Here is a 60948-nt window from a genome sequence, read left to right on the forward strand (position 1 = left end):
TTTGGCCCAATAATAAAACCTGTACATTAATAAAATTATTAATCAACCAATTGAAATTAAAAATTAACTTAATAATTTTGTAATTAATATTTTTAACAATATTTAATCATCATCATAATTCAAATTTTCCAAACTCAACATGGATACATTTGAGTTTGGATTTAGACTTAATTTCTTTGGTGGAACACTTTTTTTTTTGTAGCTTCCAATGACAAGGTGCGTGTCATTGGTTCGAAATATATAATGAAATAAGAATTGTAAAAAATATAAACAATATATTTATAGAATATATGAAAATGACATTTTAAGTAGGTACCAAATAATATAGATATTTAATATTTATAGAATACAGATCGATGTTGATTTTTTTGATATAAATATTTTGGACGATGGATAAGACCACTACCAATAGAGATATTTCTAATAAATAAATTCTCAATGAAATAAATTTGATGTTAGTTGAACTAGGTGGTGCTAATTACTTTATTTATTTATTATTTTATCTCTTTTTCTGGTAGACTGTGATGATTTTTTTATTCTTCTTAAAAGTATCTTTAGTTTAATTTGGATTAAAAAATTACTTTTTTAATTAAATTAAATAACAAAACATGTTGAGAAAATTTTTTTAGCCAGTATTTTGTCTTCATTCCATTTCTTTTTATTTTTTTGGTTTTCATAAACTCATAAATACCAATCATGTTCTTTGTATTGTGACGAGAAACGTAATGAATGTGTAACCACAAAATGAGACAATAACAAAATTTTGTATAATTATTATTCAATAATCAACTTAGAAAATGGTATATTAAGCCTATTACTGATAATATTTTCAAGAATTTTTAATTTTAATAAATAAATAAATTATAATAATTATTGAAATAAATAATTTAAAAAATATTTACTAAAATAAATATTTTACTCTTATCTCGTTGGTAAACGAGATATGTGTGTTTTTTTAATTTTCGTATATCTCGTTTATATGTATTTATAAATAATAATATAAATTGGATGAAACTTTTAAAAATAGAATATTTCAGATAATAAAAAATATGGACGATTTTAAATAACAGGGAAGATAAACCGTCTATTTTAAATAATAGAAAAGATTGATTGTCTATTTAAAATAAACATGTTAACACGTTTACGTGAAAGCACGTAAGTGCCCACTATTAATACGATTATCTTTTTTCTAACTGTCCACTATTAATAGTATTATTTCTAACTGATAAAATTTTTAAATTTTGTATGTACTCTCTTGAGTATTAATTTTAAAATTCAAATTATATATACTAGCGGCTCAACAGGTCAGCCGCTTTTCTATTATTTTTAAGAAATTAATTTTATATTTTTTGTTAATATATTATATATTTTTTAAATTTATTTGATAAGTATTTTTTTATTTTAATATTAACGTGATCTTATTTATATCATATTTTGTTAAAATTAAAATTACTATAAAAAATCTTTAAAATATTAAATTATAAAAGCACACAATAAAGAAGTAATATAAAATTGTTATAGTTTAAAATCCTAGATAATATATGAGGTGAAATATTCGACAGAGTAGATTTGTATTCTCAATTATACTTAAATATAGAAAGAGTATTTTCAGAATGATAATGCTTCTATTGTATTTCTTTAAAAGCTTTGAATGTCGTCTATTAAATTATAATATTTTTAATTTAATTTTTTTAGCCACTTTTTTATTGAGTTAAAAAACTATTTCTATATTTTTATTTTTAAAATTATAAATTTAATATCAATAATTAAAAATAAAATATTTTAAATTATTTAATATATGTAAAAAATATAAAATAATTAAATTTAAATTGAGAAAAGTAAAAAAAATTATATTATTATTATTATGTATAATAAAATTAAGATAAAAATTTACTAACATTGTTTACAAATTAGTTATTCATATATTAAATTTATTTATTTTTTTAATCTTATTTATTTTAAAATAAATTTAAAAATTTATATTCAAAATATTTTTTTATTTTTATGCATAATTCTAATAGATAAAAAAATAATTTCTTTAATTTTATATTAAACATCTTTAATTATTTTTAATTTTATTATTATTTTAAAATTATTAATTTTTATTTTGATTATATCTGTTTTTCATGTTTTTACATGGATAATAATCATTATTGTCTCATTGTTACTATTATATTGCCTTGTTTTATTTCCTTTCCTTGGTTTCTTCTTCTGTTAACTCAATCGCAATCAATTACTATCGTACCATTATGGCAACTCTCATTTTTGTTTATCACTTTAATTCATAGCTATCCATTGTGTTAACGTTTGAGTTGTTAAAGATTTGCTAAAAGAATTATTTTTTTGTTTGATTTAGATATCTAGATGTATAACTATTATATAGATATTTATTTTTCATACTTGCTTGTAAAATCATACTTTATCATTTTAAGAAAAAATTTAAGATCTTAAGCATTCAGAAATTTTATATAGAATAATTAAATAAAAAATAAAAAAATCTATAAGTTATTTAATTTTTTTTAATATATAGAATAATTAAATTTAAATTAATTTAAGTATAATTCTAAAATTATTAAGTTGTTATTATATGTAACAATGAAGATAAAAATTTATAAATTTTTATATATTTATTTATTTCTCAATTTTATTTAATCTAAAGTAGATATAAAAATTTATATTTAAATCACTCTTTTCTTTTGCATAATTTTAATGGTTAAAAAACTTTTATTTCTAATAATTTATATTCAACATTTTAAATTATCTTTAGTTTTATTATTCTTTTATAATTTTTAATTTTTGTTTTCATTATTCTTTTTTCTTACTATTATCTATCTACGTATTTATCACCGTCACTCTTATATTGGCTTATTCTCTCTCTTTCTCCTTCTACCTTCTCTTCAATCACAATGAGTTATCACCGTATATTAATTTATAATTATTACACTCAAATATAGATACTACTTTAAAAATAATGTAAAAAAAAATATCACTTATATGAATTATTTTCACTCCTATAAATATAACGAAAGAGTAAACTTAACTTTCATTGTTATGAGTATTTTTTTTATTATTTAATGCACACAAAGTCATATATTTTTATTTATGATAAAAGTTAAAAATTAAAATTAAATGATATTAGTAATTTTTTGTTTAACAAAATTAAAATAAAACACAAAAACAAAGATAAAAACTAAAAAAATAATAGTTCTAAAAAGGATAATATCAAATTTTATGCTATTACGTATGAGAATAATTATTTATTTTATTATATTTATTTTTATACCAAATAACAAAAAAGTTAAATTTTATGTTTATTTTCTGTTACTTATTTTACTTATCTATAGTTGTTTGAACCAGACTTTATACTCGTTGAGTCATGTTTTTTCCCAACAAAAAAAATAGTTATGAAGTAATTTTTATATTTTTATAAGAGTATATTCATTATATTATAATTTTAATAATTAATGTAAATTTTAAAAATTTAAATAAATTTATATTTATTTTGATTACATTCTAGAGTGAATTATATGTATTCTTATAGTTAAGAAATATACATAACTTCTCATATAATAAGTAAATTTTTTAATAATTTAATTTATAAAAAAATATCTTATCTTTTTATTTATCCTAAAAGTTAACAATTAAAATTAATATTCATAGTTTTGATTAACATAATTATAATAAAATATAAAAATAAACATTGAATAAAAATAAAAATACAAAACTTTGAATCCAAAATATAAAATAGTTAAAAGATAAAAAAATTACTTAAATATAAGTTTTTGAAGGCACTCTACGAACTTAGATGAATAAATATTATATGCAAAATGAATTATGATATATTGACACAAAAATTATTGTGTGTAAATTTAAAAAAAAATTAATAAACCTCTCTCATTAATAACAATATTGGAACTTAAATTTGAACGTAATTGATATTATATATTGTGTAAGTACTTTGAATATATTAGAAGAAAAAGTTTAATAATTTAAAGAGAAAAATTATTCTGTGTAAATTTATTTAAAAAAAAATTATCCTTGTTGAACTATTTTACTTTTATTTTTTAAAAATGTATCCTAATAAAAAAATATGAAACAATAATTTACATCCAATAGGAATATCTTAACAAGGTTATTGTGAAAAAATGGTAGAAAATTTTTTTCATTAACGTAATTGACGAAAGAATTTTTTTAATAATAAACGTCTTTTTAAGAGTAATATTGGAACTTAAATTTAGACATTAATTATTGTTATATATTGTATAAGTATCAAAAGTATATTAAAATAATATGATAATAATTTAAAAAGAGAAAAATTATTCTTTATATATTTAATTAAAAAAATTACCTTATTTAAACTATTTTGCAAATAGAGCCATTTTAATAATTTTACGATTGAAAGTGAGCAATTTTTTTAAATTTTTTGTATGGTTGAAAGCAAAGCAGTTACATAATTTCTTTGTCGTGGATTATTGCAAAATTTACAGAACCTAAGTACGTGACTAAGTATGTAGATTTAGATTATAAAAATAGGAGTAAAATAGGAAAAAAAATTTGATACCAAACTTTTTGTATTCTCATTATATATTGTTATAGATATAAATAATATTTTTTGAATTATCTAAATCTTTTAATATAAATAATTTAATATTGTTTGAACCAAAAAAATTAAGAAATAAGATTAATATTTCTTCTAAGAATAATTTTCATCAAAATTATAAATATATAATAAAAATCTAGAGTACATTAAAATAGTATCATAATAAAAAAAATTCAAATATTAAATTAATAGTGTAAATTTTGTAAGTGAATAATTATCAATTATAATACACTGTATTATAGATATATGTAACATATTATATTAGAAATAATTAAAAGTTTACTAATTATGAATTAAAGCTTTTAAAAAATGATAATTTATACCCACTAATGTTATTACTGTTCCATCTATTACTTGGATCTGGACCAATTCTACTGTTATTTTGAGTATCTGAATGTTTAAAAAGTAAATATATTATTGACATGAGATTAATGTATTTTTAAATTCTACCAAAAATAAAGTAATTTCTTATATAAATTATAGCTACTAAGACTAAAAAAAATATAATAGTAATAATTAAAACATAGATTTAAACGAAAAAATTATTATTTATAATTTATAATAATTAATTTAGATAGAGTATCATAAGTAAAATATTGAAAGTTAGTAATTCTAGACATGTGTCTATTTCTGTTTGTGATATCTTTAAAAAAAATAAATAAATTGGATTAAAAGTAAATTAAATAAAAAAATTTCTATCTGTAGTTAATAATACTAATAAGAGATGAGATGAAAAGAAAAAAAACCGACGAGAGGTAAAAGATAACGGGTAAGTCATGTCAAGGTGACCAAGCAGTGGAGAAGTTAATAGAAAGGGTAATATTGAAAAGAAATCTTGGACACCAAACTATGTATTGCCATTATATATTGTTATAGATTTCAAATTTAGTTTGTTGCATAAGAGCAAATAAAAATTTAAAATATAATTTAAATATATTCCCATACAACAAACAAAATTTAAATATATTTCAAATTTTTATATACTTCCCAATAAACATAATTTGAAATATAATTATATTTAAATTATATTTCAAACTTTTATGTACTCCTATACAACAAACAGAATTTGAAATATATATAATTTGAATTTAAAAATTAATACTGAAGAGAGTACATGAAAAATTTAAAATTTTTGTCGATTAGAACATTAGGATTAATAGTGGATAGTTAGAAAACGTGTTATTTAAATAGACAATCCATCTCCTCTGTTATTTAAATGTACATAAAAAATTTAATGTAATTATTGAATAGACACTAGTAGAAAATTATTTATTACAGACAAAACTTTCTGATAGATTTTATCCCACAGAAATACAGACAGATTTTGCAAAGAAATTTTTGTCGAAAACAAAAGAAAATGAATTAGCATAAATTACTAACTGACAAGAGAATCTGTCGATAATTCTGTCGGAAAAATTATTTTTTTTGTAGAAAATAATTACTGACAGAAAATTCATATGTATTTAAATGAATAAAAATATTGTATTTTATTAAATTATTACAGATTGTCTGTAATCTAAAATATTCCGTCGAAAATGTTAAAATAAAGATTTGGCCTTACGAGCTCCTCCTCATTTCGCATATTTCTTCCCTGCGCCTCCACCCCCATCCCCTTCCAAATGCTATATCTACGGTGCCTCTCAGCCTTGCACCGCTGTCACACCCCTTCCCGAGTCTTCTATGTGTTGCTCGCGTCGTTGCCTTTTGAACCCTAACGTGCATTTCTCTGCCACCGTCTTCATCGTCTCCGTCCTCGTCCTCTACACCTTCTCTCGCGTTAACTCTTTCTACCTTCCCGGTTCGCCTCTCGAGATTTTCAAACCGTACGTCTTTCATTTCTCTATCTCTTTCTGAGATTCGCGCTTTCTTTTCCCTTATTCGAATGCGCTACTTGTTTTATTAATTTTCCACTTAATCCCTGTGATTATGTGGGAACTTCCTTCTGAAACATGGATTGCTCGCAATTACAATGAACAAATAGCTATCATTTTTATGCTTTGAGGAATTTTATGTTCTTGATTTTACTTTTCCATCTTTGACAATAGATTATCCCTGAAGCTTTGTCATCCAAAATGAATTTATTTTACCCATTACCATTCTAAAAAATGAAGTTAGCATGTGTGCTCTGGCACCCTCTAAATTTCTGAATCATGTATTAAAAATTGTCATTGATTATGATTTGACTATTCATATGCAGGGTCTTAGGCTACAGAGAAGCTTCATTTTTAAAGTTGCTTCGGAGGTTGCACTTTTTTTATATCATTGTTCTGTTTATTTTTTTCCTCCCCTTTTAGATGTAAGGTTAAAAGAAAATTATCTGCACTGAATCTTCTATCATAAGTGATAGATGCCATTGCTTCGAAAATTGTCACTAGATGTATGTGATGCGACTGAAGATAATTTTGACATTCCTGATGTAAGTCACTGCAGCACCATTGTTTCTACTAATTATTTGTTATTCAATTTCTTAAGCTATCATCCCAATCTGGGTAGATACTTGGAATCACTTTATGTTAATGTTGAAAGATACCTAGTGAACTCTGTTGTCGTTTGTATGTTTAACTATGTATTCACATGCTCTAAAGCTCCCTTCCCTTCTCTTCCTCTATCTTGGCTTCAGTATGAAAACAAATACTCATTGAGTACAGTAAAGATAGCAAGGTGCTAATTTTTCTCGATCAAAGCTATTCAAATTTATGCTCAATTTTTTTGTGCTAATTTTAGGTTTATCAATTTTTCTTCGCAGTTTCTATCTTCTTGTTGCTGTTGATGCTAATTGAGCTTGTTGTAGTTGTAGTGATGAACGAAGTTCATCTTCACATTCAAAATGATGGTTTAATAATGCCTAAAGGAACCAACATGTGGATCAATGTGGATGGCTGCTACAATGCACGCGAAAATCAACAGAAGGAAACTAGACAAGCTCAACATCATTAAGATCTGGTAATGATTTTCTTACATATAATCCTTTGTTCAGTGTAGCTTCTTCACACATAACTTTCTTACTACCCTTCTGGAATTGCACTTCATGATGAGAAACAAGTGGCCAATATTGTTTCTTTGACTGAAATGATGCACTCCTAAATTATTGCTATGTGGATGGCTGTGCCTCCAAGTCCTAAGGCATTGAATTGGTTTTGCAGTCAACCGGAGTTGTCCGTAGTGTATCCTCTTAGATACCTATCAAAGAATGTTGACAATCCAACCTTGAAATCGTTGTATGTGAATGGAAGTTGTGGTCTCTTTGGCATTGGCTCTGCTGTTTGTAACACTCTACCACACAGAACTTTACGCTTAAGTCGTGAAAACAAAGGTGGTGTGATATTACGAGGAGCTTTGAAGAATAGGTAAAAAAATTGCAAAATTAAAAGTGAAACGATAAAAAATAACATAACTTACGTACAAAGAAAGCTATAGTTCATAAACATATACATACAGAAGGTAAGAACAGAGAGTCAAGAGTACAAAATAACAAGCACCTAACTCAGCCTGCAAAGCTAAGGCTAGCCGAAGAATATTTACATACATATATACATAACCCAAAACCCAAAATACATATATATATATATATATATATATATATATATATATATATATATATTAAATAAATCCTGATTCTCTATAAACCACTAAGAGGTGCAAAATAAAACAAGTTATCAGGAGAGTTCTATACATATGATCATATATATAAACTATACATCAAAATAAAGCCCCAAAAATCTACTTCACTGCAGAACTCCAGACGCTTAGCAAGGTGCATCTCCAACTCCTCTAGAAATAGTGTAGCTTTTGATTGCAGGGATTGATAATGAGAGAATTATGCCAATTTGAAATTCACAAATTAAATTCCGTTGCAAGTATAGTCCAAACCGACAATGGATCCTCTCAATCAAATTTAATATTTCTAATACAAATTAACCGAGGGTAATTAAACCTCGGGTCATTCTTCTCTAGGAGTTGCAATGAAATGATCTATTATTGGCTATGGAGAAATAGGGGTTTGGATGATAGCAATTGGCAAGTAATGTAAATAGCAAGAAAGTAAATAGACAATAAAATAAAGATGCATGCAAGTAATTAAATGGAAAGCAATTAAAAGCAATGAAAATGAAAATTAAATGACAAAAGGGGCTCTTGGTGAGAATTGGGGAATTAAGGATTCCTATCCTAGTTATGGACCACAAACATGGCAACTGTGTGGAATTAATCCCAATTAGTCAATCCTACATCGAGAATTAGTCAAAAGGGCATAGTTGATCTCAATCCCCAAGTCCTAGCCAATTCTATTATTGGGAGGCTTAGAGTTAGGGGAATCCAAATCAACTAACAATCCTCACACAATGTGGAATGGACATTCACAACTCAATTTCACCCAAACACCCAATTTCTCAACCAAGAGTGTGAAAAACTAGGCAAAAACCCAACCAAGCATTTTATCAAACATTTAGTGGGTATGAAAAGAAAGCATGGTAAAATAGCAAGAAATAATAAAATCTACAACTACTAAAAGTAAGAAAATCATAATAACAACTGAATTAAATGGCAAAGAAACATAAAATATAAATTGCATTAATTGTAAATTAGAAGTAACAAAGTGTCATAAACATAAAAGAACAAAAGAAATGAAATAACAAATAGAAGGAAAGAACAAAGATGCAATAATAGTAAATGATAAGGAAAAGTAAATGGAGACAGAAATTAATAAGAGAAATTATAAGGAAACTAAACTAGAAACCCTAATTCTAGAGAGAAGGGGGAGCTTCTCTCTCTAGAAAATCTAACTACATGATGCTAAGCTAACCCTAATTGCTCCCCCCTTCATTCCTCTTCATCTTGGCTTCAAATAGATTTAGAAATGAGTTGGACTGGGTTCTGGTGGCCTAGAATTCGCCCCATCGATTTGCATTAATGAGGTCACGTGAGGCTCGTCACGCGTGCGCGTGGACGACGCGTGCGTGTCGCTGGCTAATTTCTCTCCCACGCGTACGCGTGGGTGATGCGTGCGTGTGGCTTGCAAATCTCTTCTCACGCGTACGTGTGAGTGACGCGTGCGCGTGGCCTTCAATTCTCCAAATGCTCATTTCTTCATGAATTTTTCACTTTGCATGCTTTTCTCTTCACTTCTTCTATCCCATACTTGCCTTGGAAACCTGAAATCACTTAACAAATACATCAAGGCACCACATGGAATTAAAGTGAATTAAATTTAGCTATTTTAATGCCTAAAAAACATGTTTTCACAATTAAGCACAAATCTAGGGAGAATTACAAAACTATGCTATTTCAATGGATACGTGCAAGAAAAGTTGATGAAATCCACGCAAATAGAGCAAATAAATATCATAAAATGTGGATTCATCAGAGATCATTGCCTTTCTAGAACTAAATTTGATTCCGACACTAAATTCACCATCTCTCGCCGCAACATTGCTTTCACTTATAAAATATGAACCACCGTTAGTCGGTCAAGCCTAAATAAAGAAATTGTAATGGTAACCTTTATTAATGAACATAACATACCCATATTCGCATACTCAGGAAATTCCGGAGTATGTATGGTTGCGAGATCCAGAGTTTACATAAAAGATGGAACATCAAAGGGATGATGGTTGACAAGTGCATCTGCTTTATTTTGCACCACTGGAATGCCTGCCTCGTCTCCGTCATTGTTTTTTTCATTGACTTCGTAGTTGGCTTCAAATTCCTCTTCACTGTCATTATTGTCTTCTTCCCAATCTTTATCTCCAAGCTCATCCATATTCACCTCCTTGCCAATTGCGTGCAGCCTCATATGCTGTTCAAACTCAACGTACAACTCTATTGTCGGCACGTGAAATCGGATTTGCTGATAAATATAGAACATCTGCTGCATACATGTGTCGTCAGTGATGGACATTATTTGAAACTATATTAGCCCACAAAATACTTGTACATGATTTCTGTATAAAATACCCTCTTCGAAATGTGACCTTGTATATTCTTACAAAGACCATTTTGCAACTCTACAAAACTCATGGTGCATGGAATAGCAAACAAAATTAAAATTGGCATTCACAAACAAAAATCACTCCTTCGTATGTGTTTGGTATGATCTCACCATTATTATATACCCCCAAATTTACAATACCTTCTATAATCTCAACTTCACCTCACCCAACTTTTTTGACACTACTAATTGTCAAAAAAAAAAAAAAAAAACTAACAAGTATGAAAGATAGAGGAATGGGAGAGGTATGAAAGATAAAGGAATTGGCAATATCCATGGACCTTCGTGACCCGATCGATTCTTTTTCCATTATAACTTGCTCGAGGTTTTGTCTCGGATTCTTTGTTTGCAAAAGATTTAATTTTCTCCCCAATTCTATTTCTTACTCGCACGTAATCGTGCATGAACTTTGTACTCTCCAAGGCGAGCCTAATTTTGTTTTGATACAACCAAGCAATTCTTGAATCTTTGAAAACTAGCAGTCAAATTGCTTTTCTCTGTAAACTTGTGTTTCTTCAAAAATCGACAGAGACTTACTTAATTCAATATGCCTTGCTTCTTTCTAATCAAAGTGTTTGATTTAGCTTCTCTCCATGAGATACATCTTAATTCTTATCCTGTGTATTTATTAAAATTTTCTACAACTTTATTTAATCAGAACACAAGACATCCTTCCGATTTCTTACAAACACTGTTTGGGTTGTTCGTTCATCCTTTGAACTTAAAATATTTTCAGAAATCAACTTGAGCTTGATTTTGTATCGCGCACAATTCTTAGATATAACCCTCGGAGTGTTAGTTCCTTAGAACACGATTGGTGAACACAGAAGATGAAGCTTGAGAGTGTGAAGGATCATGGGGAGTTGTGAAGTTTAATTTCCACAGATTGAATAGTAAGGATACACCATTTGTATGGATGCTTGAATGCGAATGAAGCTTTCGAACATTGAAAGAAAGGAATTAACTACAATGCCAGTACTCGCAATTACCTGAACCTCACGAACCGTTTAAGACTTACTACAATACATTACCAAAGGGTTTTAGAGACGTGCTGATGCAATATTATGATCTACTGGTGGATGTCTGAGCAGAAAGTTTCTGAGTATTGTTTGGAGGACAATTAAGGAGAATGAATCGTTAAGTAAGTTCGGAATATTAGGTTGGAAGATGAGAAAGTGGATGGAAGTGTCAGACTGGATCAACTGCAAATGTTAAACAATTGTAAGGCTGGGAATTCGGAGAGCGCAGTAAGAGGATGAGAAGCTACTAAGAATATCAAAGCTTGTTGAGCAAGGCAATCAAGAAGAGATCAATGAAAAACAAGAATGAAATTTAAATGTATAAGAAAAGACTTAGTGTGCCAAATGTCGAAAGTAGACACGTAAACTATTGTACAAAGCACACATAAGCGAACCTTTGAACCTTTAATTCACCTTAAAGTTACTATGATGTATCACAAAAGTTGAAGTAGTGGTGCATATAACTTAGCGTTTGACAGGTTATAGGAAAGATTATTCTTTAGAAGCTTAAGCGTCGTAGGTCCCAAATCGAAAGCCAAGATAACGGAGAAAAACTAAGCAAATTCAAGTTGAGATTTTGACTGAGCAAAGCCGATAGGAAAGTTATGCGGACTGGGAGAGAAAACCTGGATAGTTTAAGGAAAGAAGTTACGCATTCTTTGAGGTTGCTTCAATAGGCTGGAATCGAGGGGCAATCAAGACTAAGGGGATGAATTTTTGGTTACCGACGGATTTTTTCTGTCGATAATTTACTGATAGATTTTTTTCATTACCGATAGATTTTTCCTCGATAATGGTCCCCTCCTTTTGCTAAAAACCATCAGATTTTCCGACAAATTTTCTGTCGATAATTTACAAATAGATTTTTTTCCTTTTATCGACAGATTTTCCCTCGGTAATCGTCACTTCAATTTTGCTTAAACCGTCTGATTTTTCGACAGATTTTTCATTGGTAAGTAGCGTCAAATTTTTCGACAGATTTTCTATCGATAATTGGAGCCTTGGAAAGCATTCCAAATTCTGAATATAGGCAAAAAATTCATCTGTAAATTCGTCAATAAGGTAAAACAATTTTTTTTAGATTTTTTTATCGAAAAATAAATTTATTTTCATACAAAATAAATATAAATTTAATGAATACAAATTTTCATCGAATTTTTATCTAACTTGTATCCAAACATTTATAGTGTTTCAAAATAACCAATATTTGATATTAGCAATAGAACCAAACATCATGTTTGGTTTTTACAAAGTATCAAGAACAAAAACAATAATACTAAGTTAATTAACAAAATTTCATTGAAATTTTTACATAAATACAAAGACAGAGTGATTAAAACAAGGCCAGCCGATATTTCAAATGTCATATCATTTCCATTATGCATTTACGCTAGCAAATTCTTTGGCCATTGCTAGTGGGTACCATTTTTACAAGAGACTGCATATATAGAGAACAGTAATTAATTTAGAAAATTGGATTTATCATAAACTACTACCTAGTACTTAGGACAAAGGGCAGAATTAAGAGTAGTAAATACTATATTCATAGGAATTTGATTTGTTGGTGCAGGAAGATTAAAGAAATATCTCACATAAACACCAAAATGGTTCACCTGATTCTAAAGTTCAATGTGTACCATGAGTAACCAAGAAAAACAAGACACAGACGTTCTTGAATTTCAGTAATAGAAAATGATAATTGGCAAAGATTTCTTGAATTACAGCAATCCTTTACCTTTGTTGTTGTTTTGGTGCAAACTTATCCACTAGTAGTTTTAGCTTCCTATATAATTCTATTTCTACTCTTTTATCACATAAATAAATAAACAACTATATATGTATCTTTGCCTCCTGGGCTGCCCTCCACACCTTGCCTCTCGATTTGGCATTGTTTGACCACAAATTAATTAAATAACAAACAATGTATACCCTGAGACTTTGAGAACATCTGAAGTTATTAACCTGATCAATTGCCTGGTTAGCTCCACAATCTAGCAGCTCTGGAGGTCGATCTGCTGTAAGTAAAAGAAGTGATTAACTTGTGACTTGAAGCAGCAACAACAAGAGGGGAAGACCGAGATCTAGGTGCTACACAGTACAAAAATACTAGAAAAAGAAAAAAAAATCACAAGCTTGGATCTATTAATGGAGAGAAGAATTATAATAATTTATTAGATCACCTCACCGTCAAACCCAGCTTTGAGCATTCTTCAACAATTAACGATACCCATACAGAATTGATATTGGCACACTCAACTAGTGAGGATGATAAGTTATTGGATTGATCCAACTGATAGTTAGACACATGATACATAACACGAAAAAGCTTCAGCAATTTTTCCAGCATTATAATAACAAAATTTCAATGCTCTTCATAATAGAATCAGAAATTAATGAGATATATCTATGCACATATATAGTTCTTGTTTTATGTTTTGCAAAGGGATTAGACGAATACTTAATGTATGCTTTTTCTGTATCTACAGACAAAACAATGCATACCATGTTATTTGAAATGGCATGGGTTGCTGAAAGCCTGACACAGAATTGACTGGAAGATGGAGACTCTTTCTACAATAGAATGGAGGATGACATTGAAAAATGATCATATGCAACAGAATGCAGAAGCATAAAACGATAGAAATACACACAAAAATGTGAACTTAATGCTAGTAAAAGCAGGAACAAGGAAAATACAAGATACCAGTTCCAAGATGTCAACCACGCTTTCTCTTCCCCCTGGTGTGATAGTGTTCATGTAGACCTAGCAGCTCATGCAGAAAAGCATACAACAACAGTTAATGCTGAGAACACACACCAATCAGAGATTTGAAGCAAGCTTTATATGGCCCAGATAGCTCATAACATATATATTTGGAACAAAAGCATTATGCTAATATATACTAATATTAAAAAATACATAGGAAAGCAGTAAATAAAGGAAAAACACTGGAACAACATACTTCAACCACTTTCAACTTATTTCAAAATACATGAAAGAGAGAGGAAAAGAAATTTTTTTACAATAAGCATCCGATGAGATAGTGAATGCAAATGCCTTATGCAAGGAACAGATACTCTTAGAATAAAAAGAATATACTATGATATCTACTATTATTTCCTTGTTTGTTTGGATTATGGTTTCTGTTGCGGCCTGGCCAAGGCCATTCACGGGTCAACCTGACCTACTGATGACCCGACCCAAACGGTCGGGCACGTACAGTTCACTCAGCGACCCGGACACGCGTCCTTGACGGCTCTCCACTGTAGCTGTGGGAGGAAGCTTCGAGGAAGGTGGGCCTGTCCTTGATGGCCCCACCTCTAACACGGTATAAATGGGGAAGGACCTCCCCCTCCCCCAAGGTACGTACATACACCATTCTACCCCTTTCTCGCCTGCACACTCTACTGACTTGTGCGTCGGAGTGTCTTTGCAGGTGACACCCCCCTTCACATCGAGAGCTCGGGATGTCGGTCCACTAACTTTTCCTTCGCCACCTGACCTCAGGTTACACCCCACCGAATCAACCGAGAACCACTCCTGAACCATCTGGTACCTGAGATACTGAACATTGGCGCCGTCTGTGGGGACGCCTGAATGGAAATCGTGCCAGGTCCAGGGGACCACGGCCGCGCGGCGGGCCTCGAGGGGGCAGCCTCCGTTACCTCCCCCCGCGAGCGGTTAAGATCCCTCCACGACGAACCGAGCCACAATCAAGAGCCCGTGAAAGACGCCCCTTCAGGGGAACGGGTACCGACAGTGCTAGGATAATGCAAGAACTGTGCCATAGGGTGTAGAACCTAGAACGCCAATTAGCAGGTCAGGAGCATCACCAAGAGACTTCCGACCCCGACTACTCCCAGTCCCCCGAAAGTTGAGGGAGAACCTCCCACCGAAGTAGTCGCTCTCAACATACTCCCGTCTCGAGATTGGAATCGGGAAGTAGCCGGGAGGACCAGGAACGCCCTAGGAGACGAAACGACACAATCATTTACGCCCGAGGTAAACGGGCATGCATCATGAGGTGAGACCGCGAAAACGAAGAAGAGAGGCCAAGGGGAACATGACAACCCGTCATCATGGGCGCCACCCCATTCCATCGTTCCATCCTCGAGGTCCGGTTGCCAAAGTACTTTGACAAACCAACGGACATAAGGTACGACAGGACCCAAGACCCGCAGGAGAACCTCACGGCCTTTGAGGCCATAATGAACCTGAAGGGAGTGGGAGACGAAGTAAGGTACCGCGCCTTCCCGGTTACCCTAGCAGGCCCTGCAATATGGTGGTTCAATAGCCTCCCGCAGGGATCCGTGGCCGGCTTCTCAGATATCAGTCGTGCCTTCTTAGCACAGTTCACCACCAGAATTGCGAAAGCCAAACACCCGATCAATCTGCTCGGCGTCACTCAGAAAACCGGCGAAACGACCAGGAAGTACTTAGATCGTTTCAATGACGAATGTTTAGAAATCGAAGGGTTAACAGACTCGGTCGCTAGTCTCTGCCTGACGAACGAACTCCTTAATGAGGACTTCATAAAGCACCTCACCACAAGACTGGTCTAGACGATGCATGAGATCCAAACGGTAGCCTGTGAATACATAAATGACGAGGAAGTCAGCCGAGTTGTTGCTGCCAACAAATAGCAACCCTCCTACCCTCAACCCAGGCAGCACAACAATAGAGAAAGAGAGAAGGAACACGCCAGAGACGGCGGCCCAAGCAAGGCATCCAGGTCGTTTCCTCGTGTGGGAAAATTCACCAATTACACTCCCCTCACCCTCCCCATCATGGAGGTTTACCAACAGATAGCTGAGAAGGGAATCTTGTCAAAGCCCCGCCCGCTGAAGAACCGAACTGGTGGGAACAAGAGCCTTTACTGTGATTACCACAAGGGCTACGGACACAAAATGCAGGACTGTTTCGACCTGAAAGACGCACTAGAACAAGCAATCAGGGACGGGAAACTAGCTGAATTCTCCCATCTCATCAGAGAACCGAGGAGACGAGGTCACGACCACGATGGAGAAGACAAGACCCGAACGGCGAAGTGGCGACAAGAGCCAAGGGACGAGGACCACGGTCTTACCATGGTGAATGTAGTAACTGCGAGAAACACGGCCCCAAGATCGAGATCCGCACACAGAAAAGACGCCAAAGTCCTGGCGATCTCCTCCTCTCCTTCACAAAGCTCCAAAAGGGCCCCATCCATTTCTTTCGGCCAGGAAGACCGATGGTTCGACGAGATCTTGGAAACCCCCCCCCATGGTCATCATGGCCAGGGTGGGAACCGGCCTCGTCAAATGGATCCTTATAGACACAAGGGCAGACTCGAACATTATGTTTCGCAACGTCTTCGATGCATTAGGACTACGGGATGCCGACCTGACGACTCACCAGCACGGTCTCTTAGGGTTAGGCGATCACTTCATCAAGCCAGACGGGATAATCTCCCTGTCGGTCTCCATTGGAGGAGAACAGGGACGGAGATCGGTTATGGCCGAGTTCGTAGTTCTGCGAGACTTCACGGCCTATAACATCATATTAGGGAGAAAGACCATCAAAAATGTCGGAGCAATAATCAACACAAAGCTGCTAGTGATGAAGTTTGTCACAGACAACGGAACTGTGGGGTCCATAAAAGGAGAGTTGGAAACGGCGGTCACTTGCGATAATGCTAGCCTCTCCTTGAGGAAAAAGTCCAAAGAAGCATCGGGGGTGTTCCTCGCCGACCTGGATGCCCGGGTAGATGACAACCCCATACCAGAACCAGAGGGGGACCTAGAGAAGTTCAGGGTCGGGGACACGGAGGAAAAGTTCACATTCGTGAATAGAAATCTCCCGCACGAATTGAAAGAACCTTTGGTAGAAATGATCAGGGCCAATGGCGACTTGTTCGCCTGGACGCCAACCGATATGTTGAGCATAGACCCTCATCTCATGTCACACCACCTGGCCGTCAAGCCTGAAGCCCGACCAGTGGCTCAGAGGAGAAGGAAGATATCACAAGAAAGAGCAGAGGAGGTGGCCAAGCAAACGGCCAGCCTCCTAAAAGCAGGTTTTATTCGAGAACTAGACTACTCGACCTGGTTGTCGAATGTAGTTCTGGTAAAAAAGCACAATGGGAGATGGAGAATGTGTGTAGACTACTCTGATCTTAACAAAGTATGCCCCAAGGACTGCTACCCCCTTCCCAACATTGACGCGCTTGTTGATGCAGCGGTAGGATACCGGTATCTTAGCTTTATGGACGCCTACTCCGGCTACAATCAGATACCGATACACTGGCCTGACGAGGACAAGACAGCATTCATAACACCGAAAGGAATCTACTGCTACAAGATTATGCTCTTTGGCTTGAAAAATGCAGGGGCCACATATCAGAGACTGATGAACAAGATATTCAGCGATCTCATAGGCAAGACGTTGGAAGTCTATGTAGACGACATCCTCGCGAAGACCACCTGACCAGATGATCTCCTGGGCGACTTGAGGAATGTGTTCACGTCCCTCCAACAAAACGGCATGAGGCTCAACCCGCTCAAATGTGCCTTTGCCATGGAGGCCGGGAAATTCCTGGGATTCATGATCACTCAAAGGAAAGTAGAAGCCAATCCCAAAAAATGCCAAGCAATACTACAAATAAAGAGCCCAGGCTGTATCAAAGACGTCCAGAGGTTGGCAGGAAGACTCACCGCGCTATCCCGCTTCCTCGGAGCGTTGGCAGAAAAAGCCCTTCCCTTTTTCAACCTAATGAGGAAAGGAATAGCGTTCGAATGGACCCCTGCGTGTGAAGAAGCGTTCAAACACTTCAAAGAGATCCTGGCAGCACCCCCCGTACTCGGGAGGCCCAAAGGCGGGGAACCACTTTACCTATACCTGGCCATAACGGAAGGGGCGCTCGCGGCAGTCTTAGTGCGAGAAGAAGGAAAGGCCCAACAGCCAATCTACTTCGTGAGTAGAGCGCTACAAAGAGCAGAAACGAGGTATAGCAAACTGGAAAAACTAGCACTGGCGCTCTTGACCTCTTCCCGCAGACTAAAGCAATACTTCCAAGGCCACCAGATCGTTGTGAGAACAGACCAAGGAATCCGCCAGGTACTCCAAAAACCCGACCTAGCGGGAAGAATGATGACTTGGGCCATTGAACTCTCCCAATACGACCTGCGATATGAGCCCCGGCATGCAATCAAGGCACAAGCAATGGCCGACTTTCTGGTAGAAGTAACGGGGGACCCCACCGAGGAAACGGGCACGCGGTGGAGACTCTACGTGGACGGAGCCTCCAACCAAAAGTCCGGAGGAGCCGGGGTGATCTTGGAAAGTCCTACCGGGGTCGTGTACGAGCAATCGATCAAATTTGAGTTCCCGGTATCAAACAACCAAGCGGAATACGAGGCCCTCTTAGGGGGCTTGGCCTTAGCTCGAGAAGTCGGAGTAACAATGCTTGAGGTGTGCAGCGACTCGCAGGTCGTCACTTCGCAGGTAAACGGGAGCTACCAGGCCAAAGACTCGTTGCTACAAAAGTACCTAGAAAAGGTTAAAGAATTGAGCAGCCAGTTCGATGAGGTCACGATCCAACATGTCCCGAGGGAAAGAAACACATGAGCGGATCTCCTATCCAAGTTAGCAAGCACAAAACCAGGAGTAGGCAACCGATCTCTCATCCAAGGCATGCTAAAGGAACCGGCAGTTACCCTCCACCTGACAAAGGAAAACCCCTCCTGGTTGGACCCAATCATCGATTTCCTCGAAAGCGGCAGACTCCCTGACGACGAGAAAGTAGCCAAAGCGTTGAGAAGGGAGGCAGCCAAGTACACAACCATACAGGGACAACTTTTCAAAAAGGGACTCAGCCAGCCCCTATTGAAGTGCCTACATCCCGAGCAAACGGACTACGTGCTCAAGGAGGTCCATGAAGGATGCTGCGGCCACCATATCGGGGGCAAAGCCCTAGCAAGAAAGCTCATCCGAGCCGGATATTACTGGCCATCAATGATGGAAGACTCCAAGGAATTTGTGAAAAAATGCACCAAGTGTCAAGAGAATGCCAATTTTCACAGAGCACCAACTTCCGAACTAAGCCTACTCATGACCTCCCGACCCTTCGCCCAATGGGAGTCGACCTCCTTGGACCCTTCCCGGTTGGCCCAGGGCAAGTCAAATACCTCATAGTCACCATCAACTACTACACCAAGTGGATAGAGGCCGAGGCACTAGCCAGCATATCCTCAGCCAATTGTAGGAAGTTCATGTGGAGGCAGGTGATAACTCGGTTCGGCATCCCAGAAGTCATCGTCTCAGACAACGGGACGCAATTCACTGACAAGAAGTTCATAGAATTCCTCAATGGCCTGGGTATAAAGCAGAAGTTCTCTTCAGTAGAACATCCCCAAACAAACGGACAGGTCGAATTCGCAAATAAGGTAATCTTACAAGGCCTCAAAAAATGGTTGGGTGACAAGAAAGGTGCATGGGCCGACGAACTCGCTTCAGTCCTTTGGTCTTACCGTACAACCGAGCAGTCCACCACGAGAGAAACCCCCTTCTGCCTGACATATGGAGTAGATGCAATGATACCCGTGGAAATCGGCGAGCCGAGCCCGCGACTACTTCTGAAGGGGGTAGAAGAAGCAGTGGAGAAAGACCTGGTAGATGAGGCAAGGGAGATGGCCCATCTGATAGAAGTAGCACTAAAGCAAAGGATAGCCCTGCGTTATAACGCCAAAGTGCTTAAGAGGGAATTCGAAAAGGATGACCTGGTCCTGCGATGCAATGACATAGGGCTTACGACCCAAGGGGAAGGAAAGCTCGCGGAAAATTGGGAAGGACCCTACAGGGTCAAAGAGGTGCTCGGTAAAGGCGCATACAAGTTGGAGAAGCTCGACGGCAGGGAGATACCGAAAACTTAGAACGTAGGTAACCTGAGAAGATTTTATTCCTAGCTCGAGCACGCCGGCTAGGCGGTTCGGCGAGTTTAGTGATTCACTGTCGTTTAAACACTTAACAAATTTATGTTTACTTAACTGCTAATTAATGTTTACTTAACAAATTTGTTCTTCCATTTTTGCTCAACTACACACCCTACAACAAATACGCCCCTCGTAAATGAACAATAAGTGGGACGACAGCACGGCACCCCGGGACTGATCACCCCGGAAGCCAACCAAGTTAAAAAGCCATAATAAACGGCCACGATAATAATAAAGGCACAACGTGGCCCCGCCAAAAATACCAATATAACGGTAAACGAATAAATGAGCAACGGGCATAGGAAAACAACATGCTACTGAATAAACTGAAAAATGTATCCACAAACCGACCAAACGGCTAATAAAGTACGACAAAAAGTTTCAAGAGTTCTACAATAGAGCCACGAAAAACACAAGGTACAAGAGATCACTTCCTAGGCATATCGACAATCTTGCCATCCTTAATCGTCTTAAAAATGCCGATTGCCGATGTGTCGAAGTCTGAAGCAACGATCTTCACCTAAGCCTTAAGAGCCTCTTCGGTCATGAAGATTGCACTCTTTCCTTGCTCTCTAACCTCCTTATGCTTCTTCCTGAGTCCCTCAGCCTCGTCCTGAGCAGTCTTAGCAGCCGTAATGACCGTATCCCATTCTTTTTCCAAGGCGACCACTCGACTTTGCACGGCACTCAGCTGGCTTTCCAGAGTCATCTTCCGCTCAGTCAAACGAGATACAGAGGCATCAGCAATCTTCAACTTTTCTTCAGCGGACGCAGCCTTCTCCTCGGCAGTCTTAAGTTTCTCCTTTGCCTCGGTCAGCTGACCCTAAAGTGTTTCAACTTGAGCCTTGAGTTTATTGTTGGCCGTGGCGGCAGTTTAAAGCTTCCGACGTAGCGACGCCATACCCGACAACTCGAACTCCGCCTTTCGAGCTATGGCTGCACCACGAAGAAGGGTGCGATACATCCATCGCGCCTGCCCCGAAAGGTCGGTACCATGGAAGTGTTCCTCCGTGCCAGGAAGTAATTGGGAATCTATAAACGTCCCGGCATCGAAGTTCTTCTCCATCACGGTAAGGACCCCTTCAGAACTAGAATGCGACCTTTGCCTCTTGGGGGTAGGCATGATCCTCAAGTCGTCATCCCCAACCTGTTGAACGGAAGACGAGTGCCCGATGCCAGCCGCCTCCTCGAGAACAGGGGAAACACGCGCCGCATCGGCAGCCTTATCCGACTGAACGACGTCGCGAGGTGAGGGCGCTGCCTGATCCCCCTCATCCCCAGGAGGAACTACCGATTGCTCGTCGGCCTTTTCCCCATCACTTTCCTCTAAGAAAGTTTTTTACAAACTTTCAAGGCCGGTCACTTCAGCAGACATTCCCACTACAACAGAAACAAACTAGTTAGTCAATAATCAGCATGACAAACCAAAGAAACCACCACGCAAAAAAGGCACGACAAAAGTAACTCATGAATATAATCCCTGGCGACCTCCCGGCTACCCATAAGGAGGTGGAGGTTTATGTGGTTTCTCCAAAAAATGGCCCACAATACGTCGGCAATTTTTCGATCCACAGCCGACATCCCCTTGTAAGTCACCTTTATAAAAGCGTTAGACTCCGCCCCAAAACTCCAATACGTCAGGATGAGGCGTTCTCCTTCCAATGACAACCAAAAGGGGTGGCGACCCTTAACCGGCTGTACCTTAAAATATTTGTCTTTGAACCCGTGATAAGAGTCCTTGAACAAGCCAAATATTCTCCGTTCTTGGGCAGAACGGAAGGACATGAACCCTTTCCTCGCTTTCCCCTCCTTGGAAGGGTTCGTAAGGTTAAAAAAGAAAAGGAAGACGTCGACGGATACCGGCAGCTCCAAGTACTCGCATACCATCTCGAAACAGCAGATTGAAGCCCAACTGTTCGGATGCAGCTGCGATGGCGCCACGGAGATCCGACTAAGGAGCCCCATTTGGAAAGCAGAGAAGGGGATACGAACCCCCACTTGGGCAAACATGGCTTTGTAAAACCAAATCCAGTCGGCAACCCGAGGTGCATGGAAGTTAAGCTCATACAATCGCTCATGAGGGGCAGGAACAAAAACATTGTAGTTGGCCTCCTCGTCGGTACCCCCGCACAGGTACTCGGCCTGACGGAACTCTGTAAGCTCCTCCTCACCCATATGATTCGGGGAGTCCCTGAGGTCGGAGACCACCCAAGCATACGGGTCATAACCCCTGGCGGAGGTAGAAGCTCGAGAGACGACGCGAGGCATACCTACAGTGGGGGTACCACTCAATTAGTCTAAGAGGTCGGGAACTCGAAAAAACCCAGAAACTACACTTAACCTATTCTGCAACCCAAACTAAGCATGCCTAAAGCTAAACCCTTACAAAAACCTACCCTAAGATGGTAGCCCCCTAATACACCTACTCGACACTAAACAAGATCAAGCAAACAGCATGCATGTGACAAGAAGCAATGGCAAAAGCAAAACAAACGCAGAGCCAAAAACGAAAATACAAGCGTTTACCTGGGTTAGTTCTAAAGTATTAAGAAAGGAAGAAGAGAAGCAAATACACAGGATAGCAAGAACAGCCCTCTGGGAGATTTGAGAATGAAGAGAATGAAGATGATCGAACAATAGAAATAAGAACGAATACAGAACGGTTTTAAAACCGCTACTCAAAGAAGCGCGAAAAGACTAAGGGCAAATCAGTCTTTGCGCGCGGGATTTTTCAACCAATTATGAGCATTTAATGATCTGCGCGAGGAACGAGGCGACGGATGATCGTCCCAGCAACGAACGGGCACGCACACGAAAGGCACGTCCCCTCCACGGACGGCCGACTTGGCGACAACGCATGAGAAAAGATGTAACACGCCATCAATAGCACACGCGACTATTGCTGGCGTGTTGAGGGCACTGTTGCGGCCTGACCCAGGCCATTCGCGGGTCAATCCGACCCACTGATGACCCGACCCGAACGGTCGGGCACGTACAGCTCACTCAGCGACCCGGACACGCGTCCTTGACGGCTCTCCACTGCAGCTGTGGGAGGAAGCTTCGAGGAAGGTGGGCCTGTCCTTGATGGGCCCACCTCTGACACGGTATAAATGGGGAAGGACCTCCCCCTCCCCCAAGGTACATACATACACCATTCTACCCCTTTCTCGCCTGCACACTCTACTGACTTGGGCGTCGGAGTGTCTTTGCAGGTGATACCCCCCTTCACATCGAGAGCTCGGGACGTCGGTCCACCAACTTTTCCTTCGCCACCTGACCTCAGGCTACACCCCACCAGATCAACCGAGAACCACTCCCGAACCGTTCGGTACCCGAGATACCGAACAGTTTCTCTATTATGATAACTGGAGTGAGGATTCCTCTCCTGTAAAGCATCACACCGAATTCGGTCAGAGTAATATATATCTGTATATTTTCAGTCCCTATTTTCTCTTCTTTTCTAGTTCTCTATCTAAACCTGACATTCTCATGAGATACTATATGTGTACATAAAAACAAATATTTACAAATAAGATTTAGAGTTTAGGGTTTAGGATTTTATGAGCATTCTAAAATTAAAATCATTTAAAATTAAATCCTTTATATATGCAACAATTTAAGGTTTAAACCAGAACATGATTAACTTGCACAAAGTAAAGTAACTTCAAGTAAAATGCTTTTTTGGATCATAAATTTAGAACTAGAAAATAGCTGAAAATCAGTAAACAAATCAGGAACTTGTGAATAACGGGTCTTCAATAAAAATCCAAACAAGCAAAGCATTGTAGAAATGCGAAGGTAAAACTTGCATGGATAAAAAGTTTAAAGAATTTTGCTATCGTGTAGATTCCAAATTCCATTTACAGGTATAGAGGACATGTGTCCACTGTCTAACAATGTACACTGCGACATATGTGGGATGTCAGAGTTTTGAAAAGTATGTGTATAGGAGAATAGAGTCTGAATCTCTATAGAGCATGCACAAGTTGGTTAGGATCATTAGTGGAATCAGTAGGTTTGTTTAATGTTTAGGATTAGTTTATTAAATAAGAAGTATTATGTTAATCTTTTAAAAAATATTAAAATATTTTATTATTGGTAACAATTAGTGTTTTTAGTATAATAATAATACACACTTGATGAAAAAAAACTGTGTTAACAAATTTTAAAATAATATAACTTGTCATATATTTTAATCCAAAAAAAGTTAAATTTATTGATAATAATAATAATAATAATAATAATAATAATAATAATAATAATAATAATAATAATGAGTATTAATGATGTAAGCAAAAATAAATAATCAATATAAAATTAGTTAAACTATTAAATTTGTATTTTTGTGTGTGGATATTATTGTAGGGTTTAGAGTTCGAAAAAGATTAGATATAAACTATACAGAATAAGATAATTTATTTTTCATTATCATTCAAAACGCTATCTAATTTCAAAAAGGTAAGTTTCCAAAGTCAAAACATAAAATTATTCTCTAACAGCAAATTCTTTTTAGACGAAAAATTTATAAAAATAATAGATAATTTTTTGTTAAATGTTAGAATAACATTTTTTTATAATAGATAATTGAACTAATTTTTAGTATTCATATAGTATACTAGTCTATTTAGAATGTTGATAACTTTACGTGCATAAGAAAACAAATATTACTAAATCAATTATTATAAATTTATATATATTAATCTTTCATATATTTTTTATATTATATATTATATATAAATAATTAATTTAGTGACATATTTTTTATATACATGTATTGATAATTTATTTTGGTTATTTATTTATTTAGTGTTGGTCTCTTATCTGATTGTCCTTTTCGATTAGTATAGACTATAGAGTCCAATATCCATTATCGACAATACACGCTTATTATATTGTTGCGGTGTGGATTTAAATATAGTCCCCTAATAACATTACGAAAATATATATTTTTTAAAATTATATTTCACTTTATTTTGATAGTATATATTATGTATGACACAAAAAATTTATAAAATTAAATTATTTTTATAAAAAAGTCATAAATTGACAAAAATTTCAAATAAAAAAATCATAAAGTATCTATAAATAAAAAATTAAATAACAAGAATTTTAATTTATTATTTTTATATAAAAAAGTCTAATTTTTTATAAATAATTAATTTTTACATTCGTTATCAAAAATTTTTAAAAATTTAATGTATATATTTTTATATTTAATTAAGTGTTAAGTCTGTTACATAAATAGAAATAATTAATTTTTATACTTGCTATTTTAAAATAATATTTTTTTCTCTATGTATATAAAAATATAATTAGATATTGACATAAAAAAATTATACTGATAGTTATAAAATTAACTCAAAATTAATTTTTTTTAAACAATTGAATCTTGATTCTAACTTTTAATTATAATATTAGTATTCTCTCCAAATTATATGTAATAAATATTTAAAAGAAGAGAAATAAAAATATAGATTAGAAAGATAAGCGATGAAAATTTAAAACCAAATAAAAAACTAAAAAAATATGTATATGATAACAATGACAATAATAATAATATTAATTTTTTTATTTGAATTATATTATTTTGTTAATTTTATTTTTTTTAGAACAGAAATGTAGAAAAAATAAAAAATGAGAGAAAAGAGAGAGAAAGATAAAGATGAGGAATGAGAGTGAGAGTGAGAATTTGTTAATTTTGGAAGAAAAAATTTTATTTTAATTATTGTAATAAAAAAATATCGGATAACATATTTTGATTTGTCAAATTACTAATATAAAATATAAATTATATATAGAGTGAAAATGGTAGAGAGAAATAAAAATATTGAGAGATATAGATGAGAGAATTTAGGAAGGGAGTTTATTAATTTTGGAGAAAAATATTTTTTCTCAATTTTAATAAAAGAGTGTCATGTGACACATTTAATTATTAAATTAGATAGTAATATATGATACATAATATATTTATATTTCAATGTCAATTTTATTTTTAATGCAATTAAAGAATGTCATATTACATATTTTGATTATCAAATTAGTAATTAGTCATTGATATTGATAATGATATATAAAATAGATAGAGTGGTTGAAGAAACGAGAGAGATAGAGAAAGGAAGAGGGAGGAGAGGAGAACTCTTTAAGTTTTGAGAAAAAGATTTAATTTCAATTACAATAAAAGAATAACATGTGACACATTTTGGTTGTAAAATTAGAAATATATAATAGAATAATAAATAATAGATAATAGATTATATACTATATAATAAAGTGCATTATTTCCGTAAGTTTTACTTAAGATAACTATATCAAAAAGAAAAATGAAAAACAGGATTGTTCATTTCCCCAAAAGAACACAGTTAATTTGATTTTCGGCTAAAAAGAGCTTGCTATTAGAGAATAATTTTGTGTTTTGAGATTTACCTCTTCGGAATTAGATAGTATTTTAAATGATGATAAAAAATAAGAGGTAATGACCAAATCAGTACTTGAAAGATTCAAAAGCTGATATTTTGGTATTTCACTTTTGTTATTGACAAAATGATCTTTAAAAGATTTTAAAATTTGACAAGCGTACCCACGAGTTTATCGGAGCACATTTCCGACAAGCACAATGCTGAATGGCCACTGCATTTTGATGACTTGTCAAATCACCCCCAAAGTTCTCTCCCCAATGCACACTCCCTCCCGTTCCCTCTCCCTCCCTGTTGCAGCCCCGATCCCCAACACACACTTCTCCCCCATTGCAGTTCTCGCTGCATCACAAGTCCCTCCCCAACATACACTTTCCTTTCCTCCCTCAACACCACCATTCACAGCAACAACAACCTCTACCATTCTCTCTCTCCCCAACGCACACTACCCCTCCCTCCCTTAACCCCATCACTTGCAGTAACAATAGCCTTAATATCAACGGCAACAATAATCTCCACCACTCCTCCTTTCCCACGCACACTTTCCTCTCCCTCCCTCAACACCACCATTCACAGCAACAACAACCTCAACATCAAGAGAGTTGCCCCAAATCATGAATTGTCCCAAATTTTTAGGTTAAATTATCATTCAAAAAGGTTAATCACAATAAAACTCAGAGAAAATAAACAAATTCATATACAATAATCAAAATAAAATAAAATAAAATAAAATAAAATTTAATACAGACACCACCAAAGCAAAAATAGAAGAAGAACACCACACACAGAGAGGACACGACACGATGGAGCCAAGATGGAACTCAGACAGAGGAGGCATGGCAACGACTGGGGGCTAGCAGTAAGCACATATAAGTAGTGAAGGCGACAGCGGTGAAGGTGAAGGGGAGAGAGAGTTGAGAGTGTGAGACACTGTGTTGGGAAAGGGATTAGAATTCAAAGGGGTAAGGAAAGGAGATTAGGGTTCAGAAAGCGGGATTTCGGATTGAGGAGGGAAAAAGTGTATTGGAGATGGAGGATTAGGATTAGGGAGGGAGAGGGAAAGATTAGGGTTGGAGAGGGGGGAGAATGCATTCATGAAGGGGAAGGGAGGAGTGCGTTGGGAAGGGGAAAGGAGAAGGAGAAGAATTAGGGTAGGGAAGGGTATTTGCCATGTCATCAAAATGCAGTGGCCATGTCAGCACTGTGCTTGCCGGAAATGTGCTCTGATGAACTCGTGGGTACGCTTGTCAAATTTTAAAATCTTTTAAGGACCATTTTGTCAATAACAATAGTGAAGTACCAAAATGTCAGCGTTTGCATCTTTCGAGTACTGATTTGGTCATTATCTCTAAAAAATAAATTATCTTATCTGGCATAATTTATATCTAAGTTTTTTTTTTAGCTCTAAGTCTCGTACTAATATAAAAAAATTACAAATTTAATAGTTTAACTAATTTTATATTAATTATTTATTTTTGCTTACATCATTGACACTCATTATTATTATTATCAATAAATTTAACATTTTTTTTAAATTATTCATTATATCAGTTAGTTTAATTCATTAATTTATAATATACATGATAAAATAGATCATTTGTTATTTATACGTTTATTTTTCTAAAATTTAAATCTGAATAATTATATTTTCAGTTTTTATTATGAACAAAATATTATTAATAATGAATAATAATTAACCACTCATACTTTTAATCAAAGTGTTTGGATGCTTTTTATATTTATTAATATTAATTATTGGTTATTTTTTCATAAATAAATTATATTATAATTTTATGTTAGTTCATAATTGATTAATGATTAATGTTCATGAAGCTATGTTACTCTAAATTTTATATTTTATAAATATTTTACTAAAATATAATTTTTTTAACATAAAAATGTATTATTTTTAATAATATCATAATTTTATATTTTTAATTATTCTAAATGAATATTTTATCAAATACTAATTAAAGCCATTCTTCCATTTGCTTTTACTAATCTATTTTTTAACTATTATATAAAATTAAAATCGTATTAATAAATTTAATATTAAAGTTAATTTGGCTTTTTATTATTTAGAGTGCTTTTCAATCAATAATTTTATACTCTTTACCTTTTTTTTCAGTTTCATTTTGAATTTTTATTTTGTACTCAAAGGTAGTGAAATTCCATTGATACATAAATAAAGTTACAAAAGGGTCCATAGGGTAGAATAAGTAAAATAATGTGATACCCACATTGCAACATCCAAATGAAATAATTTAGGATCTAAAATGTTTATCTTTTTCTTTCTTGCCGTCTATTATATTATCTATTCTATCTATTCTATTATATAAAAATTGAATTTTTACCTTTAATGATAGAATCAACGTAGTATGCTTCTGTTTTATTTTATTTAACTCATTGTAGTCAATTCATTATGATGAATTAATTATATCGACTAATTGATTTGAATTGATCGATATTTAAGTATCACACAATTTAAAATTATATATATTAATTATTTGATTTAATTTTTATGATATATAAATTTAAGGAATAAATTAAAATAAGATAATTTATTACTTATTTAAATTGAATACAACAAATATAAATTAATTTAGTTAAAAATTTACTATTTTTTAATCTTCTATACATAAAAATGACAAAACAAAATTATAAAAATAATCTTTTTATCACTTTTGCTATTTTAATTTTATTTTCTTTGCTTTTTTATGTATAATTTTATTTTATATTAACTGTGTTTATTTAATAATAAAATATACTCATATTAATTCTATCATATAATAATATATTTTTCTCCTATATTAATCAAAGAATTTCAATAGTTATCAACTACATCTAATAGAATAACTGAGAAGTGAGAACTACGAGAAGTTAAACCCAAGTTCAAAATGCTGAAATAAAGAAAAGAAAACAGTGGATATATGATTAGAGAAAAATGTATAATAATGACAAAATATACTAAAAGTGAATTTTTTCTCTAACTAATAAAAGTGAGGTGTTAATTTCTCATGAATTCATTTTTTCTCTAAAATAAAATCACTATTTTCTTTTCTAAATTTATTTTAGAAAAATATATTTATTATAATTATATTACAATTAATATTTAACGAATAATGCATGATTATACTAATTTAGAAAAATATTTTTATTATAATTATATAAAATTAATATTTAATACATTATCAACTAATAAAAGTGAGGTGTCAATTCCTTATGAATTCATTTTTCCCTTCAAAATGAAAGTACTATTCTCTCTTAGCTTCTAAATTTATTTTAGAAAAATATCTTTATTATAATTATATTACAATTAGCATTTAATGAATAATGCATAATTATAATAATTTAGAAAAATAAAATAAAGTCTAGTAATTTATCTTCTGACTGCACACGTGTATAGAATAACTTTTAAGAAGGAGTCATGTATAGTAAATACGGTCGATGATTGTAAAACTGTATATTAACATTGATATAATATTATTTCAGGTATATGTTTTGCAGGCATCAAAGAAAAGTGTTGAGTTATTTTTTAGTATATTTAAATTATTTATTGTTTATTAGATAATTTTGTGCATTAGAATTCTCTAATAATTTATTATTTATTTTGAGCTAATTTTGATATGTTCTTACTTGACAGTAAAACAACATATAAAAATTTGTTGGTGGATCTAAGTATTATTAAGTTATTTATGGTCAAATTGAGTATATATGTTTGATTTATTGAAGAAAATAAATTACTAAAACTAATTAATAACTATTTTAGAATTAATATATTTAATACTAGCTTAAAAAAAACAAAAAGTACATAAGATGTTATATTTTTATCAATTAAATTATTATAATTTAAATTAATCTTAACAAAATAATTTAAAATTATAATTTCAATCTTATCATGTGTATGGCACGGGTTAATACACTTGTTGTTACCAATAATAAAATATTTTAATATTTTTTAAAAGATTAACATAATACTTTTTATTTAATAAACTAATCCTAAACATTAAACAAACCTACTAACTCCACTAATGATCCTAGCCAACCTCTGCATGCTCTATAGAGATTCAGACACTACTTTCTTACACACATATTTTTCGAAACTCGTGTCATACTGAGTACTGACATCCCACATGTGTTGCAATGTACATTGTTAGACAACTGACACATGTCTTCTATACCTGTAGATGGAATGTGGAAGCTACATGATAGCAAAATCCAAGTTTAAAACAAAGGTTTATAAAGGAAGGAAGCTTGAACATTCAAAGCACTTTCCCATAAAATAAATAATGTTACAGTATTAAAAAATAAAGCAAATAAAATACACAAAAAGAGAGAACTAAGCAACAAGTATAAGTTTAAAACTTTTGAAAGGTATTGAAAACAATGCTCAACTTGAATGTTGAAAAACAATAAAAAATTTTAGATTCAGAATATGATTGAAAAATAAATGAAGGAAAATATTCAGTATACAATAAACTAAATTGGTTTGAGTTGTTTTTTACAACAGGTAAAAGTATTAATCCAAGCAGCATCAACCAGTAAAAAAACGAAAAAAGGAAAAGAAAAAGAAAGCATGGGTTTTAAAAAAAGTGATTACTACATAAAAATTTCTATTCACAAAAATTCATGCCCCTAATTTGCATGCTATTTTGAGTCATTTTACCATGAAAAAGATGAAGTGCTGTCAGTAACTGAGCAGAAACAAAATAAGTCAAAAATTAAAATCTAAAAATTTCAGAATCAAAGGAACCCTAAGATTGAAAAGAAAAAAACTTAAAATTTCCCAGAAGAAATAGTACCCTTGAAAGAAAAGCCACGTTCAACAAACAAAGCCTTAGCAGAATAGATTATCAAACAAAAAAAAAGTTCAAACAAACTTTCAGATCGGAAAAGATCTTCAATTCAACTAACAGATCATAAAAAAATTTTTTTACCACACCTAAACGGAGAAAATTATAATTCCAATCTGGCAAATAAGAATAACACTCCATGCATATATTCGTCATGTAGTTCTTCTACCTAAGCAACCGAATAATAGTTTTTTTTAAATTATTGATTCGAAAGAAAGAATCACAAGTGGTTTAAAATTATGTTAACTTCAAAGATCATCATCATAAAAAGAACAAACTTGTTTTATCGAAATCCAGACAAAGCATCTCATCAGCAGCTAAGTGAGTCCACAATCGACAAATCCAAATACTATTCTATAAGAGAAATAAGATAATAATTCACAGTAAAAATATATCGAATCTTCTAGATAATGGTTGAAATCTTGAAATCAGAACCCATAGAAAACAACATGAAGATAAAGAAGATTAAAGCAAATATTCACAAAAGTGAGGAAGATTAGAACTAGCTACAAGGCAGGAATCGCGAACCAGAACCGAAACTGAAGTCATTGCAAAAGCAAGTTCAAAAAAAGTTACCAAATAATAACTCAAGGATGGATATAAAGAAGAGAAAAGAGGTGACAAGAAACGATAGATGACTCATGATGACAAGAACCAGAAGACAAGAATGACAAAAAGAGAAGGATGACATTCCTATAAGCCTCTGATAGTGCCACAATTTGTACAAATAGGCGCGCTTCTATTTATACAACTGTGATCCTATCATAGAACACTTGCTCCATATTACACAGATTAAACCTAAGCTCTGATACCACTCTGTCACAGCCCAAAATGAGCCAATGACTGGCGCTCAAGAAAAGAGTTCCCTAGCAAGCCTAACAGTTTCGAATATAAGATAAATAAAAATGTTACAAATAATTTTTGATAAATTTACACTTTCTAGAATGAATAATTACATAATTGAACAAAAATAAATAAATAAATAAATATAGATGGATCCTGCCTGTGACATATAGAGCAGATGACGTCTAAGAACTCAACAAGGAATAGAACCCATTGCAGATCATTACTCCTGAATAGAAAAGCTCACATAATCAAATACTTATTCCTGAAAAATATTTTTTAAAAAAGGGATAAGTTTTGCTACTCATTGACTAGACAATACATCTATAATTCACATGAGACCATCTAAACATTATTATGAAAATAATTTTAGTTAGAAAATAATAATTTATATGAATAAGTGAATCAATAAGGGAGCTCTCATATAGAAATCAAATTAAATAGTCCACACTTGGGCGGCTCCACCTCTAAGAGTAGCCTTTTTCTCTAGTGTTTCTGTACGGAATAACAGATCCAACGTGTGGCCTACATGTTAGGCTAGCAACGCCCCTGCTAGTTGAGGTCTGAGGCAGATGCATCTAGGTTAACGTCATAACTGCCGTTAACTACAGTTTTCTAATACGAGCCTCCCAAACCAATTCAAAACATATAGTTTCAAATACAATAAATGTTTAATCTCTCAAATATATAAGGTATCGAATCAAATCAATCAGATAATACTTTCTTATCAGAAATCTTTTCAAATCATATTTTCTCAATCATAAAAACATATTTCATAATTTCAAAGTGAGTGCCAACAAATACTTTAATATTTCAAAAGTAAATCCTCGAATAAAATCAATATTCTAAAATTATATAAAGCTTTATCAAACATATATATAGTCTCATGTAAAATTTCTAAAGTATGAATTTCATAAAAATAATTATTCAGCTATAATAAATCAATTATTCTAATCAAATCAAAGTTCTTCAATAATAGTTTTATAAATATAATTAAAAACTCATAATAGCATAAACCAAAAGCTTAACGGTTATAAATGTAAAGCGTACTCACAACTTGACCTCAAGGGACTGAAGAGACCAAACACGAAGTACCAAACTAAAGGGTACGAAAGAGCCCAAAATTTGGATGGTGGAAGCGGCAGCCCCAATAGGCAAGCAAAACAGCAAACAGGGGCACAGCAGAACAGAAGCGACGACAGCTAAAGGCAGAGCAACGACGACAACATCAACAACTGTGGTAAAACAGTAGCAAAAACGGAAACAAAACAAAACAACCACTAACCAGGTTAGAACGGTGGTGAAACTGAACTGACAGAAGTGTGAAACGCTTCCTACGATGTTTTCAAAGGGCAAGGATAATAGTGGAACCAGTGGAGGAAGAATGGAGGATAGAGCATGGCCGGATAGGACAGCAGCTTTCCGACGAGTTCTCCTCCGGCAGCGACGAGCTCCTTCAGTGATGACGGAAACCACCGCGACAGCCCCAACAGCGACGGCAGCGTCACTGCTCTCTCTATCTCTCTCTGCTCGATCTCTCTTTCCTCTGGTGTGCAACGGCGGCTTGGCGAGTTCGGCGGTGATGCGGCAGAGTGTGGTGGCGGCGAAGCAATAGCAAGGCGGCAACGGCTAGGCGACGGAGACTTGGCAAGCGCAGCGACGAGGCCCACCAGCGCCGCTGCATCTTCTCCCTTCTCTCTCTCTCGGATATCACTCTCTCAAATCTCCCTCTCTTCTTATGTCAACAGCGGCGGCGACGGTGACAGTAACGCCCACTGCGCCGTCTCCCTCTTTTCTTTTCCCTTCACCGGTCTCCCTTCTCCTCTGCTCTCCCCCCTTCCTTCTTCCCTTCTTCCTTTCTTTTTTTTTCATTCCCAGCTGCTGCTGTTAGGTGTGTGTTGCTGAAAAAGAAATGGGGCTAGGGTTTCTTTGAGGTAAAAGGATGATTGGATGTTAATTAGGGTTAGAGTTTAGTAGGGATGGCAATACCACCCGAACCCGCGAGTACCCACCCTGCCCCTACCCGCCCGGGGCGGGTTTTTAGCGGGGCGGGTTCTTGGGAGGGGTGGGATGGGGTCAGGTTTAGGTAATACCCGCCCCTACCCGCCCCGCTATATATATAATATATATTATTTTAATATATAATATGTATAATATATGTAAAATAATTAGTAAATGATTAATAATATTGTATCATATTTAAATTTTTACTTTAATTTATGTTATGTATGTGATAATGGTTATATAAATTTGAAATTTAATTTTATTTATTGGATTTTAATAATTATAGGGGCGGGGCGGGTACCTGCAGGGGCAGGTTAGGGTTCAGCGTTTTACTACCCGCGAGTAGAAGCGAGGCAGGTTCTATGCGGGTTGGTATATGGCGGGACGGGGTCGGGTAGAGCAAAAATCCGTCCCTACCCGCTCCGTTGCCACCCCTAAAGTTTAGTAAAAGAAATAAGAGTAGTGTAGGAATTTTGATAAAAGTAGAGGGTTGGATAGTAATAAAAGAATTCAAATGTAAAATATTTTTAAAACAAATCAGAACGTTACCCCCATCTAGTTTGTTTTCTGTTTCAAGCTTTCAGCTTCAAAATCAAACCGATGCAACTTGCATCTCTATTATTCTCTAGTGCCTTTAATTTCATGATGGGTTGACTACTTGACTCTAGCGTCTTGAAGCATTATTATTTCGAAAAAATAAGATGTATAAGCTGATTTTATTTAATTGAATCAATTTAAGTGATCAAAAGTTATGTAATAATATATCGAAGACTACAAATCCAACAGACTGGTCAGAAAATGCAACCAACCACTTCAGATTTTCTTTCGAAGAAAAAGATAGAATAGCTTCAAAATTAATATATGCGAGATTTCGTAGACTTTTCGCTAACAAGTAGCAGTAAGCTAGAGGATCCCAGTCTCCACGGGTCAAAGTCACATACATATTTATTTATTGAGCAATTGATAAAAATCAATGATGAAGAAAAAAGCTAATATAAAAAGTTTTCAATGTATATGTATTGTATATTTAATTAAAAAATATTAACGATAATCTTAACAACCTGTATGTTAACAAAACTTTAACTAAGAATGTTACTCATTTAAACTTTATGTTGACCTAATTGGATGGAATTAACACTATGCAAATCTTCCACAGTCCCACTTTAGGGTAATGTTTTTTTATTTTGAAGCAGGGGACAGGGGCCAACTTGCACGAAACTTAATATAAAGTAGCATTAGAGGAATATTGCCCATAAATACTAAATAGCCCAAGACTAATTAACGAAACGCAGAGAGGCACCTTTAAGCCACAATAATAATGGTTCTTCAATTTGGGTTTCATGTCATGTTAATAGTATCCGCTATACATACACTGGCATCTGCACAATACGAATACAAAAATAGTCGTACAGCGCAACCTGGCTGCAATTCCACATGTGGACGTGTTAGTATCCCTTTCCCATTTGGAATGAACGAACCCAAATGCTATGCAGACCAGTGGTTCCAAATAGAGTGCAGGAACCACACACCTTACCTGAAATCTATAGGAGTGGAGGTGTCGTCAATTGATGTATCAGAAGGCACGATTGTAATCAAGAATCCAATTCACCGTTGGAAATGCAAACACAACAACGCTACTACTACTCAGAAGCAAGTGGTTGACCTGAGAGGAAGCCCCTTCGTGTATTCCCAGGAAAACAACGTGTTTGTATCAGTTGGATGCAATGGAATCTCTTTCTTGGTTTCCAATGGGACGCAAGTTAGCAGCTGCGTTTCGATTTGCAACGGCGACAAGGACGACGTCGACAGGATCATTCATATCGGCAATTGCAACGGCGAATACTGCTGCGTGACCTCCTTGCCTTCGTATCTCTCGGAATTCAACGTGACAACGGAGAGTTTCGGGATCAACAATAGTAATCATCGTCATGCGAGTGCGAGTAGTGATGATGAGTGCAGCTATGCGGCGATTATGATAAAACAGTATAGTTCCGGTTACTATATCGGTTACAGTTGGGCTGAAGATCTGACTCTTTTGGAAACCGTTCCGGCGTTGTTAGAATGGGAGATTCGTAACTCATCAGTAAGGCTCCCTGGAACCTGCAAGAGCAGCAATGTTACACTTACATCATCTTCCAAGAACTCAGCTCGGAGATGTCACTGCGAACAAGGATTCATTGGCAATCCCTACATTCCAGGAGGCTGCACCCACTTCAACCCCAACGTCGGTATGATACTTCCTTTCTCAGCTATCATCAATATTTTGCTTCTAAAATAAATAAAACAATTTTTTAAAAATTACCTAATACATATATATTTTAAGAAGCAACTTATTTCTATGTTCTTTTAATTATTTATATGCTATTAATTTTCTTTTTAAGAAAAAGCATATTGTTCTGCAATAAAAAAGTTTCTTTTTGGGGGGTTGATGATTTTTTCAGGGCCTTTTTTTTTGTCAAATGTTTTTATTAAAAAACGAATATATATCCCATAACACAAACACCACACTCACACTAAATTTTTATTATTTTTGTTTTATAAAATTTAAATAACAAAAAATATTAAAAATAAAAATAAAAAATAAAGACACAAATCAAACTTACCCTAATTTTTTAGAAGGCTCGAGTACATGAAAATCTCTAAATTTCATTTTGTTCCATATTACTTTTTTTATAGTTCAAGTTTCGTTCAGTAGATGTATTTAATTTGCTTTACAGATAATAATCAGGATGGATACCACTACGGCAACCAAAAAAATAACAGCCGACCAAAATGGGCTATAGTAGGTACGTTTATTATAATTAATTACTTCATTAGAACTATTGTTGATTTAGCCTAAAAGAATATTATATTCCCTTAAAGTGCATAAAAAAATTAATATATTAACAAATCAGGCTTTAAAGTAGCGGTTAGTAGCAATTTTTTGGTTAATATTAGCATTCGCAGTAAGTTAAAAAATTCCTCTGTTCCTAAACAAACAATAATGTTTAAAATTTATTGAATTTTAAATAAATGTTCATTTGTAATTTTTGTTCTAGTAATAATTTTAGAAAAATATTAAGTGACTGACTTTTTTTTTCTTGTCTTGCATTTGAATGAATATTAGTGAACTTATCTTTTCTTACATTGAAAGTATTGGTTCCTAATATTTTGATTATTTTCCATAATTTTATTAAATGAAAGAGAAAATAAATAAGAAAAGAAAACAAGTATAAAAAATATAAAAATGTTTCCAAACATTTTACTTAACAATAAAAAAGTTATATTTATCTTTAAAAAAAATAAAAAATTAATTTTTAGTTATTTAACACTAGTCAATTTTAGAGTTTAGATTTATAATTTAAAATTTAGAGTTAAGAATTTATAATTTAGAATCTAAAATCTAAGATAAATAAAATAATTTTAAAAAAATTAACAAAAAATTAATTATCTAGCATTTTCATTAAAATTTAGTCAGCATTTAACTATTAAAAAAAGTGTGTAATTTCACACCATTAGATATAATCTCATACCATTAAAAATACTAATAATAATTAATTGATGACTACAAACTACAAAATATGCTGGCCTCCTAATACTACTAACTTCAAATTTAACCATTTAAATTTATTCTTTGGACTTTATTTATGAACCATTGGTGTCACTTGATATTCACAAACTTGCACTTACACATATATTAATTTTTCAAAAATACTATTGACACGTTAAAATCAGAAACTAAAATTAGCTATTATATATTTACGTATAAAACTATAAATATATATGTAGTTCAACTTATTTTTAATGTGTATTTTGTATTCTAATGTGTATTTTACTCTAATAACTTATTTTAATAATTGATTTTGGTGTACACATAACATAGTAATTAACTTTTTAATATATTATTAATATCTTATATATTAATGAAACAAATTTGTTAGGTGTTTTCTCGAGTGTTGGATCTATCATTTTACTCATCGGTTCATGGAGGGTATATAAAATTATAAAGAGAAGAATAGTAAAGAACCGCAAAGAAAAGAACTTTAAAAAGAATGGAGGTGTGCTGTTAGAACAAAGGATATCTTCTGGCGAAATTAATGTTGACAAAGTTAAACACTTTACCTTAAAGGAGTTAGAGAAGGCCACTGATAACTTCAACATGAACAGAGTCCTCGGTAAGGGAGGACAAGGCACCGTCTACAAAGGAATGCTTGTAGATGGAAACCTTGTTGCTGTCAAAAAGTTCAGGGTCCAAGGGAATGTGGAGGAATTTATCAACGAATTTGTCATCCTTTCACAAATTAACCATAGAAATGTGGTTAAGTTGTTAGGATGTTGTTTGGAGAAGGAAATTCCTTTGCTTGTTTATGAGTTCATTCCTAATGGCAATCTTTATGAATATTTGCATGGCCAAAATGAGGACTTGCCAATGACTTGGGATATGCGTTTGAGAATTGCATCTGAGATTGCAGGAGCTTTGTTTTACTTACATTCAGCTGCTTCTCAACCAATTTATCACAGAGACGTGAAGTCAACAAATATTTTGTTGGATGGAAAGTACAGAGCAAAAGTAGCTGACTTTGGAACTTCTAGAATGATCTCTATTGAAGATACTCATCTCACCACTGTAGTTCAAGGAACTTTTGGATATCTGGATCCTGAATACTTTCATACTAGTCAATTGACAGAAAAGAGTGATGTTTACAGTTTCGGAGTCGTTCTTCTTGAACTATTAACAGGACAAAAACCGTTATCCTCCTTAGGACCTAACGAAGCGAAAAGTTTGGCTTCCTATTTTGTTATTTCTGTTGAGGAAGATCGCTTGTTTGACATTATTGATGATAGGGTGACAAATGAAGGAGACAAAGAACACATCATTGCTGTTGCCAATCTTGCATATAGATGCTTAGAGCTCAATGGGAAAAGAAGGCCAACTATGAAAGAAGTCGCAAGAGAATTGGATGAGATCTGGAAATTGGAGAGGAAGTCTAATAATGCACAACAAAATCATCATGAAGAAATTGAGTATCCTGCAATTGAATATCACCATCCGTGGTTTGCAGATTCTGCTCCTGATATATGTCCAAGCAACATATCACTCACCTCAGAGTCAGATGTTATGCATATTCTTACCGAATAATCGGTAAATTTTCTTTAGCTGCTTGGTCATATTTATGTAAAATAAGTGATTATGGTTGGAGATATGAACTCCAAAACACTAATTGTATAATTGTGTAATTTTGGTGGAGGAACTCGGTCAGTCTTTTAATCTTCTTACTTAGGAACTTGTAAGCTTTGCATTAGATGAAAAAAAATTACAGTTGTATATTTATTTACTTATTCAGTTGTATGTGTTTCAAGTAAAATAAATTTCAGCATAATGCCTTTTGGCTGAATCAATCTGGAACTGGGATTGAGCTCATAGTTAGCAAAACCGGACCGGACCGGCCGGTTCGACCGGAAAACCGGTGAACTGAACTCTAAACTGGTATGGTCCGATGATCTGACCGGATAAGGTAGCGAACCGGTGCAAACCGGTCAAACCTGGAGTAAACCGATCAAAACCGGTCAAACTCAGTAAGACCGGTTCGACCGAACCGCTTGAGTTTCAAAATTTTTTTAAAATGTTGAAGTTGGGGTTCGAACCCCCCTCATCCAAAAAAAGCATAATACTCACTACCACTAGGCTATTAAGCTTGTTATCAACATTTATGCAAATTAATATATATATAAATATCTTTCAGTAAATAATTTACTTCTATTTAATTTATTTTAATTTTAGTTATAAACTCATTCATTTTTAAATTAATTATATTTTTATTTAACAATAATTATAAACTCACTTATTTTTTTATAATTATATAATATCTATTAATATTATTTTTTAATAAATACTTGTAGTATATAATAGTATAATAGATATAAACTAATTCATAAATTATGAAAATTCGAAAATAATAGTTATTTTAATATAAAAACAAAATAAAAATATTTATAATAGAGTAAAATTAACAAAATACTTATTGTTCTTGTTTTATATTATTTTAGAATAGCTAGATATTTTTAAAATGTTAGTGAAAATATGTATTTTAAATTTTAATTTTAAATTTATGACTATATTTTATTTTTTATTTACATAGGACCGGGTCAATCGGTTCAACCAGTGACCCACCGGTTGAATCAATGACCCAGTGACCCAGTAACCTGACCGGTTCGATCACCGGTTCGGTTCTGACACTATGATTGAGCTGTTAAATTAAAATAATATATTCTTCATTTATTTTATTAATAATTATAAACAATTGATGTTGGATTTGGTGTAACAGCCAAATTTTCTCAATAGCACCATTTATAGAAGTGGCCCACTCTCTGAAACTTGGACAATAAATTTAGAGGGCCCTGTATATAAATGAGATGATAATTCAAACTTCAAAGAGCGAGCGTGTTGATGAAATTAGCAACCCATAATCCAATAACAAATCATTCTCAAACCCATTCGCCGTAACACAACTTTTTGCAACATTGACCACTTCTCTAAAACCTCGAAGACCGGGTGTGGCACGTAACAAATTTAAAGATAAATTTTTGATTAATTAAGAACATCAAATATTTTTCAATCTTTTAAAACAAAAAAACATCTAAGTTTTTTCAAAAAACTTACTTATTTTTATATATTTTGTAATGTAAAAATTTATGTATAATTATCTTCATATGAAGTTGTTAGTTGAGAATCGTTAAATAAATTGATATATTTAATTAAATTATTATCTAACGATTTTCAATTAACAACTTCACATGAAGACAATTGAATGTGAGTATTCACCATGTTTTAAACAGAAAAATTTAAATAGTAAACTAGTTCTCCTCAAATCTGTACTTAATAGCTTGTCAATTTATTATTTGAGTTTGTATAAGATGCCAAAAGCGATTAAAAAAAACTAATTAATTTGCAGAGAAGATTTCTGTGTAATAAAAAGGATGAAAACAATGATATGCCTCTTGTAAAATGAAAAATGAAAAATGGTACATACTCCTCCGAAAAAGTGAGGTGGGTTGGGTATAGGCCATGCAATGATAAGGAATATAATGCTTTTGTTTAAGTGGTGATGACATTTTTTAAAAGAGAAATGTCCATTGTAGAAAAAGATTGTGTACGTTAATAATCTAAATTCTAAATGTTATCTATCATATTTTACCTACTAGAGAAGGTTCATGAAAAGACATATGTCAATTGCATATCAATGAGCAATGAGTAAGGGACAAGATGATTAGTGGTTTGTTTATGAAATTAGGGAATGGAAGGAGAAACCGCTTATGGGGGATATATGGTTACAATGTGGTTCTTTGAAAGATAGCTTTCTAAGACTCTTTTCGATTTCAAACAAAAAAAAATCCTTTATAGGGGATTGCGGACTAGTTAAACTAATAACTAGTAGAGAGGATAGAGTGGTGTGAAAATTTGAATAAAAAAAAGGGTATATTTTCTACTAACTCTTTTGCACAGATTTTACACGAAGAAACTCTTCTAAAAGACATAACAAGTTATAGTTACATTAGTGCCATTTGAAGAGGATTGTTTCTCCAAGAATTAAACTATTTGCATGGGTTGTTTTGGTGGACAGGATGAACACTAAAGAGAAATTGATGAGTAGCGTAGATTGAAAATTATTAGTAACAGTGATAATCTTTGTGTTTTGTGTAACAAAAATATTAAATGCATTCATCATTTATTCTTTGGTTATAAGTTTACCTGACAGGTTTGGTATGGATGGAGGACACTCTTTAAAAAAATATGGATTATTTTAAGAAATATCAGACAACACTTTGAGAATTTGACAAAAGAGTCTAATAAAAAAGAGAAATATAAGAAGTAGTTAATTGGGTAAAAAATAAAATAATTTTTAAGAACAAAGTGATAGGTGTTGACATCCTTATCAATAGAATCTTCTTAAATTATAAGGAATGATATATAGTGCTGACCCATTGGATGGTAATACCGAAAATGATAATGAATCAGAGTATTAGTCTTTTCTACTGTTTCTTAGTATAGTTTTTTTTATTCTTTTTGGCCGTTGTATCTGTGCTTATTGTTCTATCTTATTGTTTTGAACTTTTTTTGTTTAAAAAAAATTATTAAAATAAAATAAAATATACATTAAATACACATCTGTCTTAGAAAAAAAAGAGAAATATCATAATAATGTTATTACAAGTTGTATTTTATGTCATGATATTATTATTAATATTATTATATTTCGTACATAATTACATACTTCAATAAAATCTGCGGCAAATATAAACACCAGGACTAGACGACTGCGAATGGAAGGTAGCAAGGCGATGTAAAATATGAATGAAAAGAAAGGCGAAGTCTGGAGGGGGTGGTGACAGAGGAATTTGTCTTTGGAAGTCAGAGGAACTGTTTATCGAGATGTTGGGATTTGAAAAAAAAAAAAGAGAGGTATTGAGTTGAGGTTGAAGATAAAAATAGAGATAATTTAAAAATTTTATAAAAAATTAAGAAAAAAATAGGGTTTAAATATTTTGTATAACGTTAGTTTTTTGGTTTAATGAATATTTTAATATTCATAAAGTTTATGGATATAAATAATTATTTTTTTAATATATATTTTTATAATTTTTTCTTATAGTTTGTTTATTAGTATTAGTAGTGATGATAAAGACAAAAAGAAAAATGATGAGTAGTGGTAAACTTTTTTCCAATTATTTTCATTTATTGTTGTAGTCTAACTAACTAGTATTCTATCTAAACAAGTGTATACTTGGTAGAAATTTCGCAGCTTTGGTATGCTAATATTATAGATTTTTGCTTTGTTTATTTTTCTTACATTATATTATACTTTCTTCGTGCTCAGATGTGTTGAGACTTTTACTCCTGCAATAAAGCACATAATTGGAAATATGAAATATCTAAGAGGATATTATTATAACAGTACAGTGTCTTGTACTATTGTCTTCATTTTTTAAGATAAGAAAAAAAACAGACAAACACCGTCTCGTATTCCATTCAACCCGTAATTAATTAAAACATTTAATTAATTTATATTTTAAATATATTTAATACATTAAAAATATAAAAAAATTAATTTTTATAATAATTTTTATAATATATTTAGGGAGATATTCCCATAAAGACGCTTAAAACGTCTTTTTGTAAAGACGTTTACGTATCGCATTATTATTTGTAGTATTAATGAACCGGTTATTTTTGAATTTTTTAACAAATTAGAATAAAATCGATTTTTTTATAACAATAACAATAAATCTATTTTTTTAGAAATTTAATTATATTTTTAATTTTTTAGGGATTTAAATGTTCGCAAAACAAAAAGTCAGGGATATATTTGTCTTTTTATCAAAAAATTTAAAGATATTCGATTTAGATTATATAATTCGATCAGATTAAATTGAGTCTAATAATTATAATGCCGACAATTGAATTTATTATTGTTACTATAATAAATCGATTTTGTTCTTATTTATTAAAAAATAAATTATTAATCAATTTAATAAAAATATCCAATAATAATATGACACATGTAAATCTTTTAATATTTTTAGTGTTTTTATTAGAGTAGTCTTCGTATATTTAATCTCTGTTTTGTCTGTTAAGGCACAAGTTAGCAAAGTCCTTAACTAAATGCGTTCTTATACGCAACTTCGATTTTAATTTGTTTCTCTATCATGTAATATGACATAAATGCTCAACCAGATGAAATTGAAATGCAAATCCGGTTTACATATGCAAATTTAAATTAGAAAGTTCAAAGTTAGTTATGCAATTGATACAACTAGTAGCAAGTTAGTTACAAGCTGAAAGTTAATTAGTTATTTATGCAATTTTTCTTGGAAGATAAGTAATTTTGATGTATATATAAGTAGCATAGCTTAACGTGTAAAGTTAGTGATTTACCACTATTCTTCAACTAAGAGAATCAACAAGAATGCTCTCAACTTTCTGGCTAGCAATGCAAGCAGCAACAATTAAGGTGGAGAGTGGACTCCAATCTCCACGGGTCAAAGTCTGCCTTGTCATGTTAAATACCCTCGATGTATATAGTCCAAGTCTCAAAGGCCAACAAACCAAGTAATAACTCACACAACGACCTTTAAGCCACAATAATGGTTCTAGAATTTGCCTTTCATGTCTTGTTAATACTGGGTTCTACACATATTCCGGCATCTGCACAGTACGAAGATACAAATACTAGTATAGCACATCCTAACTGCAATTCCACATGTGGAAATGTTGAAATCCCTTTTCCATTTGTAATGAATGAACCGTATTGCTATGCAGACCAGTGGTTCGAAATAGAATGCCGAAAGCATACACCTTACCTGAAATCTGTAGGGGTGGAGGTCTCATCAATTGATGTATCAGAAGGCACCATTGAAATCATGCATCCAATTCACCGTTGGAACTGCAAACTCCAACACAACGCCACGAATACTGAGCAAGAAGTGGTTAACCTGAGAGGAAGCCCCTTCGTGTATTCGCAGGAAAGCAACAAGTTTATGTCAGTTGGATGCAATAAAATCTCTTTCTTGGTGTCCAACGGCACGCAAGTTAACGGTTGCGTTTCAGTTTGCGACGACAACGAGGACGTCGTGGACGACACTGAGATCAGAAATTGCAACGGTCAATACTGCTGTGTGACCTCCTTGCCTTTGTATCTCTCGGAATTTAACGTCACTGTTAGTGTTGCAAGTGTGAGGAGTGTTGAAGTTAGTCCCACATCAAAGAAAGCATGGAAGAGTGAGGAGTTTATAAGATGAGAGACCCATTAACTTGACACCTTAAGGTTTTGAGTTGGATGTGGTGTCTTCTCATCTTATGTTCTCTCGCTTGATTCCTCCCCGAAGTCTCTCCGGTGATGACAGATCTTCGGGTTTTGAAGAAAGTTGGGGTGGTGCTTGAATGGGAGATTCATAACTCATCCATAACACTCCCTTGCTCAGGTTACTGTGTCAACACTAACATTACATCTGCAAAGAACAATCACTCAGGTCGGAGATGTTACTGCCGCGGATACTCCGATGGCAATCCCTACATTGAAGGAGGCTGCAGCCACGTCGACGGTATGCTTCCTTTTTCCCCGATAATCAATATTTTGCCAGTGATTAGAATTAGCAAGAGTAAACCATTAAAAAGGTATGGAAAAGTATAGGTACTCATGTTTAATTCACTAGGTGTTTTTCTATGACCCTCTTTCAAGCGTTTAATTTTTCTTGTAAATAAATTTACGGTGGCATGGAGATAGGTGGTTAAGAATGACTTATATTTGACCGTTTAATAGTCATATGATACTTATGGGATGGTCAATATATTTAATGAGTGTATGAAATTTTAGTCAAACTCAGAGAATTATTGTAGTGTGCCCGTGTGATTTACCTTGGGGCGTTTGAGAGATTTTTTTTTCTTTGGGTCAGGTGAATTTTTTTATTTTAAATTTTGAATTTAATTTTGATGTACGGTGTAAAGTGTTTTACACAGTTCTGTTATTACATTCATTTTTTGGATGATTATTTACACAGTTAATTTGATAGTTATTTTTACTAATATAATATTATGTGATTGGATGCACATGTAAAACGGTTTTACATTGACAGTATATAAAATTTTACACCGTCGTACAATTACATCTATTCTTTGAATGATCATTGTCGCCGTCAATAAAAACAATAATTACTTTTAATAATGTGGCACGTAATTAGATATACGTGTAAAATTGCTTGACACTTGCCGTACATATCAAAATTAAATTTTTTTTAGATAGTTGATGTTTTTATCAAAATAATGTGAAAACGTGTGTTATTAGTAACACTTGTACGAATCATTCAAATTTTACGAGTTAAAATTTTTTTTTATAATTTGTATAATTATTTTAATAATTTTTTTTAAAGATTTATATTTTAATTTATTAATTTTTATTGCTAATTATTTTATCTTTAGTCTAAAAAATTTTATACATTTATGACTTTTTTTTTAATAAAACCTACTATAAAATGAAGATTTTGCAAAAAAAAAAAAATCATTTTGTATCGATTTAAGAAATTTAATTTTATTTAAATTAATATTAGTTAAAAACATTTATTTATAATTTATTAATTTGGATAATTTAATTATTTGTTATTTTAAATTTTTTAATTTACTTGTTGAGTCAATTTTATTCATAATTAACATTTTTATTATTAAACAACTTAGGACTCGTAGTCTTGATTTTTGTTTTTTTTTTAATTTATTTTAGCTGAAATTTATTGTTTCAAAAAATATTATGTCAATAGATACAATAAAATATTTTTATAAATATTTAAAAATAGACATATATACCATTACCATTTCAGTTGGTAACTGAAGACTTAGCGAAGTCACTGTGTCAACAGAGTCAATAGAGTTAGTCTTCTATCCATTTAGGCCATGTGTCATTCACAGGTTGGATCTTTCACTTTAGCCATCTTAATCATGAGTTCTCTTCATTCACCAGAAACGTCACCTAATTAAAAGGGTCCAACCAACTCCTATCAATTTTTATTGGACTGGACTCCAAAATTCATTTTATTAAAAGAACTACATCTCCAATTAACCATAGTAATTCAAATTAACTCCAATTATTTATACTAAACTTAGTTAACCCTAACTTTCACTGTTGCAATTGAGGCTCATCCCATAAACCCCAATGGCAACGCCTCCCAACCCTCTTTCTTCGTGTTTTCTTCTCCAGCATCAACTCCAGTCAGCGCCGTCCCCCATGCCATCCGCGAGCAACCGCAAGTCACCGTCGTCGGCATCAACCCCAGTCAGCGCCGCCTGCCGTTCTGTCTGCGAACAACCGCGAGACTCGGAAGGTCATCCAGTTGTGCGACTACTGCTGCAGGTCTCCGTCGCAGCTCCATTGAAGTTGCATCCCCCTCTCCACTGGACAACGCGACTGCACCTCCCGTGCTTTGCCTTCATGCACGCCATCTCGGATTACTCCGTGTCGCGCCGTGAAGTTGCCCGTAAATATACTGGGAGCAGGGACGGATCCAGAAATTTTATTATGGAGGGGCCAAATTTTATATAATTTTTTTTTATTTTATAAAAATAATTAGCATATAGTTATTAGAGTTTGTTTTTTAAAAGATTTATCAATATATATATACAATTATAATTTTTTCACAATTTTATTTTTAATATGATAATTACATAAAAAATATAACAATATCAATAGTGCATTATAAAATTATAAATACCAATAATTTATAACGTGTTTATTTAAAAATTATCACATATCTTATTAATTAAAATTATTTCTTTCAAAAATTTTAAAAAATTTAAAAATAAATTATAAATTATTAATTATTTGAAAAATACAGTACCCTTATAGAATACAAGATATAAGATATTTTTATAAAAATTTTTCTTTTAACAACGTAAATTTAAAAGAAAAATGAGTAATTTTTACAAGAAAATAATATCTAAAGTATATAATGTGATTGCCAAAATATAAATACGTAAGTCATTATTAATATAATAATATAAATGTTAAATATATTAATATAAAAAATAAATAATTTTTTAAAAATAAATATAGAGATTATTATATAAAAACTAATTTAAAAGGTACAAAAACTTGAGAGTATGGTATTAAATTAGTTAAGTAAAAAACATTAGTAAATTAAACAATTAAGACATAAATTCATCACATAATAAAAAATAATACATATAAAACTATTAAATTACATAATATTTTTTATTTTTTAAACATATATCTCATAAATAAATATAGGTTCTTAAAATTTTGGGGGGTCGAGGCCACTACTCGCCCCCTCTAGGTCCGTCCTGATTGGGAGTGTCTTTTTTAAATGTGTCTTGTGTGAGTCATGTCTTTTAATGGAGGTGTCTTTTTTGGATGTGTTTGTTGAATGTAACTTCTATGGAATTGTCTTCTAATATAGGTGTGTTTTGTTAATGAGTTTGTGTGTGAGTCATGTATTCTAACGAAGGTGTCTCCTGTTGGATGTCTCATAGATGTGTCTTTTAACGGATTGTGTCGGGATCTACTTCCAGTTGCGTCATGGCAGGTGTTTGGGACAGGTTGAGGTGGCATATACAGTCGAGCAGTCTGAATTTTGTTGTGGTTCGCGTCTGGGGAAGAATGTTTGGGTTTACGTTTGGGGGTGGAGGACTGCTCAATAGTTTCACCAAAATTATGGATAGTGAATATAAAATGATACAGGCGCGGTTATGAATCCTTTCACATTTAGAAGAAAGGTGCTCGGGTTTACGTTTAAAAGAAGGGAGAAGGGCTCGGTCAGGTAGTAATGATGGAGGCACGATTATGAATCTTGATTTTTAAATTTGGATTAATTATTGATTAATGAAATCTTAATTTAAAAAAATAAAATTAATATTTATTAATTGAAATTATTTAAAAAATTGACTGATTTAAATGGTCTATTTATATTTTTTTTTATGTATTTATATATATTTAATTATTTTAATATATATTTTGTATTCTAACCTATATTTTAGATTAATAATAAATTTTAGTAGTTATATTTTTTATTGATGTATTTAACTTCATCATTTACGTTTCAGATGGATACCACGAAGAAGATGGGTCAAAAAAAGTTATCATAGGTAGGTACTTATTAATATTAGAGCAATCATATATGATAAATAAAATTTATTATTTTTTTAATATTTGACCAACTTTAAATATTAATAATTTTAAAATTTTAACTGTATAAAAATAAGATATTAATTCAAAATATTAACTAATAATATTAATAAAAAAATACTAATCCTTACTATTTCTCCTAATATTATTGAAGATATTATAGAATCGAGATTCTCTAAAAATAAAAAAGTTGGTAATATAATAAAATAAATAATTAATAATTCTTAATTAAAATAATAAAATAATATTTTAAAAAATTATAAATTTAACTGTAATTAAATATTTATTTTATTATTTTATCAACTTTTTTTATTTTTAAAAATCTAAATTTCATATAATATATGCTACAACTACTTCTACTTTACAATTTATAAAAAGAATTGTTAATTTCAAAAATTAAACTCATAACTTTTTAGTTTTAGCGTGTAACATGTTAACAATCTTATCTTAACTAAGATCAAATTCTGCCCTTTGCTTAGTCTAAATATGGACGGTTGATTTTATTTGTTTTGGAAATAAAATTACCTTACCTTTGATTAAAAAAAAAATATAAAAAAATGAATTTGGGCCACATCAATAATTAATATACTAATAAGTTAGTCTTTAAAATTTAAAGGCTAACTTATTAGTATACTAATAAGTTAACATAGGCATTAGTGGTCACTGATATACTTTGTAACCAACAAATAGTTAACTCAAGAAAAAAAAAATCCACTAATTAAATATATATGTTCTAAGTAAATAACAATTTTTTATAATTTTGTAATTTTATTTGTATTATTTTTCTATAATAATTTTATTAGTTGAACGAGAGATGACCAAAAAAAAAAAAGAAGAGAAATTAAGTAAAAAAATTTAAAAATGTTTCCAAACTAACATGATCTTAGTTATATGTATAATTAAAATAAGACATATTATGTTGTAATAAAAAATACTCATATTTATTATTACAATCATGTTTTGTATAGTATCCACCAAATAATCATTGTATAAAAATATGCATTTGATATTTCTTAAAAAATTCTTATTTTCCACTATAAAAAAATTATTATTCTATTACAACAGGTTTAATTATTCTACTATGCTAAGTTTGATTATCTGTTGCTCGATTATTTAGTTGAAAAATTATATAAATGAGTATATATAAATTAAATATACATAATACATAATGATTAATTTTGTAACTATTTTTTTGTATATATAATATTTTTAATCATTAATATTAGATTTAACCATTTAAATATATTCTTTTGATTTTGTTTACCGCGGCTGTCACTTACCTATTCTTTTTATTCGCACCTGTACATATATTAATTTATAAATTAAATATACTACTAATAACCAAGGAATCCACAGGTAGTATCCATGTATATGTTCACTTGAGAAATGCTGGAGTCAGTATTTTTTATTAACATTATTTAATATTTTAGATTAATATTTGATTTTGTATTATTAAACTTTATAATTTAAAATTTAGTATTTAATATCTAAAATTAAAAAAAAAAACATTTTTGTTAGCTAAGTATTGAGTAAAAATTACTGGCGCATGCAACTTGTTTCTTTTTTTTCTTTTGTTGAGTCGGACAAAGTACGTAATATCTTATATACTAATGTGCCAAATTTGTTAGGTGTTTTCTCGAGTGTTGGATCTGTCATTTTACTACTCTGTGTTTCATGGCCGGTTTATGAAGTTGTAAGGAGAAGAATAGTAAAGAACCGCATGGGAAAAAACTACAGAAAGAACGGAGGTGTCCTGCTAGAATTAAAAAAGGATATCTTCGGGGAAGTTAATGTTGACAAAGTTAAACACTTTACCTTAATGGCAATCTTTATGAATATTTGCATGGCCAAAATGAGGACTTGCCAATGACTTGGGATATATGCGTTTGAGAATTGCATCTGAGATTGCAGGAGCTTTGTTTTACTTACATTCAGCTGCTTCTCAACCAATCTATCACAGAGACGTGAAGTCAACAAATATTTTGTTGGATGGAAAGTACAGAGCAAAAGTAGCTGACTTTGGAGCTTCTAGAATGATCTCTATCGAAGATACTCATATCACCACAGTAGTTCAAGGGACTTTCGGATATTTGGATCCTGAATACTTCCATACTAGCCAATTGACAGAAAAGAGTGATGTTTATAGTTTTGGAGTCGTTCTTCTTGAACTATTAACAGGACAAAAACCGTTATCCTTCTTAGGATCTAACGAAGCGAAAAGTTTGGCTTCCTATTTTGTTCTTTTCATGGAGAAAGATCGTATGTTTGACATAATCGATGATAGGGTGATAAAAGAAGGGGAGAAAGAGCACATAATTGCTGTTGCGAATCTTGCATATAGATGCTTAGAGCTCAATGGGAAAAGTAGGCCAACTATGAAAGAAGTCACAAGAGAATTGGATGAAATCTGGAAATTGGAGAGGAAGTCTAATAATGCACAACAAAATCATCATGAAGAAATTAAGCATCCCGCAATTGAATATCACCATCCATGGTTTGCAGATTCTGCTCCTGATATATGTCCAAGCAACATAACACACACCTCAGAGTCAGAGGTTATGCATATTCTTACCCAGTAATTGGTAAATTTTCTTAAGTTGCTGTTCATATTTATGTAACATAAGTTATTAGTTGGAGATATGAACTCAAGATAATTGTATTTCTGTGTATTTGATGGAAGAACCAACTCGGTCTTTTTGTAAATACGCTTAAGTGGGGCATTATTGAACGTATTAATGAATCGGTTATTTTTTAATTTCTTAATAACTTAGAATAAAACTGATTTTCTTTTATAACAATAACAATAAACCCAATTTTTTTAGGGATCTAATTGTATTTTTAAATTTTTAGGAATTTAAATGTCCACAAAATAAAAAGTTAGAGATAAATTTATCTTTTTATAAAAAAATTTAAAGATATTCGGTTTAGATTATTTAATTCGATTGGATTAAACCGAGTCTAATAATTAAAATACAGATATTTGTGTTTATTATTGTTGCTATAATATATCGATTTTATTCTGATTTATTAAAAAATAAATTATTAATCGATTTAATAAAGATGTCCAATAATAACATGACATGTATAAACATCTTTAAAAAAAAAATTTTAGTGTTTTTATTAAACTGGCTCCTAAAAAAAATTACAGTTGTATATTTATTCAGTTGTATTTGTATCTCTTTCATGTAAAATAAATTTCCGCATAATGCCTTTTGGCTGTATCAACCTGGAATTAAGTTGTTAAATAATATATTCTTCATTATAGTTGTTTTATAATTAATTAGCCATATTGACACAGGATTTGGTGTAATAGTCGATTTTTTTTTTTTTTTGGTAAAATATTTTTTATTGTTCACCGTAATTTTCAAATATATAAAAGTGGACCATATATGGATAAGATTAATAGCCAAATTTTCTCAATAGCACCATATATAGAAGTGGACCACTCAACATACTCGGCCCACTCTGAAACTTAGACACAATCAATAAATTTAGAGATTGTCAAAAAAAAAAAATTTGGAGGGCCCTATTATATATAAGTGAATATTTTTATAATAACATTTTCATATAAAAATAGCATTTTAAACTATTAGATGAATTGATATAATTAACTAAGTATATTTAATTAACTATATAAAAATTTATAATGATATTTAAATTTTTATATAAAAATGTCATCATCTAAGTATTCCTTTGTATATAAATGGAATGATAATTCAAACTTTGAAGGTTGAAGTGAGCGAGCGTGTTGAAAATAATAACCAATAATAATCCAACAACAAATCATTTCCAAACCCATTCGCCGTAACACAACTTTTTGCAACATTGACCAGTTTTCTAAAACCTCAAAGACCGGGTGTTGCACGAAACAAATATAAGAAAAATCGACGAAGATAAGATAGAAACTAAATGCACCTCTGCCTCAGAAAGCGAAAGAGAAGGAGAAATAAGTAAATAACACAATAATGTTGTTGCAAGTTGCATTTCATATCATGATATTAATATGTTTCATACATACTCCTGCGGAATCTGCAGCGCCAATCACAATTTCACCACACTGTAATTCAACGTGCGGATCCGTATCGACCCCTTACCCGTTTGGAATGAATGATCCCACATGCCATGCAGGGAAGGGTTTCGAAATACAATGCAACATAACTAACTGGAACGGCAACCTCAAAGCCTCAAAAAGAGCACGAGTCATAAGTGTAGCTTTGCGGTGATTGCGGAAGAAGCAGCTTGGATCTGCCTCATAACTACAAAATTCTATTACTTTAAAATTACTTTTTAACTAATTTCTCCAAACATATTATAATTTTTCAAATGAGAATACACCAATAAACCATTATTAAAACGATACATACTCAATGTCTGAATCATTCTCATTTATCATTTTTATTTTACTTTTCTTCATTCTCAAGTCCTTATTACAAAAGAAGAAAGGGTTAGGGAGTTTGAATTTCCATGCAAGAAACTTCGCCGCAATAGAGACGCAAAGTGAGAGAGTAATGAGACAGGCGTTGAAAAACTAAGGATTCCTAACAAATTTGTATCACAACTTCTTTCTATACGCGACAGGCATGCAAATTAAATACCATAGACTATAGTCTATATGTCTCGTAACGAAGTGACATAAATATCCACCAAACTATAGGAAAACGAAATGCGCATTCTCCCTCATCATCAAGAAGATCTGAGGAATATCACTCCAGGACGCATTCTTTTGCTACAACACATGCAATGTTTCTTCAACTTGCGTTTGATATCATACTAACATTTCTATGCTTCGTACATACTCTGGAATCTGCACAAATCACAATCTCACCGAAGTGTGATTCCATGTGTGGAGAAGTTGAGATCCCTTACCCGTTTGGAATGAATGATCCCGCGTGCTATGCGGGTAAGTGGTTTGAAATAGAATGCTTGACCAAATCCATGAACAACGTTCCCACTCTCACCCCTCACCTGAAAGCCACAAACCTGGAAGTGAGTTCCATCGATGCGTTGCGCAGCACGGTTACTATATGGAGCTCGACCTTCACTTTGAACTGCCATCGCGATTTCGTCATTTCTGAGCCAGACATACACCTGAGAGGGAGCCCCTTTGTGTACTCCCAAGAAAGAAACAAATTCGTGGCCATGGGCTGCAACCTTGTTACATATCTACTCTCAAACGCCGTCCAAGTTGGCGCGTGCGCATCGATTTGCGACAGCAACGACGATATTTTCTTCCACAGCATATCCGGCAATTATTGCAGTGGTAAATATTGCTGTGAGTCTTCGTTGCCTTTGTACCTCTCAGAATTCAACGTTACTTCTGAAAGGCTCGCAGGAAAGAATAGGAGCCAATCGGACTGCAGTTATGCGATGATTATAGAAGAAGCTGTTTGGGAGAAGGTGAGTGCTGAGCTGGCAGACTTAACCAATTTAAAATTCACCGCGGTGCTTGCGTGGGAGATTGTGGACTCAAGTTTGGAACTGCCTGATAACTGCCAAAACAGTTATATCACATCTTCGGAACGGAGTCACTCAGGTCGCACATGTAATTGCTACGACGGTTTCGTTGGCAATCCTTACATTCCGGGAGGCTGTATTGAAGTTATTAAAGGGATATCTTCAAATTGTTAGTTAACTAAACTTTTTAATATAACCTAATTACATTATCAACAATTTTATAGTTAAATTGTTACATAATTAATATTTTTATATCTTTTATTTAAATCAATACTTTTCAATTCTCAATTTTCCACCAAAATATTATTATCTCCTAATATTCCAGATTATTCACTGCATATTATTAATAAAAATAAAAAACTATTTAGCATCTATATTTTCTAACATTTAACTTTATCATCGTTATTTGGTTTAGGTGAAAGTGAAACTATTCATCACCGCGGATCGGTATACTTAAGTTTAGGTACGTATGAACTCCTGTAAATCCATACTACACTTGTCATTTAATTTTTTTAACACTGTTGAATTTTTCTTTTATTTGGTGTAATTTTTCTTGCAAAATTTACTGTTAAATTATATTTTTATGTTTTACAGACCATATCTACAAATAAGTTTCATATTAATTAATTTTTTTACATACATACTATTTATATACTTATTTTTTGACCAATTTTACTATGATGAAGGTGGTTTTGTCCGGAGAGAATGAAAAAAAAAAGTATATAACCTATCTTAAAATTTTAATAAAAATAAAATAATATTTTTTAAATAAATATCTAACTATTTATAAAAAAAATCTTTATTTTTTCATTATTTTCTCTCTCCACTGTACCGTGCACCTTACTCTCTCTCTCTCACACACACTTTATTTTAAATTTGTCTCTCTTTAATTTTTTTCTCACCCTTTCTTATGATAAATTTGGTATTGTAGTAAGTTGTAACTTCAGTTTTCATAAAGATGTTAATGTCTTGAACTTTCCAAAATTGTTCTTAAAAAATTATAATATTTTATTTGTAAAAATAAGGTGAAAGTTTTTTTAAAAGCAAAAGATACAAAAATGTTATTTGCTAAAAATATTTTAAAAAAAATAAAATGATTATAATAAATATAAATATATTTGTGTAATTTTTATATTTTCTATTTCAAAAATACTATACATATGAATACCAAAAATCATCTACTATATATAAATATATATGTTGTTTAATTATTTATTTTTAATGTATATTTTGAGATAGATATATACAACGATTATTTATAAAATAAAAAAGAGTCATGCTAGGGACTTTTTGGATCTAGAGCTCTAATAGACTAATACTATGTCATGATACTACTCATCCCAAAAGCTTCAGCTGATGGGAAAAGATAACACTAATAATTATATCTCTAATACTCCCTAAACCTCCATTGTACACATTGTATAAATATTTCATTAGCTCTTCATATTTTCTCAATAAAAAATATACTTGTATTTTTTTTTTCATATTTCTGGTGTACATTTTTTAATAGTATGAAAGATAAATTTTTATTTTTTTATTAATTACTTTTAATAATAAAGATAGAAAATGTCCGTTAGTATACATAACATTACTCCATTTGTAATAGACAATTTAAAGTAAAAGTAATGTTAAAAAGATAAAAAAAAATAACTAAAATTTGTCTTATTTAATATTTATTAATTATTATATCAATTAATAAATATTAAATAAAACAAATTTTGTGTTAATTTTAACTAAATTTTTTTGGTGAATTCTACCCAACCCCCTCTAAAATAACATGTAAGTTATCCTTCATGATGTGTCACATTTTAATTGGTCATTACTTAACTATAGTTGGGTTATTTTGTAATTTATTATTTGAGATGAGTAATTGTATAATTTCTTAAAATATTAAAATTTTATCCCATTAATTGAAGCACGTTCTCACGCAATCTCTTTCTACAGTGCATCATTTCTTAACGGGTCGTTGAATTCCTATGGCTCGTAACTTCCCTGTTCTTCCCAGTATAGCCAACGCGGACTTCATTGCTATCTCTTGTCCTCTCACTCAATCCCCCCCTTTTTTTTTTTTTTTTTTGCCATGAATCACTCTTTACCAACATCAACATCATTAATGGTTAGTTCGGTTATTAAATTTTTTCATTAAAAAAATATATATTTATTTAATTACAAGATGGAATATATATTCATATTTAAAATATAATATAATAAAATAAATCTATTTAAAATACTTAAAAGTATAATTAAAATCATGAATATATAAATATAATAATAAAATTTGTACTCTAAACAAGTAAACATATTTTTTATCATACATAAATTATTTAAAAAATAAATATATTATTAAAATTAATAATACAAATTTAAAATAATAAAATCCAATTTTTTACTGTATTTGTTATAATATTTTTATTCTTTTAATTTACAATTTATTAGTACTTTATTATTTAATTAATGATTAAACAAATTATTTTTATAAAAAATTATGTTTTGTATTATCTTATAGAAGAGACCAATATATTAGTTTAAAAAATAAAGTAAAAATAAAATTTTAAATAAAAAATATTTAATATTAAAATTTTTAAATATAAAAATAATTTGTATAAATATTTAAAAGATAAATATAAAATATATGCATAAAATAAATATAACAGATAAAATAGAAGTACTTATGAGAAATAAATAATTATTTTTGTCTCCTTTATTTATTTTAAACATGTATTTTATATTTATATCCTGAATATCTATATAATTTGCTTTTATATTTAAAAATTTTAATATTAACTATTTTTTATTTAAAATATTATTTTTACATTAATTTTTAAATTGGTATATTGGTCTCTTCTTTAAGATTATACAAAAAATATTTCTCATGAAAATAATTTATTTAATCATTAATTAAATAATAAAATATTAATAAATTAAAAATTAAAAGAATAAAAATACTATAAAAATTACTTGTAAGAAAGTTGAATTTTATCATTTTAAATTTGTGTTATTAATTTTAACAATTTATATTTTTTTTAAATAATTTATGTATGATAAAAGATATGTTTACTTGTTTAGAGTACACATTTTATTATTATATTTGTATATTCCTGATTTTAATTATACTTTTAAGTACTCTTAATAGATTTATTTTATTATATTATATTATATTTTACATATGAATATATATTCCATATATTATTTTTAATGAAAAAAATTTAATAACCAAACTAACCATTAATTATATTGGTAAGGAATGATCCATGGTAAAAAAAAAAAAGAGATTGAGTGAGAGGACATGAGATAGCAATGAAGTCGGTGCTGACTATATTCGAAGTCGGTGCTGACTATACTGGGAAGAACGAAGAAGTTACAAGCCATGGAAATTCAACGACTCGTTAAGAAATGATGCACTGTAGAAAGAGATTGCGTGAGAACGTGCTTCAATTAATGGGATAGAATTTTAATATTTTAAGAAATTATACAATTACCCATCTCAAATAATAAATTACAAAATAATCCAACTATAGTTAAGTAATGACCAATTAAAATGTGACACATCATGAAGGGTAACTTACATGTTATTTTAGAAGGGGTTGGGTAGAATTCACCAATTTTTTTAGTTAGCAAATATTACCGTTAAAAGTAACATCTCTTTCTATTTTTGATGTGCCAAATGTGTAGCAACAATTTTGGCAAGCGTCGTAGGATCCATCATATTACTCCTTCGTTCGTGGTGGTTGCATAAAGTTGTAAGAAAAAGAGTAGCAAAGAAACGCAAAGAAAAAAACTTCAAACAAAATGGAGGATTGTTGCTACAACAGAGATTGTCCACGGGTGAAGTTAGTGTTGAAAAAGTTAAACACTTGAGCCTGAAGGATTTGGAGAAAGCCACAGACAGCTTTAATGTTAACAGAGTACTTGGAAAAGGAGGCCAAGGTACTGTCTACAAGGGCATGCTTGTTGATGGCCAAATTGTAGCAGTTAAAAAGTTCAAAGTTGAGGGAAATGTTGAAGAATTCATCAACGAATTCGTCATTCTTTCACAAATTAACCATAGAAATGTGGTTAAGTTGTTAGGGTGTTGTTTGGAGACAGAAATTCCTCTGCTTGTTTATGAATTCATTCCTAATGGTAATCTTTTCCAATATTTGCATGACCAAAATGAAGACTTACCAATGACATGGGAAATGCGTTTGAGAATTGCCACTGAAGTTGCTAATCTTGCATATAGGTGCTTGGAGTTAAATGGGAAAAAAAGACCTAGTATGAAAGAAGTGGCAAGTGAACTATATAGGATCTTGAAATTGGAAATGAAGCCTAGCACACAACAAAACATTGAAGAAACAGAGTTTGCTGGAATTGAAGAATATCAATCTTGGGCTGCATCTTCTGTTTCTGATATAGGTTCAAATTCAACTCTAAGCAACACAATACCCACTTCAAAGTAAGAGATAATAATGCCTATTTTCTTCAAATAATTGGTTTGTTTTCTCAATTTGTTTTGTTGTATCTAAATTTAAATAGTTCTAGGGTGGAGACATGCATATATACTCCAATAGCCTTCTAACTTTTTGAGTGTCAGAAAAATCATTAATATTTGTATACAAAACCATGGCACATAACTATAATAAAGAGGAACAAGATTTGTTGAGTAACTTAACACAAAATAAGTTATCTATAATATATATTAGTTAAGGACTCGCTCAATATAGAATGCGCTTTTTTTTTATTGCATTTCATTGACTTGACCCAAATTTAAGCAAAGAAATGAATACTTTCATGTGGTAATTTAAAAATAGGGAAAAACACAGATAGGTTCTGACTTTTTAAACTTTTGACAAATACATCCTTGACAAAATTTAAATACAAAAAAGTCACCGACTTTAACAAACGGAGGACAATTTAGTCCTTCCGTCTATTTGCCTCTCATACACCAAACGGAACTGGCTGACGTGGCTGAAACGGTGTCCAGGTGTCCGTTACAGTGCCACGTTGGAAGGGAAATAAAGTTCGAAGGACAAATAAGTCCTTGACGTCATTTTACAAATAAAGTTCGAAGGACAAATAGGTCCTTGAGAATTTTTTTTTTCAAAATTAATAAACTCCTTTCCTAAATTCTCTTTTCTACCTCTCTCCATTTTTATATTTCTCTCTACTATTTTTACTCTATATATAATTATATTTTATATTAGTAATTTGACAAATCAAAATATGTCATTCGCTATTTTTTTACAATTAAAATATTTTAAATGTAAAAGTATACACATTAAATTATTTTAAATTTTAGATAACGAATGTTAAAATTAATTATTAATAAAAAATTAGACTTTTTTCATATAAAAATAATAACTAAAAATCTTATTATTTAATTTTTTATCTGCAGATATCTTGGTCTTCTTAGTCAGAAACTTTTGTCAACTTACGACTTTTTTGTAAAAGTAGTTTGATTTTATAAATCTTTTGCTAACTTAATACATGAATGATGCACAAATGAACTAATGCTAACTTGATGCATAAATGAACTGATGCTAACTAATGCCACTGGTACGATGAAAACTAAACTAATGCAATTTAACAAATTCTAATATAATACACAAATGCACTAAAACTGAACTAATGCAATTTAAGAAAAAAAGTAGAAATAGAACAAGCCCAAATTCTGTAATTTTAATACAAATAATTTAAATTGCAGAATACAACAAGTTAATTAGATTTTAAAATACAAGCAGTTCATTCAATCTATAACATAAATATTTTTTTTTACATTATAATATAGATCTAATTTGAATATTATTTGATTAGAGTCTATTAATGTTGTAAATGTAAATATTAAGAAAACTTTGCGCAGAGTTCCATTACCATTAATGGGTGGCTCCGCGATTTCTTATGGGCGCAAGCCTCCCATGTAATTCAGTCTTATGATTTTTTTCAGTTAAGATAGTGAATGAAATTACAACTATTTCAACTATTTAATCAATTACTTCTTGAAAATGCTAAAAGTATTATTCAATTTTTTTATATGATACCGGGATTGATATTAAGAATATCAGCCCAGGTGTTAATTACACGACCTTGACTATATTCTACAGATCGGTTGAAATTGAAACCATTTAAATTGAAAGCCATAGTGCTAATCTATTTTTGGATAGACG

General features: G+C 32.0%; 5 protein-coding genes across 9 annotated transcripts; all 5 read left to right on the forward strand.

The window, feature by feature from the left end:
- The first annotated feature begins 6128 nt into the window (after positions 1-6128).
- LOC140178812 (uncharacterized) lies at positions 6129-14722 on the forward strand. 5 transcript variants are annotated; one of them, XR_011871739.1, is made up of 4 exons: positions 6129-6423; positions 6798-7261; positions 7347-7543; positions 14092-14722. XR_011871739.1 is itself a non-coding variant. In XM_072216074.1 (4 exons), the coding sequence occupies exons 2-4, from the start codon at positions 6948-6950 to the stop codon at positions 7949-7951; spliced, it is 369 nt and encodes a 122-aa protein (XP_072072175.1). In that variant the 5' UTR covers positions 6171-6423; positions 6798-6947; the 3' UTR covers positions 7952-8036. The 5 variants fall into 5 exon arrangements, 1 of the variants encoding a protein (XP_072072175.1); XR_011871738.1 differs by lacking the exon at positions 14092-14722 and adding an exon at positions 7744-7930; XR_011871741.1 differs by having other exon boundaries at positions 6171-6423; positions 6798-7016; positions 7398-7543.
- A 21206-nt stretch (positions 14723-35928) lies between these two features.
- LOC112741502 (wall-associated receptor kinase-like 22) lies at positions 35929-40005 on the forward strand. The gene is made up of 3 exons (XM_025790517.2): positions 35929-36916; positions 37406-37474; positions 38609-40005. Exons 1-3 carry the CDS (start codon positions 36007-36009, stop codon positions 39805-39807), a joined length of 2178 nt encoding a protein of 725 aa, XP_025646302.1. The 5' UTR covers positions 35929-36006; the 3' UTR covers positions 39808-40005.
- Positions 40006-44773: 4768 nt separating this feature from the next.
- LOC140178259 (wall-associated receptor kinase-like 8) lies at positions 44774-52103 on the forward strand. Its single transcript, XM_072213761.1, has 3 exons — positions 44774-45767; positions 49270-49311; positions 50980-52103. Exons 1-3 carry the CDS (start codon positions 45563-45565, stop codon positions 51219-51221), a joined length of 489 nt encoding a protein of 162 aa, XP_072069862.1. The 5' UTR covers positions 44774-45562; the 3' UTR covers positions 51222-52103.
- On the forward strand, positions 51232-51930 carry LOC140178474 (wall-associated receptor kinase-like 1). The gene has a single exon (XM_072215564.1). The coding sequence runs from the start codon at positions 51232-51234 to the stop codon at positions 51928-51930; it is 699 nt and encodes a 232-aa protein (XP_072071665.1).
- Positions 52104-53725: 1622 nt separating the features above from the next.
- Positions 53726-59428, forward strand: LOC112741505 (wall-associated receptor kinase-like 8). Its single transcript, XM_025790519.2, has 3 exons — positions 53726-54974; positions 55221-55268; positions 58478-59428. The coding sequence occupies exons 1-3, from the start codon at positions 54092-54094 to the stop codon at positions 59242-59244; spliced, it is 1698 nt and encodes a 565-aa protein (XP_025646304.1). The 5' UTR covers positions 53726-54091; the 3' UTR covers positions 59245-59428.
- Positions 59429-60948: the final 1520 nt, after the last annotated feature.

Source organism: Arachis hypogaea, chromosome 14 (genome assembly GCF_003086295.3).
Source record: "Arachis hypogaea cultivar Tifrunner chromosome 14, arahy.Tifrunner.gnm2.J5K5, whole genome shotgun sequence".
Classification (NCBI taxonomy): Eukaryota; Viridiplantae; Streptophyta; class Magnoliopsida; order Fabales; family Fabaceae; genus Arachis; species Arachis hypogaea.

Excerpts from the sequence above, each read along its gene's own strand:
- LOC140178259 (XM_072213761.1), top strand. The coding sequence starts at position 45,563 with ATGACAGATCTTCGGGTTTTGAAGAAAGTTGGGGTGGTGCTTGAATGG. Across the intron at positions 45,768-49,269 it reads AGGCTGCAGCCACGTCGACG|ATGGATACCACGAAGAAGAT; the intron begins GTATGCTTCCTT and ends TTTACGTTTCAG. Across the intron at positions 49,312-50,979 it reads GTCAAAAAAAGTTATCATAG|GTGTTTTCTCGAGTGTTGGA; the intron begins GTAGGTACTTAT and ends CAAATTTGTTAG.
- LOC112741505 (XM_025790519.2), top strand. The coding sequence starts at position 54,092 with ATGTTTCTTCAACTTGCGTTTGATATCATACTAACATTTCTATGCTTC. Across the intron at positions 54,975-55,220 it reads TAAAGGGATATCTTCAAATT|GTGAAAGTGAAACTATTCAT; the intron begins GTTAGTTAACTA and ends TATTTGGTTTAG. Across the intron at positions 55,269-58,477 it reads ATCGGTATACTTAAGTTTAG|CAACAATTTTGGCAAGCGTC; the intron begins GTACGTATGAAC and ends CCAAATGTGTAG.
- LOC140178812 (XM_072216074.1), top strand. The coding sequence starts at position 6,948 with ATGCCATTGCTTCGAAAATTGTCACTAGATGTATGTGATGCGACTGAA. Across the intron at positions 7,017-7,451 it reads ATAATTTTGACATTCCTGAT|GAACCAACATGTGGATCAAT; the intron begins GTAAGTCACTGC and ends TAATGCCTAAAG. Across the intron at positions 7,544-7,743 it reads CTCAACATCATTAAGATCTG|TCAACCGGAGTTGTCCGTAG; the intron begins GTAATGATTTTC and ends TTGGTTTTGCAG.
- LOC140178474 (XM_072215564.1), top strand. The coding sequence starts at position 51,232 with ATGCGTTTGAGAATTGCATCTGAGATTGCAGGAGCTTTGTTTTACTTA.
- LOC112741502 (XM_025790517.2), top strand. The coding sequence starts at position 36,007 with ATGGTTCTTCAATTTGGGTTTCATGTCATGTTAATAGTATCCGCTATA. Across the intron at positions 36,917-37,405 it reads CCACTTCAACCCCAACGTCG|ATAATAATCAGGATGGATAC; the intron begins GTATGATACTTC and ends TTTGCTTTACAG. Across the intron at positions 37,475-38,608 it reads ACCAAAATGGGCTATAGTAG|GTGTTTTCTCGAGTGTTGGA; the intron begins GTACGTTTATTA and ends CAAATTTGTTAG.